The sequence below is a fragment of the Trichosurus vulpecula genome, chromosome 2, assembly GCF_011100635.1.
Source record: "Trichosurus vulpecula isolate mTriVul1 chromosome 2, mTriVul1.pri, whole genome shotgun sequence".
Taxonomy (NCBI): Eukaryota; Metazoa; Chordata; class Mammalia; order Diprotodontia; family Phalangeridae; genus Trichosurus; species Trichosurus vulpecula.
In genome coordinates this window covers 195,203,398-195,275,486 of record NC_050574.1, presented here as the reverse complement: position 1 = coordinate 195,275,486, position 72,089 = coordinate 195,203,398, and the positions used below count along the sequence as shown (strand labels likewise).

Below are 72,089 nucleotides of genomic sequence, written 5' to 3'. Positions count from 1 at the left end.
AGTGAAGCCGCTGTTTAAAATGACTACAATCAGTGTTAACATAATTTCTGAAGGCCACTTCCCATTTCTCAGTCCCCATTGCTCAATAATTCAGAGCTGAGTTGTTTGAACTGCATAATGTCTTCTTGCTCATTATTACTTTTTTTGATTTTTGCTAATTCTGATCATTGCTGCGATTTTTACACAGACAGCTGACCCAAGTATAGCTGTCACACCAATAACAAATCTTTTCCTGTAATTTAAAATTTTTTAAAAATCTATTTCATTTTTTGTAATGTTATCTGTTGCTTTCAATGTCCAGGACCAACCCATTGTTTTCTCAGAGGAAATTCCTATTCATGTTGACTTATAATCACTTTTTTTCTAACACTAAATTCATTCATATATCCATCCATTCAATAAATATTTGTCAAGCACCTACTATTTGTGAGACACTGTACTAGGAGCTGGGAATAGAAAGATACAAATTAAACAGTCCCTGCCCTCAAGGAGCTTATGTTTTATCAGAACAAGCAGGAAAGGATTATGGATTTAGGGCTGGAAGGGACCTTAAAGGTCACATCCACCTCATTGCCTTTTTTAGAGGAGGAAACTGAGGCCCAAGAAGTTACATGATTTGCCCAGAGTAACATAACTAATAAGCGTCAGAACCCCAGTTCTGTCTGACTCATAGTCCAACACTGACCAAAGCACCTGGTGCTGATTCTATTCTAGTTGAGAGTTACAAGGTGGGGCGGGGGGCGGGGGTCCATTGCTCACACAAAAACTGACTGAAAATTTCCAGGTTATATAGCAACAGGAGGTTACCCCCCCCAGGAGTTCAAGGGTGCCTCCACTGTCCATCTCTATAAAGGTAAAGAAAATAGATTGTCTTGTGACAATCACAAAGGGGTCTGTCTCTTAGTCACTGCTGGCAAGATTCTTGCCAGAGTCTTCCTTAATAAGCTGATCCTTCACCTGGAATATGGTCATCTATCTGAGAGCCAGTGGACTGAAGAATGGTTGAAAGACTATTTGCTGCCCAACAACTCCAGAAGAAATTGCAGGAGCAGAACAGAGGTATGTACACAATGTTTATAGATCTGACCAAGGCCTTTGATACTGTCTGTTGTGAGGGCTTATTGAAAACTTTGTCAAAATTTGGTTGCACAGAAAAGTTCATCAGCATTGTAGGTCAATTTCATGACAGCATGCTTGCCTGGGTTCTGGATAATGGACAATGCTCTCATGCCTTCCCAGTCACCAATGGAGTGAAACAAGGCTGTGTACTTGCTCACATGCTTTTGAGCCTGATGTTTCAGCCATGTTGTCAAACGCTTTCAATGAGGATGAACATGGCATCAAGGTTGGCTACTGCACTGATGGTAAATTCTTCAACTTGAAAAGGCTACAAGCCAAGACCAAAGTGGAAGGAGTGTTGGTGCATGATTTTCTGTTTGCAGATGATTGTCCACTCAATGCAGCCTCTGAAGCTGAAATTCAGCAAAGTATGGATCAATTCTCTGCTGCTTGTGCTAGTTTAGGTCAAACAACACCAAGAAAACACAGGTCCTCCATCACCACCATCACACCATCCAAATGTGGAACCATCGGTTGTAGCAAATGGAGAAGTTTTGAATGCTGTGGATACAAATTGATAGAAGTTGACACACACAGTGTGTGGGAGGCTCAGTGTTTGGGAGGCTCCAAAGGAAAGTGTGGGAGAGAAGTACTATGAAACTGAAGTTCTACAGAGCCATTGTGCTAACCTCATTGTTGTATGCCTGTGAAACCTGGACAGTCTGCCAGCTGCATGCCAGGACACTGAATTGCTTCCATTTGAAATTTCTTAGGGAGATTCTGAAGATCACCTGGCAGGATGAAGTAACAGACACTGAAGTCCTTACTTGAACTAAACTGCCAAGTATTCAAACTCTGCTTCAGAGAGCGCAATTCTGATGGGCTGGTCACGTTGTTTGAATGCAAAATGTATGCTTGCCAAAAAGATTATTTTATGGAGAACTCACACAGGGCAAGTATTCATATGGTGGTCACAAGAAGCAATAGAGGGTCACTCTCAAGGTCTCTCTTAAGAACTTTGGAACTGATTGTGTGACATAAGAGATACTGGCACAGGACAGCTCAGCATGGCATGCCCACATCAGAGAAGGTGCTGTGCTCTACGAGCAAAGCAGAATTGAGACAGCTCAAAGGAAACACAGAATGCTCAAATTTGGTTTGCACAAAACCCAAATGTTCATGTGGACTGTATGTGCCTGACCTGTGGTAGGGCATTCCAAGCTCATATTGGTCTGATCAGCCACAGTCGGACGCATTGAAACTTGACTCTAGCATAGTGATGCCATTTTGGTCCTCTTCGAGAACAGACAGCCATATCATATCATGTATCCCAGGATACATTGGGTGAGTGCAAGTGAAAAGTTAAGGATAACACTGAGGTTCCAAGTATGTGTAAGTGGAAGTGGCAATAGTAGAAAAAATTGGAAGAAGGGAGGGTTTGGGGGTAAATCTTTACAATGAATTGTTTTGAACATGTTGTGCTTGAGATGCCTATGGGACACCCAGTTTGAAATGTCCATAAGGCATTTGCAGATGCAGGATTGTAGCTCAGGAAAGAGACGAGTGAAGGCAATTTGCTGGAGAAGATGGGAGGGGATGGGATCCCTTGTAGAGGGGTTGACCTTGGTGAAGAAAAAGGAATAGATTTGGGAATCATCTTAATAGAGAGAATCACTGAACACATAGGAACCAATGAGTGAGATAGTATTAAGCAAAAAGATAAAAGGACAGAACCTTTAGGAACACCCACAGTTAATGCATGAAGCAGGGATGAAGAACCACGAAAGAGAATGAGGAATGATCAGACAGGTAGGAGGAGACCAGGGGAGAGCAATGTCACAAAAACTCAGGGAGAAGAGGGTATTCTGCAGGAGATGAGAGTGTCAAGTACTGCAGAGGTCAAGAAGCATGAGGATATAGAAGACCATTTTAGGTTTGGTAGCTAAGAGATCATTGTTAACTTTGAAGAGAGTTGTTTCATTTGAATGAGGAGGTCAAAAGCCAGATTACAAAGGATTTAGAAGAAAGTGACAGGAGAGGAAGTGGAAGAACCAAGCACAAATGGCTTTTTTCAAGGGATTTCGTAGAGATACAAGATGAAAAGACAGTAGGACCAGTTGTGGGATTTTAAGGTTAGGGAGGCATGGGTGTGTTTTTAGGTATCAGGGAAGAGCCCCATAAATATGGAATTTGAAGATAAGAAAAAGGGTAAGGATGTCAGCAAAGACAATCAGCTGCAGAAGTAGGAAGAGACAACATCAAGAGGAGATGTAGAGGAAATAGACTTGGCAAGGAGAAGAGTCACTTCTTTATCAGCAACTAGAATTGAAGGAATAATGGGGTACAATGTCAGAGAGGTATGAGATAAGGCGAAGGGGGAAAAAGGGAGCTCTCAATAAATGCCCTCGGTTTTGGTGACTATGAGGCCAAATCATCAATTGAGAGGGTGAGGTAAGAGGTGCTCTAAGAAGCTTGAGGAACGACAACATTTGGAAGAACCACTGTGGCAAGTGGAATAAATAATTATGGAAGAGTGCTTTGCTGCACTGAGGACCTAGTTGAAATTAGATAACAAATTCATAGTGGACAGAATCACAATTTCAAGACTTCTTTCAGCTCTATTCAGTAGCATGTGAATAGGAGCAAAGGAAGGGGACAATGGGAGTAACTCAGGGTTTGGAGTTGAGTAGGCAGGTAATAGGGAAAAGGGCCAAGGGATTCAAGAAAAGAGGTGATATCCTGGGAAAGTATTGAAAGTTAGAGGGATTGGAGGACAAAGTGAGGACAAAAAATAGGGTTAGGGACGGTAAGTCATAAGGAAAGACGGAGTGGTAAAAGATGGTCTGATTACAAAATTTCAGCATTCGTGAACATAGCAATGGAATACTCACTCTGATCCTCTTTGTCTGTATCTTCATAAAGAGTGTGTGTCTGTTTCCTGCTGGGTGGATCTCATTGTGCCATGAAATCTGTTAAACTGATGAACAGCAGAAATCTTGGATGAGGTAACATGAACTGGAAGTTACCATTTCTAGGTGGCAGGACCCATGGGGCAGGGAGAGGAGAGGAAATCCTCCCACCCTCCCTTCAGTACAAGGCCAGGATCACACACTACAAAGCCACGTTTGCCCTGGACTGCTTTGAACTGATGAATTTTCAAATTGTTCAAGTATATTTTAAGGGCTAACAGGGCAGGGACAATCTTTTGGTCAGCCAGAGACCAAATCTTCCTTGTAATTCATTCAAGGAGAAACTTGTTCACATTTCTTATAGGAAACAGCAGTTATGGCTTCATCTTTACAGTCGAACATCTCTGTTGTCTGCCTTTTACTTCCCATAATTATACCCTGGACTGGGAGGAGGTTGAAGGATTGAGGAGGGGGGGGAAGAAGCATTTATTAAACACCTATGGTCCAGGCACCTTGCTAAGCACTTTTGATCCTCCCAATAACTCTATGAGCTAGATGCTATTATGATCCCCATTGTACAGTTGAAAAAATTGAAGCAGAAAGAGCTTAATTGACTTGCCAAGGGTCACACTGGGTAACACAGCCTGAAGGCACATTTGAACTCAGGTCTTCCTGTCTCTAGGACCAATGATTTATCCACTGCACCACTTAGCTAGACCCATCAACTCCTTTGCACTTGTATTCTGTAAATCTGGGTGTTTTATATTTTTTTTTATAAACTCATCCACTTCCTGTGAATTGTCATTTTGCTGGAATGGCATTTTAAAAATTCATCCACAGTAACCTTGCTTTGCTTTTATACACATCTTTAAAAAAAAAAATCAAAGTTGGTACACAAATCCCCTAGGCATCCACACCAGACTCTTTAAACTATTCCTCCCTTTCTTCCACATTAGACCTTTTTTTCCTGTGGGTCTTCAGAATTTTGTTTTTGAGAACTTCTCAGCTCTCTTGAGATCACTTCCCCTATATACATTTAGGCCACAGGAGTCTCCCCATTCTCTCTCCGAATCCTGATTCGATAGCATCTGCTCTTCACAAATCTAAGGTGCATGTCGCACTTGCCCGGCCTTTCTCTCCTACCATTTAACAAACTCTAAAACAAAGTGACCACTTTCCCCCAAGGGTCTCATCATTTCTGCTTCAATAATCCACCCCTCCTCATTGGTGAAAATCAGGTCCAAGAAGGTTCTCTTTGTTACTTTCTCCACTTCTTAAAAAATGAAAGTATCATTAAGACAAGCCAAAAATGTATTAGGTAATTAGCTGCTCTGCTTTTGGCAAAGAGAGAGAGTGAGACCTCCAGGTGGTGTCTCAATGATTGATGTTGCCTACGGCATCACGCCGTAGTGAGATTTGTGAGATTTCCCAAACTCATCATCTATTTTCTCCTTTCCAGGTAGCCAATATTATTTCACCCCCATGAAAATATTCTCCTCTCTGGTTTCCTAGGTGCTATTTAATATATCATTCTATTCTGCTTCCCATTCCCCCCTTCCACCTCTACCCTGGGCCTTTATCTAGTCTGTTCTGTTTTAATAAGATATAACCAGTAGGGTATAGTAGAAAGAGCACTGAACCAGGAATCACAGGATCATAGATTTTGAGCTGGAAGAGACCTTAGAGGTCATCAAATCCAACCCTCCTCCCCACTTTACAAATGAGGAAATTGAGGGTTAAATGGGTTAAATGATTTGTCCAGTGTCACATAGGTAGCAAGTCACAGCAGGATTTGAACCAAAAGCCTCCCAACTCTATACACTATACCATACTTCCTCTCAAGGTCAGTGGACCTAGATTCCAATTCAGCCTCTGGTGTATATTGTTTGTGTGACTTTGGACAAATCATTTAACCCCACTGGGCCCAAGGAAAATGAAGCAGTTAGACTAAATAACTTTTGAGGATTTATGATTCTGGGATCTTACAACCTTTCAAAATCATTTTTAAGTCATCACCCTCATCAAATTAAATCTCAGTGATATCATCAGCCAATCAATAAACATTTATTAAACATCTACTATGTGGCAGGCACTATGCTAAACACTGGACCATCACTGAGATTATTCAATCCAATCTGCCACTCAATGCATATTCCTTCTACAGTACCAGGCAGGTGATTACATATCTTTTGCTGGAACACTACAATGATGGGGAAACCATTACTTTGAAAAGCACCTCAATCTATTTTTAGATTGGTTTAAATGCCAGGAAGTTCTTTTTCACAGTATGAGGGTTTGGGACTGTACTTGTTATTTCAATGAAATCACAGGAACTCCCAGGTGAGAAAACTTCCTCTCCTAATGTAGGTTGATACATTCTCTGTAACTTCCAGTCTTAGAGACTTACCTAGAAGACAGCAGTAGTGTCAAGCTTAAATACAAATAGGGGCTATGAATACACAGTATGGGGAAGGTAGATGGCACAATGGATAGATACAATCACACAATCAGTCTGTTAGGTATGAGACTTGAATCCAGGCCTTTCTGACTTTGAAGCCTGTTCTTTATTGGCTATGTCATGTTATCATCCCACAAATTACACCGATTGTGCTTAGTTCTGGCTATGAGAAAGGCAGGCTGACACCTTGCTGCAAATGCTGACCTCCTTAGCCTTTTATGAAGCACTGTGGAGCTTGTCCTATTGGGGAAAATCTATCCCAGAACAATAGCACCTCACTGATGGATCAATGCTCTCAGTAAACTCTTTAAACCCTGAGCAGGCTGAAGTAAAGCCATCTTTGTGCCTAAATCTCCCTGCCATTGATGGATGTTCAAAGTAGTAAGTAAACTTCCACCTTTCTTCTCCTTGTCACCTCACCCCCTACTTCTCCTGCCCTCATCATCTCCCTGCTTCTGCATATGAAAGGAATTTATTTAGGAGGAAAATAACAAATTCAGAAATTGTTCCTTAGGATATAATAAAGTACATTTAAAAGTTTTTAAAATTTTTTAATATCTTTTGTTTTTATGTCACAAATTTTCCATGTATCACTCTCCCTCCTCCCAGAGAGACATCTTATATGTTGTTGTTGTTCAGTTGTTTTCAGCCTATCCAATTCCTCGTGACCTCATTTAGGGTTTTCTTTTTTATTTTTTTTTAATTTTGTAATCTCTTTTTGCTTTATTCATTAAAAGAAGATTTTAGTTTTTCAACAATATACTTATATGCAGTTTTCTAGGAACAGATTCATTCATCCATTCATTAAAATAGGATATAACTGCACTTAGCAACTTGATAATCAATAAAAGTCAAATTACTTCAGATTAAACTTATTTATTTAGTTCCTCAAGGTAATATTACTCAAGGTAATAAATATTATTTATACATAACTTAATTTTTCAGAGGAGACGCCTTTAATATTTGTATTATGCTTATCACAGTGCTTGACATGGAACAGGCACTCAGTAAAGGCTTTTCTCTCTTCCTTCCTATGATATTTGCAACACGGTGGAAAGAGGGATGGAGAAGTCAGAAAAAAAATGGTTTTGAATCGCAGATCTACTACATACTAACTGTGTGATCTGGGGCAAATAACTGTCCAACTCTGGGCCATGGTTTTCTCTTTTATAAAATGAAGCGACTGGCCTAGATGAGCTCTAAGGCACCTCCCACTCCTAACTCTATTATCCATTGATCCTCCTCTATCTGGAGAGATACATGATGGTTAGCCCATTTTCAAAGCCTGAATGAGACAGGAGGAGGTAGCATGACATGACCCGTCATCGTGTGATATTTATTCCCTTCCCATACCATGGCATCCTCCCCCCTTCCCAGGAGAGCCTAAAACTGCTGGACTAAAACTTAATTGGACTAAAACTACTCTAGAACTTTTCACCCCCCACAGTCACTTTTTTTTTTTAAATTAAGATTTTTTATTTTTAGTTTACAACACTCAGTTCTGCATGTTTTTGAATTCCAGGTTTCCTTCCCTGCCCCCCCCCACCAAGACGGCATGGAATCTGATATATCTTCTACATATACCTTCGCATTAAACTTACACAATAGTCATTTAGGGTTTTCTTGACAGAGATACTGGAGTTTGCCATTTTCTTCTCCAGCTTATTTTATAGTTGAGAAAACTGAGGCAAATAGGGTTAAGTGACTTTCCCAGGGTCATAGAACTAGAAAGAGTCTGAGGCCAGCGTTGAACTCAGAAAGATCAGTCCTGCCATCTTATATAACAGAATGTGTTTTAAAGTAAATTGTATTTACATCTTTTGATTTTATATTACTGACATTTTCCCCAACATCCCTCCCCTCCTTTCTCTCAGAGAGACACTCCAAATAACAAATTATTTTTTAAAGAAAAAAAATTTAAAAATTAGGAAAACATTAATATATTGGAAAAATTTAAAAATCTATGAAGTGACTTCTGCAAAGGAGCAGGATACAAGTCTCTTGTCATATCTCTTCTTTCAGGTCTTTCTTGTTCTTCATAATTGCATAAAATGTTTTGTATCAAGAGAATTTGTCTGGACTATTCTACCATTTGCTGATACACTCTAAGTTCCTTTAATGGTTTGGCCAGCATCTCACAAAGCACACCAATTTGGCAGGAAAAAGGACCTCCCATTTCTCACATCCTCCTACCACCACTACTACCACCAATCAGTCAGTCAATAAACATCTATTAGGTGCCTACTCTATGCCAGGCACTGCTTTAAGTGCTGTGGATATAAAAAGAGGCAGAAGACAGATCCTGTCCTCAAGGAGCTCACAATCTAATGGGGGAGACAATCAAACAAATATGTGCCAATCAGAATTGGAAGTCCCCTACCTCACAGGTCCAGACCCAAAACAAACAAAGACAAAAAAGAATCAAGGAGACTAGGCCTACCTGAAGCAGAATACATGTTGGAGAGCAATGGAAAAAAAAGAATTTATGGTCAAAATAGAGTGTCATTATGAAGTGCTTCAAAAGTCAGATAGAGAAGTTTAAACTTGATATAGTAGATAACTCAAAGCCATAGCCAACTTCTGAGCAGATGTATGACATTTTGAAGGCAGAATTTAAATAAATATTAATCTGGCAGCTGTTTTCAAGATGAATTATCAAAGTTAGAATTCGGAGTTAGAGGGAAGCAGCTATGAGGCTATTATAGTACTCCATATATAAGGCATGGGAATGAAAACGAAGTAATAGAAATAAGAGATAATGCAAAGGAAGACATTTGTAAAAGCCTTGGCAACTAACTGAATCTAGGAGAGGAAGAAGACAATTGCAAGCATGGATGAAGAAAATGGTTGTACCATTGAGAAAAATAGGGAAAGGAGGTCGGTGTAGAGAAGAACATGGGTTTGGTTTTGGACATGCTGAGTTAGGAGATGGAGAAATATCCAAATGGAAATTCAAGTAAATGGTCAAGGCTGCTAAGATATAGATAGATGGTTAGAGTATATATTTATATGCATTTTTTTTCACTCATACCCAGTGACAGACAAAAAGACAGACATACTAACACAAAAACAATTATTGAAGCCATGAGAGTGAAACAGCTCTTCAAAAGAGAGTGTAAGAGAAAAGCTTTGGGGAACACTCACAGTCAAGATTTAGTATACAGTTATCCCTTCAACATTGAGGGGAATAGGGGTGTGTTGCCCCCATGATCTATAAAATCCACATAAAAATTTTTGGCCCTCCCTTCATACCAGAGAAAAAGGCTGATTTTTTTCTTTTTCTTTTATGAGGAGTTTACAGTACCTTACTGTAAAATGTGGGTTAATATTTATATCATTAAGGCAGAATTCATGACTTCAAAGATAACCATGAATATGCCTGAATGGTCCAGAATGGCAGGATATAAGGAATTCTCTAAGTAGAAGGCAGAGGAGTTAAAGCATTTATTGAAACTCAAAAGTAGCAGACCCACAGACCAGTGTCCCTAATTTGACATCCTGGCAAGAATCTTCCAAAATCAGTATGCCCATCTCACAATAGTGACCAGGAGGCCACAGAAAAACATTATGGCAGCAAGTCAAGTCATACTGGTACTTCCCCCCACCAATGCCAGGGCCCTCCAGCAAGAAGACAACCCACTGGCCTCAAGCCCCTGCTCAGCACCTTCCAGTCTCCGCTAGGGTCAGTCCTGCTTTTTTGTAGTGCCTGCCGCCGTCGCCTCCCCTGCTTCCACCGCAATCTCCAAACTGTGTTCCAGCTAGCTGACTGCTTCCTCTCTCCTTCAGCTCTTAACTGCTCTCATCAACTGCCTCACCAACTGCCTCTTAGCTCTGCTCCAACCATTCAGCAAGCTCCTCCCACCACAGGCTTCATGTCATCATGTGGACCAGAACTCAGACACCTACCATTGGCTCCAGCCCTAACCACTCCCCCCAGGACCCTAAGAGGCTCGCCCCCAAAACCCACTCAAATGGGCAGGGAAGATCTTCCCATTCACTGATTGCCTTTACAATATTATACAACACTATACATATATCTTACGCACTTTGAGTTTCTAAACATTTTCTGTGTCATCTGCTGGCCTTCACGTGTCATCACGCAAAATTCCCCCAAAATTTCCATTTAATTTCTTATGCTGACCCACAATATATCAAAACTACAATGGGGAAAGTTGTGATGCAAAAGGGATAACTGCAGTACCTATCCTGATGTGTGTGTGTGCGTGTGTGTGTATGAATGTTCAATGCCCAATCTTTGGTCAGTTGCTTTTTTATTACATTTTCTTCATGGGAGTTTTATAGCTTCAATAATCATTTCTATAAGATCATAGATGTAGAGATAGAAAGAAACCATCCCTATAATCCAGTACTCTCATTTTATACATGAGGAAAATAAGGTGCAGTGATTAAGTAACTTGCCCAGCAGTCACGCGGGTGACACAAGCAAGCGGTAGACCTATAACTCAAATCCAGATTTCTTACTCTGAGCTATGTACCCTTCTTTTATGCTGAACTAAAAAAAATGATTGCCAAAATGGGATTGGCCTAGAAAGTTTCATGAAGTCTTTTCTACCAGATGCAGCCCTGGGAACTTTGCTGAAAATTCCCATATTCCTGTTACATTAAAGAAGACTTAACTACAAAAAACAATCACTATATCAAAATATCTACTTTAAACATAGTAACCCATTCAAGCCACCAAGGCATCCAATGACAGTATACAACTCTGGCAATAATGAGCATTAAGCAACATAAAACTGTAACTTACATAGTAACAAGTTTATAGAGCCCCCAACATTGTGAATACACAGGGTGAAATGTAATTTATCATAAACCTCAGACACCAAAGAAATACTAATAAAGAATATGACATTTAATTAATCCTCCAAAGTTTTACTAGAATTACAAAATGTTGTGTAAATAAGAAAAACCATTCCACAATCAATAGTTAGAGAAATTCAACTTAGCAGTCTGAATGAAGTTTATAAAAAGATTATGTAGTACTTGGGAGCTAGGTACAGAGGAGCTGCCAATGGTGTTTTGTTTCTTTCCCCCCCCCAAAGGCATATATTTAGTCATTCTGACTTTTATACTTTCATAACACTTAAATTAACCTTACCCAATTCTCAAGTATTTCTCAAGCACAGTATGGAAAATGACCCAAACACAGAGTTGACAAGAGTTTTTTTTTTTATTGTGAAGTTCTTTGCATAATAAAAAAATTCTGGGAACTTAATTTGAATTAATGCTACACAATTACATAATATCTTAATAACGCCATACATTTGGATAGCACTCTATAGTTTACAAAGTGTTTTTATCTACGTAATCTCACTTGATTCATTCATTCTAGAAGCATGCAATAAGTGTTTATTCTTTACAAGGTACTGCTGCGGATAGAAAGAAAAAAACTAAAACATACCCTGCCATCATTACTTCTGCTCTAAGAGGTGGAGATGGAAACAACAAATGAAGTAATTTCATTGGAATGGGGGATGAAGAGGGCACAAGTAACCCCCTGGGAGATCAGGTAAAACTGATCCATCTATAGGAGGCTGCACTTGAGTAGAGAATCTGTGGAGTAGAGCTTAAAAGGGCGTGTATTCCAGGCTTGAGGGACTAGCATGGAGGCAGACATGGAATGTTGTTTACAAGTAATAACTGGCAAGGCAGTTTGACTAGAACTGAGAGGGTATGGAGAGGACTAATTGATGTGAGGTAGGTGGGAGCCACACTGTGAAGAACTATGAAGTACACTCAGAAGAAACTGTCTCCATTTGTTGTCTCAATATAGATGACTAAGGATCAGAGAGGCTGAGGGCAAGGGCGTGCTGGAATTAGCTCACACTAAGTCACAAGAGCCGATTGTTAAATTTTCATTATTTATGCCACAGAAATTGGCAAACATTATAAATCAGGGCTTGATTTATTGTTTTGTGGATTGTCTAGATTTAAGAAATGAAGGAAATGTTAGTGATGCAGATTAAACTAAAACTATCTTGTCCATAAATTTTTTTTTGAAAAACTTGTTAAACATTTGCCAGTATATCCTTGGTTAAAGGGCTTGCTCAAGGATATAGATGATAAATGGCAACACTGAGACTCTAACCAAGGTCTTCTTACTCTAAGCCCAGTTTTCTCTGCTGCCTCTCAAAATGTTTGAATTAAAAAAGACCCTTAGGTCATCTAGTCTCTCACCCTCCTATATTTGTGACAGTCTTTAAGTGAATATTTCCAGTGAAAGGGTAATTACTACTTGAGAACACAGAATAATTAAAGCCTTATTGAGGTCTTTTTAAAAAAAATAATTAATTTTATTCTGAACTTAAGAAAACAAGCATTTCTACGACACAGTACAATAGGAAAAAAAAAGATAATTGTACATGAAACTGCCAGTCTCTTATATACAATTTGCTATTCCTTTTAAATATATAATAGTTATCATGCAACTTTCTTTTGTCTTTGTATCAGTTCCTACCCCACCTGAGAAAAATTGAACTCTTCCTTATGATAAAAAATTTAAAAATCTAATAGAGATAGCCTGACTATATATAATATTGGATATATTTCATTATATCTTCTGTGGTAACTTCATGGCCTGGTCAGTTACTAGGAGTTCAGCTTCCTCTTGGTGGTCTGTTAATTTTAATGTTGTAGTTACTGTGTATATTGTTTTCTTGGCTCTGCTTATTTTGTTGTCCATCAATTTGGGGAATGGATATTGATACAGGAAATCTGTGATATTTGATGCAAATATTTTCTACTGTTCCTCTTCCAATTGTTTTCAGTGAGTTTCCATTAAGCAAAAAATCATTTTAATTTTATCTATATGATTTTTTTTTATTCTTTATGATGTCTTCTATCCTTTATTGTGTTAAGGAGTTTCCTTCCATAGGAAGAAATAGTGACAAGCAACTTCCTGGTCCTGAGAGGGCATTAAAAGAGGAGGGAAAAAAAGAAAAAGAAATGAACTAGATTCTAAAGAGAATTCCCCTCAACTGGGACATGACTAAACAAAGTGTGGCATGTGAATGTAATGAAATATTATTGCACCATTAGAAATGACAAGAGATGGTTTCAGAGCATCCTGGGTATTATAAACAGATGCAGAGTGAAGTAAGGAGAACTGAATTGGAAAGAAAAACTTCTTTGAATGCCAAAAAGGGACCTCTGATCAAAGCAATTATCAACCATGTCTTCAGAAGACCTATGATGATGCATGTTACCCCCATTGATAGATTCAAGGAGAAGAAAAAGATACATTTTTGGACATGGTCACATGTGGATTCATTTTGCTTAACTATGTTTATGTCATATGGTTATTGTTTTGTTTCTTTTTCTTGTTTTTAATTGCAGGGTAGATGGGAGTGGAGTTAATAATGCTACCCAGAAAAGGGAGGGAGGGCATCAAAAGTTTTTAATGTACAGAAATAAGCTTAGAAGAATACACAGACAAGCATAATGGTTTTGAAAAAAACATGTAGAATTTATTATGCACATACACATGCACATATACACATGCATACATGTGTGCATATATGTAGATATGTGCATATATCTGTATATACACAAGCACATTTAAAAGCAGTATGAAATGGAGATTTGGGTTCATACTAGGTCCTTTTTTTATGCTGTGTATATTAAAATACCTTCTTTTGGGTATTGTCAGAATTAAAACAAAAATGCCATCTATAGTTATATTGTGATCTTTAATATTCAGATCATGTATCCAATTTGAACTTATTGTAAATAGTAAAAGCTGTGAAACTAAGATTTCTAAGCCTAATTCTGCCAAACATTTCAAGTTTTAACTCAGTGTTTATTGTGAAAAAGAGAGTCCTTCCCCACAGTAATTTGTTTTGGGCTTTATCAAACACTGGACTAGTTATCAAATAGGTCCTCCTACCATGGTCCATTGGCCTGTCCCCTTAGCAGTGCTGCAACTCTTCACCATTTCCCTCCAGAGGAAACAGAACTCCTCCAACTCTGGTGATCTTGCAACAGGACAGAAAACACGCATCAAGGACTTTCAGGAAGATGCTGAAGCAACAGGATTGATGGCACATACATTTTCAGCAAGGATACCATTGAAAAATCAGCAGTAATTATGACAAAAAAAGCTGGAGGCCACGAACTTTGCAATAAAAGAAACAAAGGAAGATGAAGATACCACAATAAATTCTGTAGGATTCCCTGAAAATACAATAAACTCCAGATTAATTCAGATTATTAATCAAATGATTAAAAGAAAATGCCAAATGAAAAAATGGTTTTAGCAACATACTTACTGTATCATTTTTGCATTGCAGATTTCCCCCCTATACTTCTCTCCTGTACGCTCCACGCTCCCAGTTATCTCTTACAACAAAGAATTTGTTAAAAACTGATTTTTTTTTTCAAATCTGAACACATCAAAAATATCTGATGGTATATGGGATGTCCTACACTCACAGGCCTCCAACACCTCTACAAAGACATGAGGGATTTCCATTTTTATCTCTCCATTGTTCAGCCATTCCCCAATTGATGGGCATCCCTTCAATTCCCAACTCTTTGCCACCACAAAGAGATGCTATATTTTTGTCCATACAGGACCTTTTCCTTTTTCTTTGATCTCTCTGGGATAGAGACCTACTTGTGCTTTTGCTGGGGTCAAAGGGTATGCATCTCTATTCCAATATTGTTCTCTATACTTTAGCAACATTGTTTCAATTATTTTGTGATGGTTGTTCTTTCTATTTAACTGTTGTATAGGCATCATGCATACTGTGTTCCTAACTCTGAATCATTTCAAGTAGGTCTTTTTCATGCTTCTCTGTATTCATAATGCTCATTTCCCCACTTAAGTTATATTCATTACATTCATATACCACAATTTGTTTAGCCTTTCCCCAATTAATGGACATTCACTTTGTTTTTAATAATTTATTATCACAAAAAAAGTGCTATAAATATTTTGGTGAATATGGAACCTTGCTTTTTGTCAATGACTCCTTGTGGTATCTGCCCACTAGTAGAATCCACAGGACCAAAAGTTATGGGTCTTTTAGTTACTTTATTTGTATCATTCCAACAGGAATCCTGAAGCAAAAGACCCATGTGAGGAGAGTCCCAAGAAGAGATCAGCTCTTTCCTCAGTTTCCCTCCTGGTGCCTATCTATCCAGAGCCACAATAATATAATCTGCTACAATTACCCAAATGTTTCCAATAAACAGAAGTTGTCTCAAACACAAAACAGCTCAAATTTAATGAGATAAATACAATGTAAAATTAGGCAGAAAGCCTATTTCCTGAGTGATCAAAGCAGTTGTGACTGAACTCATAACTTTCTGTCTAAAGTAAACTTCCTAAAGCTAAAGAGGAGAAAGAGGTCCAGAGGGACCATTATATTGGTCCTTAGGCTTAAACAAGCTAATTATTTTAATAGCCTTACAAATTGGCATTGGTGTGCCTACCATTCAAGAAAACTTCCAACACAGGCTATTTCCATCTTTCGAAATCTTTGCCAATTTGTTGGGTGTGAGGAGAAACTTCAGGGTTATTTTGGTTTTCATTCCTTTTACTATTAGAGTTTTGGAGAACTTTTTTCACGTTTCTCAATAGTCTCAATTCTTTCAAGAAGTGTTTATTCATATCTTGATGACCACTGGCTTTTGGTCTTTTATATTTATGTTTTCTATGTGTCTTTGCTATCAAGATGCCTTATCAGAGATATCTAATACAAAGTTACAGGCTTGGGGAGGGCTTGGGGTTGTTTTTGTTGCTGTTTGTTTTTGCCAGTTAGCTGCTTCCCCTCATCTAAGTGCATTAATATGGTATGTGAAAAAGCTTTTACAGAAATCAGGTGTTTTTTTTTAAGAATATTTTTTTATTTTATTTTTTCTCAATTACATGTAAAAATAATTTTAACATTCATTTTTCTTATAATTTTTAAGTTTGAAATTCCCTCCCTCCTTTTATCCTCTCCCTTTGAGAAGGCGAAGCATTTGATATAGATTAAATATATGCAGTCATGCAAAATATATTTTCATATTTAGCCATGTTACAAGAGAACACAGACCAAAAAAAAAGTTAAAAAAAAAAAGCATTCTTCAATCTGCATTCAGACTCAATCAATTCTTTCTCTGGAGGTGGAGAGCATTTTTCATCATAAGTCCTTCAGAATTCTCTTGGATCAATGTCTTGCTAAGAATAACTAAGTCATTCACATTTGATCAACACACAATATTGCTGTTACTATGTAAAATGATCTCTTGGCTCTGCTCAGTTCACTTTGTATCAGTCCATGTATATCTTTCCACATTTTTCCTGAAACCCTCATTTTTCATTTCCTATAGTACAATAGTATTCCATCACAATCATTTACCAAAACTTGTTCAGCCATTCCCCAATTGATGGGCATCCCTTCAATTCCCAACTCTTTGCCACCACAAAGAGATGCTATATTTTTGTCCATACAGGACCTTTTCCTTTTTCTTTGATCTCTCTGGGATAGAGACCCACTTGTGCTTTTGCTGGGGTCAAAGGGTATGCATAATTTTATAGCCCTTTGGCATAGTTCCAAATTGCTTTCCATAATGGTTAGATCAGTTCACAACACCACCAAGAGTGCGTTAGTGTCCCAATTTTTTCACAGTCTCTCCAAAATTTATTTTCTTTTTCATTCTTATTGGACAATCTGGTAGGTGTGAGGTGGCACCTCAGGGTTGTTTTAATCTGCATTTCTTAATCAACAGTGAATTATACTATTTTTTCATATGACTACAGCTAGCTTTACAAAGAAATCAGTTTTTAAGAAAGAAATCACAAGTCTAACCTTCAAGTGACAGAATGCAGAACACCCACACTTCATACCAATAGATAATCTTTACTAGATGGTAAAGAAAATGACAGGATTATAAATCAAATATGCAGGGACAGAAGAAAAATAGGAGAGAGGATAGGAATAAGATCTTTTATATCCTGGTATAGGAGATTCCCAGTTGAGAAAACTTCTACCAGTGCAAGTCAGCACCTTCTCTGCAACTAAGGGCCACAGAGTGTTGCCTAGATAACTGAGAGATTAAATGAATTGCCCAGAGTTACACAGCCTACATATATCAGACAAGAATTAAACCCAGATTTGGCTTTAAAAATAGTTCTTTATTGCCTAGGCCACAATGCCTCTACGGAAAATAAAATCACAGAACAAAATTTTAAAAACAAGATTGAAAGATGACTACAAAACAAGAATACTTAACTTGATGATATCAGCAAATGGATAATGTAAGAATTACAGGTCTTCCCAAAAAGTAATGAAAAAGAAAATATGAATATCATACTACAAAAATTCAAACAGAAAAGTTGCCGAGTAACATTGGAAATAAATGGCAAAGTTCATATTAAGAGAATCTGCAGAACACACACAAAAAAAAGAAACTCCAAATTTAAATCACTGTGAAACAACCAAGGGTTAACTCTGACAGCCAGGTACCTAAAATCAAAGCAGCTTCTTGTATCATAGGGTGACATCATGCCAGTGTAGGGACTAAGGAAGTTGGGAAAGCAGGGGAGATGTTCCAGGAGTGCCCCAGAGCCATCAGTCCTACTTATCCTGGAGATATCCTTGGAACAGGAATGTTCTTACAAAACAGCAAAGGGGTAAATTCCAAAAGGCAAGTGTCTAAGATTAAGCAGCCATAAGGATTCTAAGGTCATTCTGTGCATAGCATAGGTGAAAGCTTCTGGAATGAGCCAGGGAATTGGTCTTTGCTTATTTTTTCTGTAAGAGTTGCCTTACAAAATTGCAGAAGATTCTTTTACTATTCTTTTGTCATTACTGTTTTCTGAATTTGCAGTTTTGTTTTGTTTTTTTTTTACTTACATTGACATGGTGTGTATGAGGTGTTGGGGGGAGCGGTGGGATTAGCACTTAGGAAACTTCTCCCTCTACCATCTTCCGAAGATATTCTAACTTTATTCTTGAACAGTTCTAATTACTGGAAAGCTTTTCTTTATAGCTGGTCCTAGTTTTGATCTCTGAATAAAAAATGCTTACTTCTACTTTCAAGTGACAGTTCTCAAAATATTTGAATTTCATCTTTCCCTACTTTTCTTTAATCATTCCTGGTTCTCTCCAACATTCTTCAAGAAGTGGTTTCCAGCAGCCTCACCATACTGGATTCCCTCCAAACTCCATAAAGCATGTATAACAACCCATACTAAACACAGTACTCCTGATGTGGTCTGACTAGCACCAAGTACAGTATGACTTTTACCCATATCAAGTGGAAAATATATCTTTATTAATGTAACCTAAAGCTGCCTTGGACTTTTAAAAAAACAGCCACATGATAGTCAGCTAAAATCTTCAATTCACCCTTTACACGAGCTTCTGCCAAGCATGTTCCTATCATGTTCTTAAGTTACTTGATTTTAAAAACTTGATTATAGAACTTTGTGTTTTTATCACTCTTTAATTTCATTTCATGGGATTTAGCTGTGTCTACCAAGTTCTTTTTTTAATCCCGAGTCTGTTGTTAGTCTTATAAATCCATCCCCGGTTTTGTCACCAATCAGCATGTTTTCTATACTTTCATTTAAATTATTAAGAAAAATGTTGTACAGGGCAAAGCTTGCAAACACTTCTAAAAAATATATTTCTAAAACTTCACCTCTTTTGGAATGTATTCTGAACCAAAAAAATTAATTATATGCAATGTTTCATATTTGTATCATGTCATTTTTACCAGTTTTTAAAATGCAAATCAACTACTAAATAGCTAAATAATACAAACTTGAATCTTTAAGGATCTATTTCAATCTCTGCTCCTTTTTTATAGTCTAGATTGGCAACCATACACTCAACTTTTCCATAATCCACTCTACTGCTAATAAATGCCATTTTTTTTTTGCAATTTAGATGTCAATTCTTACCTGTTACCACAAAGTTCTAATTCTTCATCCAGGGAAAAATACAAGATATTGGTTCAGTGACTAGTCCTAGCTTGCAAACACTCACATAGCCATGATAAATAATGATATGCCAGAAAACGATGGTCAGATAGTTCAACCCCATCATTTTATTAAAAAGAAAGTCAAGCCTCAGAGAGATTAAGTGACTTGACCAATGTCGCACAGATAGCAAATGGCAGAGCCAAAATTCAAGGCTAAATCCTCCTGCAAGAGTAGGCTAATAAAATCAAGGAACACAAAACAATTCACATCTAACTCAATGTCATGTAACAATTTATTAATAGTAGAAAGGATCATTACCCTGGCTTTTTTACACCATAGTTATAGGCTTCCATTAGACTACATGGTCTAGAAGCAATTGTTTTATTTCTAGATGATGACAAATACTTCACACGGGTACTAATATTAAAAAAACAGGATGATTAATATGAATTTATTTGACCCATAGTGCTACCAACATAAATTGTATATGAAAAACATCAATGTTAGGACATGCTGGGAAGTGCTACTGATTGAAAGACTTTAGAACATCATGGCTTCTAATCCTTCTTCCATAAACTTCTTATAAATCGCCATGAACTTTGCCACAAACGCTTCAAGGTGGTAAATGGCTTTGCTGCCAAGTTGAAGACGATGTTCATAGTAAGCTGCCATCTGTGCAACCTCACCTTTCAGTTGTCCATCACAATTATTTAAAAGTTCTGAGAGAAGGCCCTAAAGAGAAATAACTAGTAATTAAGAAGCAATTAAAATTAAGACACCAATTTCCCTTCACTGTCTATAAATTTCTACCTTTTAACCAATTTACACATGCATAACTTCTGCTGATATATACACACAATATACACACAGCTAGGATACATAATTACAAGTCCAAGTGGGAGGAGACTCAGTATCACTGCAATTTTCAAATAATACACATTTAACTTAAAATAAAAGTTTCTATATACATTGTACAAGTACCATCTTCACCTCCTGTTGGATTACTGGAATAGCTGAAGTGGTCTTCCTCTCCCCACTCTAATTAGTCTTCCACATAGCTGACATACTGATTTTTCTTATATGCAGATATGACCATGTAACTCCTTTATTTGATAAAATTTCACTGGCCATCTACTGCCTTTAGGATAAATATAAAGCATTTCACAATCTGGCCCCAACTTATCTTTTCCAGTCTTCTTATAACATTATTCCTACCTCTAAAGAGCCCTTCTCTATGTCCTTCACAAAAGGCATTCTACCTCCTGAGCCTGTGCACGGGCTACCCTCCAAACCTGGAATACTTTAAATCTTCTTGCCCCCATCTCTGATACAGAAGCTCTCTCTTCCTTCAAAACAGAACTTAAGCAAATTTCTACACAAAGCTCTTCTCGATCCCAACTGCTAAAGCCCTCAAATATCTTGTATTTATTCTGTGTATGATTATTTAATATGCATGCCTATCCCTGATAGAATACAAGCAACTTGAGAGCAAAGATAGATTCATTTTTTATCTTTGTACCCATCGAGTCTAACACAATGCCTAGTACAAAATAAGTGCTAGCAAATATCACATATAAAAATTTTCATTAATTAAAATATCATCTCCTACAAATACATCATATCCTAAGAGAACTGTTCTCTAAGTTAGGCAAATAGGCAAACAATCTTTGTCCAATGGAAAGAAACAACCACTGGAATCAGAGGACCTGGATTCAAATACCACCTCTGATTCTAACTTTGGGTAAGTCATTCACCCTGCTTAGGCCTCAAGTTCTTAATGTGTAAAATAAAAAGTGGGGGGGGGGAGGGTGTTGTACTAGAGGGCTCCTGAGATTTCTTTTGCCTCTAAGTCTACAGTCCCCTGGTCTGAAGGGAATTCCTGTCATGGGAACTCTCAACTGAAGTAGACAGAAATCTACATATGACTTAGTAGCAAAGTCCTAAAGGGTTGCAAAAAACAAAAACCAAGGAAAAAACCCTAAACATTTATATTATACTTGAAAGTTTGCAAAATATTTTACACATCTATCTAATCTGATACTCATAACAGTAACGGTATTACCAATATCCTCATCTTATAGATGAAGAGACTGAGACCTGGGGAGGATAAATTAATTATTGACAGTCACCTAGCTAGAATTAAAGGAAAGACTTGCACTCAAGTCTTCTGACTCTAAGTCTATCCACTGGATCATGCTGAGTCTCCTATAATTTACAACATCAAAAAAATTTACATTATTCCAAACTATGCACTAAATAAAGAATTAATAAAAGGCACAAGTCCTCTATTTTACTGAAAGTCCATATTTTGCCTTGGAACATGATACTCAGTTTTGCTGGGTAGGTGATTCTAGGTTTTAATCCTAGCTCCATTGACCTCCGGAATATCGCATTCCAAGCCCTTCGATCTCTTAATGTAGAAGCTGCCAGATCTTGGGTTATTCTGATTGTGTTTCCACAGTACTCAAATTGTTTCTTTCTGGCTGCTTGCAGTATTTTCTCCTTGATCTGGGAGCTCTGGAATTTGGCGACAATATTCCTAGGAGATTTCTTTTTGGGATCTATTTGAGGAGGCGATTGATGGATTCTTTCAATTTCTATTTTGCCCTGTGGTTCTAGAATATCAGGGCAATTCTCCTTGATAATTTCTTGAAAGATGGTATCTAGGCTCTTTTTTTGATCATGGCTTTCAGGTAGTCCAATAATTTTTAAATTATCTCTCCTGTATGTGTATGTATGTGTGTGTATATATATATATATGTGTTTATATATATATATGTATATATATATATATATATGTAAAAGAGAGAGAGTAGACACAGGGTGAGTTGAAGATGAAGGGAAGATATCTAAAAGAAATAAAATGAAATTAAGGGATGAGAGAGCAACATACTGAGAGAGGGAGATAGGGAAAGATAGAATGGGGTGGATTATCTCGCATAAAGGTGGCAAGAGGAAGCAGTTCTGTGGGAGGAGGGGAGAGGGCAGGTGTGGGGGGAATGAGTGAACCTTGCTCTCATCAGATTTGGCCTGAAGAGGGAATACCATACATACTCAGTTGGGTATCTTACCCCACAGGAAAGAAGAGGGAGGAAGATAAAAAAAATAAAATAAAAGGGGGGGGATGATGGAGGGGAGGGCAGATGGGGGTGGAGGTAATCAAAACAAACACTTTGGAAAGGGGACAGGGTCAAGGGAGAAAATTCAATAAAGCGGGATGGGTTGGGAAGGAGCAAAATGTAGTTAGCCTTTCACAACATGAGTATTGTGGAAGGGTTATACATAATGATACACATGTGGCCTAGGTTGAATTGCTCAACTTCTTAAGGAGGGTGGGTGGGAAGGGAAGAGGGGAGAGAATTTGGAACTCAAAGTTTTAAAAACAGATGTTCAAAAAAAAAAAAGTTTTTGCATGCAACTAAAAAATAAGATACACAGGCAATGGGGCGTAGAAATTTATCTTGCCCTACAAGAAAGGAAGGGAAAAGGGGATGAGAGGGGAGGGGGGTGATAGAGGGGAGGGCTGACTGGGGAACAGAGCAACCAGAATATATGCCATCTTGGAGTGGGGGGGAGGGTAGAAATGGGGAGAAAATTTGTAATCCAAACTTTGTGAAAATCAATGTTGAAAACCAAATATGTTAAATAAATAAATTTAAATTTAATAAAAGGCACAAAACTAAATGTATTTTAAGTAATACACATTCCAAACTGGAAAAAAGACTAAGCAAGGCAAAACCTAGTAGGAAAAAATGCTAGGTCACAGGATCATGGGATTTAGAGCTGGGGGTTACTTTTGAGATTACCTAATCCAATCTCCTCATTTTAGATTTGAGGAAGAAAAATATGAAATGTGACATAAAGTCACACAAATAGTAAGTAGCAGAGCTGGGATTTGAATCTAGGTCTTCTATCTGCTAATTTCATCTTTCAGAAAGTAGAAACCATGGAAGGAAATTCTACTCTGGTTCTGATTCTCACTAACAGGAAGAAACAAGTTACCAGGATAAAAATGATGGCAACCATAGAGAGAAGTGGACACTCACTGTGAGAGAGGACAGGAAATATGAGCATGATCTAATATTGTCCCTAGATTTTTGAAAGTAGATTTCAAAGCGTTCAGAAGAAAGTTAGGTAGAAGTCCATGGATTAAAATGCTTCAATGGAAAAAAGACTTCATAAGAAGCTCAAGACTGAAATTCTGAATCCAAGAAGAGGAACAATTTCATTAAAGAGGAAAAATGAGATTTGTCAAAAGAGACCAACTCAGAAGAACAAAGAATTTAGGCACAACCAATTTAGATTTTAAGATGAAATTTATAGAAGATCTAAAGAAGGCTAAGTAACTGAAAATGAACATAAGTGTATAGAATAGTTCTATAAGAACAAAATCAGTTATACTGAGGTTCAGAATGAGCTGAGATGGACAACAACAACTAAGAACTATAAAAAGGGTTCTGTTTTGGGTTTTTTTGGTGTTTCTTGTTATATTGAGAGAAAATGATCAAAGAAGAAATAGGACCTTTGCTTATGGTGGATGGAAATGAGAGTTGGCAATAGAGAGAAAGAAGAGTTGCTTAATTCTAATTTTGTTTCTGTTTTCTCTGAAAAAGAATTATCTTTATACTAGAAATGACCCCCCCCCCAAAAATGACTGAGAGAATTGATACTCAAGACGAGTAAGAAGATAGTAAGAAAGTACCTAGTTGTCCTGGATGAATTCAAGTCACATGGCCTTGACAATCTACTTTCTTAAGTTCTTAAAGCACTGGCAGATATAATTGCTGAGCCATGTGACTGCTATTTGAAAAATCATGGAAAACAAAAGGAGCACCACAGGATAAGGGAAAATGTTATGCAGAATTTTGGAAAGGGAAAAAACATGTTTGCAACCTAAAGGCAAACGACATTGACTTCCAGGCTTGAGGAAATCCTGGAATAGATCATTAAAGAGAAAGTTGGTGACCATCTAGAAAGGGAAATGGTGATTATAATGAGCCAGCATGGTTTTATCAAGAACAATCCATCCTAAACAAATCTCATTTCCTTTTCTTACCAGATTACCAAACTAGTAGGTGAGGGGAATGCTGTGGATATAGTTTACTAAGAATTTAACAAAGTTTTTGTTAAAGTATTTAATATTATTCTTATAAACAAGATGGAAAGCTATAGATTGGGTAGTAATATAATTAAGATGGATTTTAAAATGGCTCAATGTCACCATGTTAGGAGGTCTCTGAGTACTCAGGGATCAGTCTTGGTCTTGCGCTATTTAACATTTTTAATCAATGACTGGGATTAGGGCAGAAATGGTATGTTTATCAAATCTGCAGGTTACAGAAAGCTGGGAGGAATAGCTAACACACTAGATGACAAGATCAAAAGGATCCTTTCAGGCTAGACAGCATATATTCTTAACCTGGGGTCCGTGAATTTGGTTTTAAAATATATTTTAAGGGGCAGCTAGGTGGCGCAGTCAGTAGAGCACCGGCCCTGGAGTCAGGAGGACCTGAGTTCAAATCCGGCCTCAGACACTTGACACATGTACTAGCTGTGTGACCTTGGGCAAGTCGCTTAACCCCAACTGCCCTGCCAAAAAGCAAAAAAAAAAAAAAAAAATATATTTTAAACTGTATTTAAATATAATTGATTTCTTTTAAAAATGTATTTTGTTTTATGTACTTACAAACATTATTCTAAGAAGGGTGCACCTAAAGGAGGCTCACAATTACTCAAAATAGTTTGGCTTATGCCCAAAGCAAAAACCAAAGAGATAAAGAATATTTATTGGTCCAGACTATGATATGCAGTGGGATAGGAAATCATACAGCTCTTTATCCATTCGAAGAAATATTTTGAATAGATCCTGAATATGCAGTCAACTGGGCCTAGAAATAAATAGGAGGAAGAAAACAGACTGGATGGTGCATGCTTTTTAGTGACCTCAAACTTTTCCTGGAAGCAAAGGTCCATCTTTTTAAAATCAATATTTTTCTGATGATGATGTATGGTGGCTCTGAGTCATGAAATAGGAGTCTCCAAAGAACAAAGCTATGGTTCACTCAAAGGACAACAAGGAAGCATTTGGTGGGAGAGAGGAGACTGTAACATAATATACGATAATATATATGATAACATATTATGTAATGAAGAAATGCACAAGTAAAGTAGAATGAAGGATTTCAGAAGAGACTTAAACAATGCACATCATGTGTTGTCCAATGACACCCGAGAATGAAAATATTTAGCAAGTGCTTATTATGCTCCTGGCACCGTGCTGACCACTAGGTATACAAAATAAAGTAAGACAGGCGGTGACCTCAATAATCTTACATTCTAATGGGGTAGGGGAGACGACACATAGAGGGAAGTGGTAGCCAAGGAATGATATTTTGGAAGTAATAGGAATGGGATCCGGAAGGCCCTTGGCAAGTTGGATGGTTTTCTACAGGGGATTTACAAGGACACATGGATAAGAGGAGTATGAGAAGAGAAGGCTTGGATGAACTGCGATCTGTACTAAGAGATGGAGATAACAGATCCAAAGAAGTCTGAAAGAGGCAGGGTCTATAACATACTATTTTTTATTTATAAAATAACATATTGACTCACAGTGAGGTTTGTGATTTATTTTGTTCTTTTTCAAAGCATAATGAAGTTTAAACAAGTAAAAGACAGAACCAAGGAGCTACATATAGACAAGACATAGTAGTTTGGGATGAAGAGAACATTGGCTTAAAGGAAGAGGAAACCTTGGCATCTTCCAACCCCCAGCCCTCTTTCCCTTAACGCTAGCTTCCTCCCCTTTCTTCCTGTTTTATTTTTCTCTAAGAATCTCCCCTTCTGCTGTTTTCTTCCTACTTTAAGAATCATAACATGGACTGCAATATATTTGTATGATCCTTTTTATTTAATGAATGAAGCATTATGGTATTATGGTATGATTCTTAATTTTAAAAACAGTAAATTAAATATTTTATACTTCTTCCTCTTAAAAGGCAAAAAAGACAACTGAAGTCATATTTTTATTATTCAGATGTGGCACTCAAAATTTTCTCAGTCAGCAGACTTCAACAGAAAAATTCCCTTATCCCTGATGTAAGGTAAAAACGAAGCTATTAAAAATCCAATTGTTTAAAATTAAAAACTGAAAATAGAGTGATGGGAAATAAAACACACAGATGTACTCAACTTTTATCCTCACCTCCAATTTTCTATGGTGATAAGAGTAAAACAGAAGAAATCAGATTACCTTCATTATTATTTCAGGAGGAATACAATGAGTTAATAGCTCATAAAGTCGTCCACGAATTTCAAGTAGCCTGTTTCAAATAAAAGATATGGAAAAACAATAACTTACCATCAAACTATTTACAAGGCACTTACTTATGTTGCATTATTCTAGGAAGATAATAATCAGATATGTAAAAGAATTATGTCTGAGGTTCAGCAATGAAATAATGAAACAGATACTTCAAGTTTCTCTTCCTCTGGAAGTAGATGACTGGGGAAAAAAATTGTTATCAAATATCTCTGACAAGGGTTCTAAGATATATGAACAACTATTATTCTCCAATAAAGTGATCAAAGGATATGAACAGTTTTCAAAGGAACTGAGAAGTATTAGCAACTATTCAAAAGAATGTTGCAGACTACTAATAAGAAAATGCAAATCATAATAACCACGAACTTTCATGTAGTAAGTCAAAAATGTCAAAAACTGAGAATAATCCAAGTTGGAGGAGTTAGAGGCAAGAAAACTGTTATATTGCTGGTGGAGCTGCGGATCGGTACAATCATTCTGGAAAACAATTTAGAATTCTGCAAATAAAGTGACTAAACTGCCCATACCCTCTGACCCAGAGATTTCACTGTTTGCTATATACCCCAAAGATATGACTGACAAAATAAGGCTCAACAAAAACATTTACAGTAAAGAACTGAAAACAAAATTTGAGGCATTGCTAAACAAACTGGTACATAATGTAATGGAACATTACTGCACTATAAGAAATGATGAACATGATAAACACAGAGAAGCACGAAAAAGACTTAGATAAACTAGTGCAAAATGAAGCAAGCAGTCAGGAAAACAAAATTCACAATGACTATAAAAATGTAAATAGAAAGAACCATAAAACAATTGTAACTAAAATTTGTGAAATTGCAAAAAATAAACTTGGCCTCAAACAAGAGGCAAGAGAAGAGAAATTCCCTTTGCAGAGGTATGTGTTTATGGGGGATGGGGAATTGGGGGTTGATGGGGGACAGCATGTTTAGTCTATAGATGCATTGCATAGAACGTCAGTTTTTGATATATTGTTTGGCTTTGATGATTTTCTTTCTCTTTTTAAAAAATCTGTTATAAGGGATGATTACCTATGAGGGAGAAAAGGAAAGAAGGATACAGGGAGAAATATATTTTAAAAATAAAGTTCTCTTCCATGTCACTTGCAGCAAAGAAAAATTTGGATTTAAAATTTTTTTTTTCCAATGGTGACTTTAATTTAACCAAACGTACTGTAATCCTCAGATCTTTTTCTAGTATAGCACAGCTTTACAAGCTATTTGTGACAATACTTTAAGTGAATTTTTGCCCATTGATTTCCATTAAAAATTCAGATAAATTCTTTCCTCAGCACTGCCACACCCCCAATGGCTACAAGCCTCTCCAATGCCAGTTTTGAATTATATTTCAGAATATAACAAAATTTCCTATTAGAATAAATCGAATTGAAGGTACCACCCCAACATGATCCCTCTGCTGCCAAAACATGCCAATGGGCAATGGGAAAACAAACTAATGCATTTTTCATGTAGCTGTGAACTGGTCTAGCAATTCTGGAAAGCAATTCGGAACTATACCCCCAAAAGTTGCTGACCTATTCATTAACACCACTAGACTTATACCCTAAAGAGATAAAAGAAAAGGACCTAAATGAAAAAAATATATATTTATAACAGCTCCCTTCATTATCCCAAAAAATGGGAACCTAAGAAAATCCCCACAAATTGGAGAATGGCTGGATAAATTATGGCATATGAATGTAAAGAAATATTGTGCCATGAGAAATGATGCTGGGTGTGGTGGCACATAAATATATTCCCTACTACTGGTTGGGAAGCTGAAATTTGCTTGAGCTCTAAAGCTGACTGGGTGTCCACACTAAAGGCCACCAGGCTGCTTAAGGAGAGGTAAAGTAGCCCAGGGTTGGAAACAAAAAAGACCAAAGGTTCTGTGCTGATCAGTAGTGTTGTCAGGCCCATGAGTGGCCACTGAAATTCCAAGCTGGGTGACAAAGAGAGACCTAATAGAAAGGAAGCAAGCAAGCTGAAATGATGAAAGGGACAGTTTCAGAGAAACCTGTGAACACCTGGATAAACTGATGCAGAGTGAAGGGGGCAGAATCAGTACAATTTACATAATAATAACATTGATCAATGCACTGACTAACTATGATTTCAGAACAAATGATGAAACATACTACCTACTCCTGAGAAAGGTGAAGAAACTCAAGTTGAAGGATCATATGTATTCTTTGAGTATGCATATTTGTAGCAAAGGTGTTTTTTTTCCCCCTCAATAGAGAAGAGGGAAATGAGAAATCATGATAGGGTTGCCAAAAAATAAAAGAGAAAACAAAGAAAAAAAAAGTATTGCAGGGGTGGGGGCAGGGATTGCCACTGAAACACATTTTTCAAAAACACAGAAGAAAATGGTAGGAATCACAGACAAGCAAGGCAGCTCTGAAAGCAACATGGTGAATTTATTAGCTACTTTAAAAGAAAAGGCTTGTATATAATAGAAAAAGTCCCCAGTGAGTGATTTAGTAAAAAGAACGTCTTATCATGTTTCTAAGACTAGCAATTCACAAATTAAGGAATCCTGCCACAGTATTACAAAGCACAACCAAGTCTCTCCTATTTGTAAGTTATGAACCTGCACAGTACCAGTATCTGTAACAGTTGGGCTGGCAGATTTGAATCAGAATTAAAACAAGATTATGACATAAGATATAGAAATATGGTATAATTATTAGTATTAAAATATCACTTAACAGTGCTGAAGTCACTTCTTCAATTATTTTAATCTGAAAAGTTGATACATAATCAGCCATATAACTCTGATACACATTTGTCCTGGTAATTTTTAAATAACAAAAAAATCATCCTGCACTTTGTATATTAGAAGGAAATTCTGCCTTCCAGGATGGTATATAAAACTAGAATCAAGCCATAATCACTATAGAAAAAAATCAAAGACTCAAATTGGTAGCAGCAGTTCATCATTCTTTTTTTTTTGTATTAGTCTAATAGAAAATGAAATTGGCACCACTTATACAAACAAACAGCCAGAGTTGCCTTCCACTCTTTTCACTGTACAACTAAGACTGTTTTTTATATCTTACAATGGAAATAACAACCATATCATCATCTTCAGGAAGAAACAGCAGTACTTCTCCATTATATAAGCATGTTTTTAGTTGCCAAGATCTCTTCAGAAAATTACAGTAAAAGATGCCAACAGCCAGAATAGTTATATAATATATATATATATATATATATTATATAATAGTTATATAAAACAGTAATAAACTGATGGTAACAAAATGTGACTATGAGACAAGTCTATCAAGTGAAGGCATTGTCTCTGTCAATATCCCTTAAGGCAACAAAATTTCTCATGTGTCAACTAATTGTCTAAAACTAACCTTTTTATTTAAAAAAGTTAATTAACTTATTCAAAATTTTAATTTATTTGAAAATTAGATAGATTTATTTTATATAAAATTATATTAAAATTTAATTTGTTAAATTAATTAAAAACTAACTTTCTTTTAAAAACAAAATACAAACACTCTGAAAAGACCTCATCACCTTTTGTGAGGGGATGCTTGATAAGCAATTTTCCTCTGAAACTGAGATTACTGAATGGAACATCATTTTCCAAAATGGTATGCAAGTTTCTTGTAAAGAAGCCATTCCCTAAACAGATAGCATGATGGAGTGTACAATATTGATTAGGAGTCTAAAGACCAGTGTCAAAGTGTTGGCTATGGCACTAACTTGTTGCTCTCAACAAATCATTCAACTTGTCAGGCCTTCAATTTAAGGGCCCCCATTAGCTCTAACAGTCTATAATTCTAAAGATGTGCTTTACTGGATAAAAATTAAAATGTTAACCAAAAGTTTTCAAAATTTAAGCTTTATCTAAATAACCACAAATCACTATGCTAATAATAATTATCACCTAATTTAAAGAATGCCCAGTGTCCATTCACAGTACATTTTGTCATTTCTTTGAAGAGTTCCTCAAATGGAACACTGGAAAGTGGTTCACTAACATCAGAGCAGAAGGAAGGGAGGGGAAACCCTTGCTCTTGTCTAATTTAAAATCAATGACCTTCAAAGCTGAGGCATTTCTTTAAAGAAAACTATTTTGGGGCAGCTTAAGAGCTGACTTAAGGCAACAGGTTTGTTTAGTTAGCAAAACAGGCCAAGAGAAAGCTCTTTGAACCCTTATTACACATTATAGCTATGTTCTTTGAACTACTAGAAGTCAGGGAAGCTGGCAATTTTTATGCAGAAATATTAAGTCAGCTATTTGATGGATGTGAGAAATATAAAAGAATTCCAAGTGACTTCCAGTAGTGGTTATAATTTATACATAAATTCAGTACATTCACACATCAAGGGTTTAATAAAAAGGGTAGGAGAGTGTTTATTTATTATCTATTTCTAGCCAACTCTTTTGAATTACCAGATTTCTGCAAGCTAATCTAACCAATTTCATTAAGGTTTTAAATACAGATTTAGGACCAAATTTTAATTTTAAATTATATTAAAATTATATAAGACCACAAAAATTCTAAAAATCCTAACTACCCTAAATGATATGGTTTTGCTATCTAGTGTATTACTTTTACAATACTTAAGTTTTATTGCTTACCTTTGAGGAGTCTGCTGACTGACAATAGCATTTGCAGTCTCTCTCAGATATACTTCCCAATCTGTCTCAGGGATATCTTGATCTGAAGTAAAAGGATACCTGCATGACAAAAAAAGATCCCTTTGTATTTTGGAAACCGACATAAAGATATATGTGCTTTTAATGAAAAAAGTTAGCTGTATTAACTTCTCATTTAGACTTACTGTTGCACCCTGCAGGCTTCACACATAAGCAGGGCTTTCCTGAGATTTCTACAGGATTTCTCTGCAAGCCTATGAGCCAGCTCTGAAGGAAGATTGAGACCTTCTTTCTTGCACACAGTGGACAACACATGGCAAATCTATGAAGACGACAGTTAATAAAACTGTAGCCAAAGAGAAAAATCACCTTTTCTTAGAATAATACCCATTCAAACATCTTCTACAGGGCCTTTTACTGATAAAACTCATCAATTTTGGGTTTGAGTTTTTTTGTTTTTTTTTTTGGAGAAACCTTTAAATAAGCTTACCTCATTCCAATTACTATTAAAGGTCTACACTATTTCTGCTATATAGAAAAATTCTCAAAGGTGGACAGTTTGATATTATAAATGAATAGTTTTACTGATAATGGTAGAAACTATACGGTAATTATACAAGAGTAATACTGGGGGAGGAAAGGAGGGGAAACCTAAGAGGATTTTTATTTTAGATTCACTTTTCCACATACAACTAGAGACTGAAATCTCTTCAGCATTCCAACGGTCCTTCTTTGTACTGTCTGACTGCTCTACAGACAGCTTTAACTGACTTCAGAAGACATATGTGCAAAAGATAAACACTAAATTACTGAAGCCCAGTCTCTAAATTTATTATCCACTACAGCTTAGACTACCTAAGTAGCATGAATAGGACTAATGCATAAGTTAGAACAAAAATGTTTATACTATCCAATGGCTTTGTAGTTAGAGGGTCTTCCAAGGTAAAATAAAAGGTAGGGAAAAAAGGTGGTAAGCATTTAGACTTTTACTAAGTTTTTAGTAAAATTACACTTTAAGTAGTATTCATGTATGATGTGGCAAAAAAGAATATTACAAATGAACAAATTGCACTCTTTAAACCTTTCAAAAAAAATTTATATTCCAACTTAACTTACATCTTCAATGCTGGGAGCAGGAACACGAACTGCAAGGCACCTACTCCGAATAGGTGGTATTACTTTTGATGTAGAATTACAACACAGTATTAATCTGCAAGTAGACATATATTTTTCCATAGTTCTACGTAAGGCATGCTGAGCATCTTTGGTAAGTTTGTCAACTTCGGTCAGTAAAACCACTGAAACACGTATTAAAAAAGCAAAACATCATTAAAACGAATTAACTCAAAGAAAAAGTCTTGGTGTGATTTCCCCTTCTCTACCAAAGGTCAAAAAATAAATTTTTGTAGGTGCAGTGGTTGGCAGAAAGGTATGTTCCACTTTCCATAATGATTAAGATAAAGAACTAACTATTACTCTAAGATACTACAAAAGCAGACATTATACTTTTATGGGGGAAAAGGCTTTTGTCACTGAGTTAAGAGAGGCCTGTATTCTGGATTCAGCTCTGTGGCCTTAATTCATTTAACATCTCTAGGCCTCAATGTACTCATCTCTAAGAAAAAGGGTGGGAGGTGTAGACTAAATAATTTCTATGGTCCCTTCTTGCTTTTAATTCTGTTACGAAAAAAAAGTAATTTTACTATTCTACTAAAAAAAAAAAAGAACTTAGACATCAAAAAGAAAAATTATGTGGTAAAATGTATTACTGTTTTAACCCATCATGGTACTTATCTTCTTGTGTTGTGATAAGAAATTATAAGTACATCAGGATATTTAATTCTAGATTTTTCATTTATACCACCATCTGCATGACAACCATGAATGATAACATTTATTTCAAAGACATAAAAAGCAGTAAATCAAATAAAATTCTTCCTATTAAAATGTATTATTCTTATGCTTATCTTGGTACACAGAAGGCACTTTAATTATTTTAATCTAATCTCCTATTACTTCTAACATATTGCTACCACTTAATTCTTACCACTAATGTATCTTAAGATTTCTCTGAAATGTCCTTATTTTCTAATACCAGCAAAGCTAATCTAATTTTAAAAGGAAAAATGCCAGGATGAGAATAGAAAATATATTGAATACATACAGCTCTACTTCCAACAGCAAAAGCAAATTTCCTCCATGATTTACAACAGCAATAAATACTTCCTTCACCCATTTCCCATAGTTAATAAAAAGCCAACTTAGGTTTGTATGCTTTTTCTACTCTGTAAATGGAAACATTCTTATCATACATCTTTGATCCTCACAACATCCTTATGGGGTAGGCAAATATCCATTCCCATTCCCATTTTACAGCAAGGAAATGGCCTCAAGGATAAAGAGACTTGTCCAGGGTTACACATCAGTGACAAAATGTACAGTGGGGACTTCTGACTTATGGTCCACTGTTCTTTATTAGTGCATGGCACCTCTAACACTACTGACCTCTCAGTGTTCTGAGTAATTTTTCTAGTAGTACTGATAGATTTGCAAAGCTCCACTCATTTTCTCATCAGTCCACTTAGAACCAAAGCACTTATTTCTCCCAATTAACCAGTTTAATAATACCTAAAATTTACGTAGTGTTTGACAGTTTACAAAGCACTTTACATATCTCATTCTATCTCACATATCATGTCACATACTATCTCATTTTACCCACATAACCCTGTGAGGTAGAAACTATTATTATCATCTCTATTTTAAAAACAAAGAAACAGACTCAGAGAGTTAACTAGCTTGCCCAGGATCAGACAGCTAGTAACTTCACAAGACAGGATTTAGACTCAGGTCTTATTGACCCTAAATCTGGCTCTTTAAGCAAACCAACATTTGAATGCGTGATTTTAATGGGAGGGCTTTATTTTAAACTAGGCTTCATTTTTCCCCCCCAACCTGATAAATAGTTGAACTCTGCCCTCTCCTCCCCACCAAAGGAAAGTCTCCATTACTGACCAATAGTAATTTTTTTAAAGGCAGTTCCATCTGGGATCTGAATTGAGAAGTGCAACATTTTACTTAAAGGGCAAACATTTTTTTTAAAAAAATAGCATGAAAGAAAATAGGATTTCCTTTATTTTTAATAATGTACAATTATTAATAATATGCTAAAAAGACAAAACAATATCAGAAGGGCTCAATCAACAACCAAATTAACTTAACAGTAATCAGAAACTTTGTTGATAGGAGATAAAGGACAGGAGCAATAGCAGTCAAGATGAACTGGGAGGGTTTGAGGGGAGAATGAAAAGACCAGGAAAGAGCGCAATCACAGGTGAAGCCATGCCAACAGAAGAGCTCACTTTCCTCATGGAATATGAACTCTAGAAGAGGAGCACTATGGCAACAGGATCCTGGAGATAAGATGGGAGTGTGCTCAGGTATGGCTGCACTACAAAGCCATCAGCAACTGCTGCAGAAGGATACTGCCCCATCTCTGCTCTGCACTGATGCTCCAGGATAAAGACCCATTCACCCTGTCCTAGTTTTGACTTTGCTTAGGGTTCTGGTTAAGCATTTCCCATGATTAATGACATCACGTTTTCATGTGTTGGCATACTATCAAAAAACATTTGCTGACTTTGGTTATAAACAGCATTTTCTCATATTCTCACAGAAGAGACCAGAGACAAACAACAAAGATAGTACCTGAGGAGCATGCATAGAGTGTGAATGTACATAAGGCAAACAATAAGCCAAAGCAAAAGTATAGCAAAAGTTATTTTAAAATATAAATAATGCATGTATTTGAGTTAGAACTTAGGTAGAACACAGGACAGTATTTGTGCTTTATTTGAAACTAATAAGATATTATGAAGCAAGATACCATATATAGAATTCTTTGTAAAATTTAAGGTACTATATGTTAGCTGCCAGTTATTATTATATTCCTCTTCATTGTTTTTCAACCAGTCCCTAGCAAAAAAGCCTAAAAATAACAAAACACAAATAAATGAATGTTTTAAAAATTGTCCTCAACTTCATTAAATTTCCCAGGACATTTTATCTTGCATATACAATATTCTTCTTTAGTTTTGAATAATACTTTTTCTCCCTCCCATGGTTGGTTTGGGGGAGGGGTGTTATTTTTTAATATTATCTTCATTTTTATGTACCTTTAAATTCTCTTTGGGTGCTTGTCTCAAGTTGCTGTGATTGTGCCACTGTTTTCAAGAGTTCCTGAATTACTACCCGGTCACTATTTCCAGCATCACTACATAAAACAAAAACACGTTGAAAGGATAATGTAACAATAATTTCTAATTGGTTAATTTGACAAAATTATTAAGATTTCCTCCTTAGCCCTTCCTCACTTCTGTAAACACAGAGTATTAGTTTCTAACATGGGGTATATGTCACAACCACTGAAATGCTGAAGAAAATGTTAGAATTTTCACTTATATTTATTTCTTCTTTTAAAAAGTGAGAAAGTAAGCTTTATTAATATTTAATATGTAGATTAACACTGCTGCCATCACTCAGTCTGTATGTCAAATGGTCACGTCACGTATAGCAAATGAGGTATCCTGAGAGAAAAATAAGAGTTCAACAATGCAGATGACTTGACAGTTATACCCACACTCATTCATTTTAGAATATTATATTACAATTTATTTGTGAATAGTTAAGTGGATTAACAGATGTTTCAAGTTTAACTACCTTATCCTTGACAAAATGGACAAGAGGCTTAAAAGGATTCCTGCTAAGAAAATATGGGTTGAAGAATATACTAATAATGAGGGTACAATCAAAGAATAACAAAAGAAAAAAGACTGAGCTAACATTTCAATATCTATACTAACGGCACACACCAATCAGCCATATTATAAAGAACAAACAATGACTAATCAGATCTGACCAAAAAACCCTCAAACTCGAAAAATTATCATGATTATTTTAAATAAGGATTTACCACCAAATTGCTAAAGATGAACTTTACTCTAAGTACATACTAAGCTTTGAGACTTGGGCTAATGAGAAATTGAAATCACCATTAGCAAGATGTTTAAAAATGTTTTTGTTGCTGAAAACAATGTCACGCATAAAACAAACAAACAAACAAAAAAACCAAAACCAAAAAATAAACTCATCTGCACACAAACAGAAATAGATTTAGCATGATTAAAAATCTTCTAAATGGTCTCTGGGAGTTTGAAACATTTCTTGAAAATATAAAACTGCAATAACTTTTGGTTAATTTGTAAGAACAAATGATTGACATCAGGGAACATGGAAATTTACTAGGGGAATTTTCAACAACAAAAAACCTTTGCATAATTAATGTACAGATTGAAAATGAGTATCATGATTTAGTAAGAGTCAGCCATGATACACATTTTCCATTTGGATCTATCTATCTTTGTGAGGTATCTTTTCCAATAATGACAGTCATTAAAACCAATTACTGAAATAAACTGAACTTAGAATCAAACCTTCAAATCGCTGTATAAGTGTTAACAAGGCTTTCATGTTCAATCATATTCTCTCACCAAAAATAGTATGTTTTAGTGAGAGCAAGGTTTTTTAGACCATTAAAAAGCTGAAAATACTTAATCTTTATCTGAATCATTTTTTTGTTTTGTAACATATAATATGAATATAGTAATGTATATATGGCCTTAATAAATACATATGTACATATATACATACATACACACACATGCACATACAGTGTGTGCACAAAAATGTTTTTTACTAAAAAAGGCATGAGATTAAGAGTTTGGAGACCACTGGTATAGAAAATAGATGTACAGCAATGACATCTGACTGAAAATACTAAAGAGATTGCTTTTAGTCATTTCTATAAAAAGATGGGCACCAGACTCATCATCCAGAACATACCAATGTTTCTGCAGGAAGATGAGATTCAATTTGCACCATTCCATTTTCCAGGAACTTAATCTGTTGTAAATTCTAACATGTGCTGTATTTATAAATGTATTCTCAGAAAAGTAGAAGCAAAAAAAAAAAAAAAAAAGAAAAGTAGAAGCATTAAGGAGTCAGTAAATTATATTCATGAACAAATATAAATGATTTTTTGATTAGTCACCACTCTGAACTACACATACTTTTTATTTTTCTTCATCTATAAAAATAATCAAGGTAGCTATTTTTATTAACTTTAAAAACTTAGATGTATAATTTTTTTCCTAGCAATTGTTTTTCCCTTTTCTGATGTTACTAATTATTTTAAAAGCACTATGTTGATAAGAATTTTTCACACACACACACACACACACACACACACACACACACACACACACACCTCAGTCCTAGCACTGTGCCTGGTACATAACAGGAATTAAACAAACATATATTGTCTATTTTATTGTCTAACCTATATAAAGCACAATTTGGTATGAAGTAGAGCTATCTTGGATTCCATTCAAGGGAAATGAGTTACTAAAACACAAAAATAATTTCATTCTGATGCTCTTTTACCTATGAGGCAGTCACATGGCAGAGCACTGTTCTCCAAGCACAGGACCATTCCTGTTTCCATGCCTTTCCTCTTACTGTCTGGAAAGCAAACCTCTTTTCTTATCTAAATCTTACACCCAAACTAGCTCCAACTCATTTTTCATGTGTGAAATTACTTTTTCATATCCAAGAATAAAATTATATGCCTATTTATAAATTCCATACAAATACTACTATATTCATATTTCATATAGATTACAAAGTAAACAAAAAATGTAAATGTCTCTTGTTATTTGTATAGCTGTTGTTGCTTTTCTTCATTTTTTTTTTTTTTGGAGTGCGGGAAGGCAAGGCAATTGGGGTTAAGCGACTTGCCTAAAGTCACACAGCTACTAAATGTCAAATGTCTGAGACCTGATTTGAACTCAGGTCCTCCTAACTCCAGGGCTGGTGCTCTATTTGCTGCACCACCTAGCTGTCCCTTGTTCATTTCTAAAGAGGACCAATGACATCATGGGTGAAGTCTTAACTCCTCTGTGAATTACATTTAAGAGAGGCAAAGTTGCATGAAGTCATCAGTCTCTTGTTTTGAGAGTCATTGAAGTCCACTGGCAAGACAAAAGTCAAGATGACTGGTGAAGGCTCAGGATACATTGGATCCCGGTGTCCTGACCAAGCTCTAAGTGCTCCACAGTATCTGCTTTAGGCACCTTCATGGTCATTGGAACAAACTGTTCTCATCTGCCCATTCCATAGTAGGAAGTCTTCACATGCTTCGGGCAGATATCCCCCTATCTTTCCGACAGATTTAAGGCTCATCAGTTACCCTCAAACTGGTTTAGCCTATCTGCTGTGATGGTCCACCAGGGTGTGGCTGCTACACATGCTATAGCTCCTTTTTTTTTTTAGATTTTAAACATACCCTTTTATTTAACAATAAAACCGAAATATGATATTATAGATACTAATATGTTAAACCAAATGCATAAATAATAAAACACAACACAATACACATATAAACCTAAGTCACACTTTCCTACTGATATATTCTGTATCTACAGTGAAGTGTGGACTTACATTGATAGGAACTTGGTAAGAAACATGACATAGCTTCTTGGAACCACAAGGTGAGAGTTGAGTGCCAGGTAGACACCAAAGGTGGAAAAGCAGTTCTGAAAAGGGTTCTGTAAGCCCTTATACCAGAAGTGTTCCTCCCTAAATACCCCATATACCCCATTTCTATAGTAATCCAATTTTTAAAGTGCTGACACAGATATCATCTCATTTGATACTTATAATAAGCTATTTAAGTAGGTATAGAAGGCACTATTATTCTCTGCCTACTAACTTAAAAGTATTTAAAAGCAGGAACCCTACTTTATGATCTTTGTCTCTACTCTAGCAGCTAATGTAGAGTATTGCACATAGTAGGAGCTTAAAAAATGTTTGCTGAATGAATACTTATTTTATACCTAAGACAGATATGTAGAGAAGTTAGAAGAACTACCTAGGATCAAAATCAATCAACCAACAAACACTTTTTAAGATCTGGGGACACAAAGACAAAAGTGAACCTTTCTCAGCCACCAAAGAGCTTACATTCTAACAGTGGAGACTGTGTATATATGTGTAAAATATATAGAATTTGTAAAAATTATATGTAAAATGGGAAGGGAGTGCACAAGCTGTTGGGGGAATCAAGAAAGTCTTCACGTAAAAGGTAGTGCTTGGGTCTTTTCAATAATGGAAGATAGTGTATCTTCTCAAACCTAATCATCTCTAGCTCTTTTAATCAATCTTTGTAATATATTTTTGATCCTTTTGACCATCTTGATAAGGGCTGAATGGTCGACTTTCATTCATGTTTCCATCACTGAAAGGGGATAGAGATTAGGTTAACTTATCAAGCTAATTATCAGTGTCTTAGTGTTAACCATTTTTTCTATTACTTATAATTATTATCATTGAGTTAATTATGAATGTCTCAACTTCTATTCCAATCAGACCTTTACTCTCATTTTCCTTTCATGAGCCATGGTCATTGCCACCTGCTCATCTGCCAGTGCCGTCCTTCCTGTTTAGAATGCTTTTCCTCCTCCTCTTATGACTATCTGAATGTTACCCAACTATCAGGTCTAGCTTCAAACATTCCCTTGCCTCCAGACCACAATAACCTATGTTTTTGTAGAACGCCTTTTGTACTTCATGTAGTCAGGAATATACAGTTTAGCACCTAAATATTCACTCCAAAATATTGTAAGCTAGGTAACAGCACAAAATAGACCTTAGATTTTTCTATCCTCTTCAGGAATGTTTAACCTGAGGCCTATGAATTTGTCTTTTTTAATATTTTGATAATTTTATTTCAATAGAATTGGTTTCCTTTGTAATCCTCTGTATTTTAATTTATGGATTTAGAAACACTATTATGAGAAAGGTCCCTAGGCTTCACCAGATTGCCAAGAAAGCCATGACACAAAAAACGGTTAAGAACACTTACTCTACAGCATTGAATACCACTCCAAACATACAGCAAATATTCAAATATTGATCAATTTAATTCTACTTATATGGAAATTTCTATTCCCTAAAATAGATTGGAGGAGGGAAGTGAAAATGAACTTGTTCACTAATTCAATTTCAGATTTTATATATTCCCACAAGCTGTATTTCAAACTTTAAACAGAGTTCTCTAGTCAAATGTCCAAACACAGATAATTTGATTTAATACAAAAACTATTTTAGAGCTTACCATATGATGAATGCTCTACACAGCACTTTGCCCAGTGCAAGGAAAGCTAAATGTTTATTTGTATCATGTAATATATCAGTAATATTCATTAAATGACATTAATCTATTCATGGTCGCTTGTACTTCAAGTTGCATACATTATGTCTTTAAAAAAAAACCTGCCTTTGAAAGCAGTGAGAGAATGCAGAAGGTACTAACTGATTTACAAATCAAACCATTTAGCAAATAATGTTACGAATGAGTGGTCATTTATTAATAACTTACCTAGGGTTGACTTCAAGATGGTAATTACTTGCAATTGTGCTGATTTCAATTTTCTTCTTAGATGGGGTCTGCGTAGAAAAAAATATATATACTAAATACATTTCACAGGTTAATTTTTAGATTAAGGACAAGGAATTATTCCCTAGTATCACTTTTACGATGTAAAAGACTCAGTTTAGGAGTAGCTAACCCAATCCATTCCAAATATATATTTAATCAACATGTACTCTACCAACTTTATAGAGTTGTTATGAGAAAATAAAGGGCCAGGATTAGTATATTATTACTGCTTTCATATGCTTCAATCAGTTCAATTCAAGTACTCAATAACAGGAAAGGTGGTTTGGATGAATGTATAATTCTATACTTGGGCTTGAAAAAGTAACTTCACACATGCAAGATGAGTTGAGGCTGGCTGGCAGTTTATTTGAAAATGATCTCAAAGTTTTGGCGGATTTCATTTAACCATCAGCTATTCCAGTGGGTTTCAAGGAGGACTCCATAAACATCATAACTCCCCCAGGATAAACTCATCACCTGAAATCTCATCATCTGGGAGACACCTTCTAATCAGTTCCCTCAGTTCCCTCTCCCCTCTGCTTAGAGAGCTGGAAGGCTGAGCAATGAAACCCTCCCAAGGCCTTCCTCCATAAAGGCTTCAGACTTTTCCAGCTAACTTCATTTCTCATCAGCTGCTCTGCTTGGTTTTGACTACAGGAATCTTTTACATGTTGTCTTCCCTCATTAGATGGTAAGCTCCTTGAAGGGCAGGGACTCTCTCTCTTATTTACCTCCAACACATAGCAGGCACTTAAATGTTTACTGATTTACTGAATGTAAGCCTAACAGGAGTCAACAGTAAGATGTTGTTGCTGTTGAGGTGTGTGTGACCCCATTTGGGATTTTCTTGGCAAAGATACTGGAGTGGTTTACCTTCTCCAGCTCATTTTACACATGAGGAAACTGAAGCAAACAGGGTTAAATGACTTGCCCAAGGTCACACAGTTAGCAAGTGTCTGAGGCCAGATTTGAACTCAAGAAGATGAATCTTCCTGACTCCAGGCCCAACACTCTCTCCACTGAGCCACCTAACTGCTCCAACAATGAGACAGAAACAGCCAAAATAGTGCCTGTGCTCTTAGGCTACGTTAAAGGAAACATAATTGTATATGAAGTGATAGTACTACTATACTCTGTCCTAATAAAAGTATACTTAAGTTTAATGTGTTCCATGATAAATGATAGCTGTCTTTAACCTATAAAACAGATTTAGAGTTCTTCAGTTTGGTTCCAGGACAAATTAGAAGCCATGGGTAGTAGGTACAAAGATACAAATTTAGGCACACACATTTACCTTCCATAGCCTTGATATAAATATATCAAGCCTCAATTATACAAGTGTATGTACATATACACATATGTGTGTGTATGAAGACTAAGTTATAGATAACTTCCCTAACAATCAGATCTCCTTGAAGATGTAATGCCTCAGGAGGTAGTGAATTCCCTTCACTAGAGATCTTCAAGAGGCTCGACGACCTATGAATATGTTACATATTGGATAATTAGATATGTTTTTATATATACATATATATACACACACACATATATGTACACATATATATAGTACACACATACATATACATACACGCAGATATATACACATGTATACGTGTGTGTATGCACATATGTGTGTGTGCATATATACAGGATATGTTATAGAGATGATTCTTTTTCATTTATGAGTTGGACTAGATGGTCACTGAGGTCACTCTCAACTCTGAGGTTCTTTAAGAACTTGTGATATTTAGCCAAAGGGGCATGATAACTATTTGTAGGCATTTGAGGTAGAGGACGGATTGGATTTGATTGTTTGGGCCCAGGACAAAAAGGAGAGAATAAGTGACTTTGCAATAGCAGATTTCAGCCCATTGTAAGGAAAAATTTCCTTATAACTAGAGCCGTATAAACATGCAGTTGGGCATTACTCGCCAGAGGTTTTCAAGCAAAGGGTGGATGACCATTTTGGACATGTAATAGGCAGCTTCTTATTCACATGGTGGTTAATATTTATACAGATGAAGGATAATAAAATAACTGCCATTTATATCATCAGGAGTAAAGGGTTGCGAAGAACTTTCTATTATTTCACTTAATCCTAACAACCACCATGGAGGGGAAGTGCTACTATTGTTCTCATTCTACAGATGGAGAAATTGTTGATTATAGAGAGGTAATCACAAAGCAATTACATGTCTTACTAGCAAGAATTAAAACTAGGTTTTTAACAACTGAGAGAATTAGGGAAGGCTCCATAAAGAAGATGGCATCTAACTGAGCCTTAACAATGTCTAGCAGAGATCTAGCTGATGATGAACTCAGGGCTAGATATATAGATTTAGAAGTCACTTGTGTAAAGATTATGGATAATTCATGGGAACTTCTCCTGAGAGAAAACATAACAGAAAAAAGATAAGAGAACCCAGAACAAAATCTTGGGGATGACCCATAACAAGGTGATGGGAAATGGATAAGGACCAGGCAAATGAGATTAAGAGGGACCAGTAATGTCAGTCAAAGAGCCAGGACATAACATCTCAAGCAAAGAGAAGTTTCCCAAAGGAAAACTGTACTTGAGAGTGTCAAAGTCTGCTCAAGTCAAGGAAAATAAAGACAGGAAAAAAGCCATCAGATTTAGCAGTTAAGAAATAAATCACTGGCAATAGATCACTTTAGTAAAGAAGTTTCAGAAGAGTGGTAGTGTTGAAAGCCACATTTCAAGGAAACTGAGAGGTAGGTAGTGAAGAAGTGGAGAAATGTCTCTACAGTTTCCTACAGGCTGCTCTGCCATGAAATGCCCTCCCCTCCTCACCTGATCTCTTAGGCTGTGTAAGGTGCCTTCAAAGCTTAGCTCAAATGCCATCTCCTACATGAAGTTTTTCCTCAAGAACTCCCAAAAAGTTTTAATCACCTTTCTTCCAAAAATATTATTTCATATATATGCTTTACTTAGGCATATGTGTACATGTTTTATCCTCTGATAGAATGTAAACTACTCTTGAGGATGGGAAGAGAGTTGCTTTTGTCTTTTGCAATGGTAACACACACACACACACACACACACACACACACACACACACACACACACACACTTCATGACTAGCAACAGTGTTTTCATTTCTCAATGACCTAAATAAAATGCTATATATATTAAGAACATCAAGTGGTATCTTCTCCTATGAAGCCTTTCTTGATAACCTCTATTCCTAAGTAATTTTTCTGAACTCTTCATAGCACTTTGTTCAACTCTTATAAACTTATACTTTAGTGTTTATTAATTTTATCTGTATATATCTCTCCTACTTAATTATAAGACCCTAATGACAGAAATATAAGATCTTTAAAGTTCTTTTCAGCCCTAAATTCTATCATTCTGTCTTATAGCAATGATATACAATATTCTATGATATAACATAGTATTTATATAGCATTTTAAGGTTTACAAAGCATTTTACAAATGCTATTTCATTTTATCCTCACCACAACCCTATGAGGGGAGCAGTATTATAATCCCCATTTTAGAGGTGAGGAAACTAAAGGCAGGTTAACACAGGTTAAGTGACTTGCCCAGGGTCACAGTTGGTAAGTAATCAAAGTCAGGATTTGAACTCAGGTCTTCCTCACTCCAAGTCACCAATTAACTGCTTCTAAAGTGTATTAGAGTTCAATCTGGATTGGTTTCTTATACCTCTACTAGACTGTAAGCTCTCAGAAGGCAAGGGCTACATCTTACCTGAGCTTTTACTTCTCCTTAACAAATGCAGTACCTTGAATAATGTCTACCACAGTACCTTGTATATAATAGGGGTTTAACAAATGTTTATTGAGCACTTTTATCAGTTAAGACACACACATACTCACTCAAAATAATGACTTAAGCACCAGTGGGAGGAAGTTATAACTTTAACTTTTACAAATAAAGAAACTAAGGTACACACATCTCTCTGATACATCATACCTGGATGTGACATACATATAAAGGCAATGAAATGGAAAGAGCAGTGGATTTGGAGACAGAGGACTTGGATTCAAATCCTGACACTTATAGTTGCATGACCTTGGGAAAATCCTTTAACCTTTCTGAGCTTCAATTTCCTTATCTGCAAAATGTGAGGGTTGGATGACCTTTACAGTGCTTTCCAGTTCTAAGACCTGGGATGCTAAGTAAACTTCTATCTACAAATACATAAAGATTCTGAGATATAAAAGAGCTTACTGTGATGGTCTGATGTTCAATCCTTAGCTTTTCCACTCCAGCTCCATATAGTTCCCTCAGGAGACACATAATTCTTGTCTTTTTCCCAGCACCCGATGGTCCATACACTAAGAGATGAGGGAAATCCCCGCATTGTACCTGGAAAAAAGCAAAACAATAATGATTTCTGACATATTTCCTTGTGGGGAAAGTTACACATTTGTTCCCTGTAAAACTGATTTTCGATTAATATGGAGAATTTATTAATAATAAGCTATTCCTGAAAATGCAACTGCAAAATATAAACTTCCAGAAAGGAATGTGAAACCTCAGTCTAATCATAAGAATCATAGAATCTTAAATTGGAAGGGACTTTATAAAATCTCTACTTCAAATTATACCCCCACAAAAAGTTCTACCTACAAGATCCCCAATGCATATGTATCCAAGCTCTAATGGAAGATTTGTGATATGGTAGTCATTAACTCCTATAATAGCTAGTTCCATGAAGTTTTTTTTTCCTTACACTCCAATAAATTTAGACATCACAGCCTAGCCATGCCTGTTCATTCTGTATGGCTCTTCCTTCATGTCTTCCCTTAAGTTCACCAGAGGGGCTCTACCTACCATGTTACAGGACTTTACCTTCTTTCTTCTGAGACTATGAGCATATGAGTGGAGCACTTGACCGACTGTCCACTTTATCAACCCTCACCTTCACCATCTTCAATTCCTATCATATATTACCCTGATCCTGATCCTTTATCAAGGAAATTCTTCTTCAAATTTCCTTATTTGGCATATATGACTGCCAATCTACAACCATCACACACCTGCCTGTGAATTGTCCCTCTACATGATATTCATCTTCAGTTCTTTAAAGACTATTGTGTTCTTTGTCCAAAAGCTATATAATAGCACTGGTAGAATACTAGTATTAAAAAAGATGGACCTTTGTCTAAGGGAGAAGCATGGAGTCATTAAAGGAGTTTTGCGATTTTAATACAGCCTGCTCTGTTCCTGTTTAATTTTGAGCCCAACTCATTGTCCATTTTCACTGTCTGTTCCAGATATATACATATACATATGTATTCACAAATGCACACATGCATGAACACACATGCTCACACTCCACGGTCACTTTTCTGACTATCGCATCACACTGCTGAATAGAGGTTGCAGTATGTATAATGTGCGTACACGTGTGTATGCATATACACACACAAATGTACATGTGTACACATGTACCCACACATACTGATGGACAAATTCTACAGAATGTCGAACTTCATGCCTTAATATGAACAACAAACAATCTTCATTCACTTGTTTTTCCAATGGGGAAATAAACAGGCTTTTTCAAGCAGTATTCCATGGCCTCCTGAAACTGACTAAAAGAGGCAACAAATAAAAGTTCCCACTGTGCTTGTTTGTTGAATATAAAATAAGCATTTGACTGAATACATCAAAACACCATCCTAAAGACTTTCAACAAGGTATTTTGCACCCATATATCAAACCATTTAAGATTCCTTGAAAGATACATCACAGATAACCTTATTCAATTATCCTCTGATCATAAATATCAAGCAAGATATAAAACAGACAGATTATATGCTTTCCAAAGGTATTTACTAGTGTAATGGAAGAGATCCAGCAAAGAATTCAAGTCAAGGAGGGGTTTCCTAAGGATAGTCATTTCCTCCTGATGATTGTGTTTGCAGATAATATTGTGTTATGTTGCATCAAACCCCAAAATACTGCAAGGCCTTCTAGAAGAAATTTGTAACCACTTAAAAGGGATTTCCTTATAGAGAATCAAAATCTCTGCATTTCTCCCCACTGTTCCTAGTTCTGCCTTCTGAAGTCAAACAACACAATTCAAAACCACCTTCCACATAACAGCTTTCAATGCTTGAAGATAGTAGTATCTCTACCAGACACCCTAATCTTTTCTCTTTTTTTCCCCTCTAGGCTAAATGTCCAGGATTCTTTCAACTTGGGAATCTTCATATGGCATTATTGGTCTTCTCACTATTCTGGTCAACCTCCTCTGCTCCTCAAATCACCAATTTCCTTCCTAAAACTGAGCCACAGAGAACTGAATACAATGACACAGATTTAGTCTTATCAGAGTACAACTACCTTCTCTTTTATTCTAAAAATACATACTACACTGATATTAACTCATTTTAAGGTCAAATTAACTTTTTCTGACTATTATGTCATATTTTTGAATCATATATTAGTTGTAGTACATTAAAATTCCCAGATTTTTTTTAGATGACCTGTCTTCCCATTCTATGCTTACTTTCCCACAATGAAAAAAAAAAACTATTAAGGTGAAATAGAAGAAACATTTATTAAGTTACTGAGTGCCTACTGCGTGCCAAGTACTATGCTAACCACTTTTACAAATATCATCTCATTCGATCCCACAACAACACAAGAAGGTAAGTGCTTTTATACCCACAGCTAGGAAATACCTGAAGCACAATTGGAACTCAGGTCTTCCTGACGGCAGGCCTACCATTTGATCTACTGAGCCACCTAGCCCCCTATAATAGAAGGAAAGGATTAAATGCTCTAACTAAAAGGCCAAAAGAAAAGACAAAGCAAAATAATATAATCCCAATTGTAGTAGTATTTGTCATTACACACAGTTATCGTGTAACCTCAGAGAAGAAATATGCTCAAGGGCATCTCACATACTAACTTTTTATAAAATTAGAGTTGGTAGGTACCTTGGAAGTTTGAGAGACATCATGGTTTATTGAAAAGAACAGTAAATTGAAATCCAGAAGACCTGGGTTATATATGTAGGTTCATCTCTACCATTAACTATGTGTTATGTGACCTTAAATAAGTTATTTAACCTTTTTTAGGATTCAGGTTCCTCATTTTGCAAAATGAGGACAGATTAGATATTTCTAGTGCTCTTTCCCAATCTAACATGATGATTTAATTCAACCCATAATTTTATAGATAATAGCTACATAGCATTTTAAAGTACACAAAGCACTTTAAATATATTATCTCATTTGAGAGATGAAATAGCTTTTCGTATTCTATAACTGATACTTTCCCCACTATAATATACTACCTGCCAGAGGCAACCACATGAAGACTTAATTAAAAGTAACAAAGTAACTATAAATTGCTTCTGTAACCATTCTTGAAATCAGGCACCAAAAGTCATACTTCGTAAAATTTTCTATAGTAACATTGTTTATCAACACCCAGATTCAACCCTGAAAATAGTAAGCAAAATACACTGAACTGAGATTTGTAGGTATCACTTCAGTGTTTAATTTTTGGTAAATTAGAACAGTGACAGTGAGAATAATGAATCCCCTGAAGTGGTCATATTATTTGAATTCACACTATTCCAAGTTATAATTATGTGTAAAATATGGTACCATATTTTGGTTCTAGCCCAATGGAAATATGCAATTGAAAAAAATTTTAAATAAGTTTTTTATCTATTTACATAAAAGCAAAGGGTAAGAAAAATGTATTTTTGATTCAAGTTTGTTACAAAGTAACTACTACAAAAAGTAGTTACAAAAAGCAAAATTTTCAAAACTAAAAAATAATACTTAATATCACAACCTAAATATAAGCCTACTCCAATAATATGACAAAAACATTAGTATTAGCATTTGAAATATTCTAGCAGCATAGACTAAATTGCCTCCTCTTTCTTTCAATCTTCATATACACACTGGTAGGAACAGATAGAGCTTTATCCACATCTCAAATCTGCATGCTCATATTCCCACACAAAGAACCAAACAGTTGACTGGCCTGGGGTCTTTTCTAAAATTAGAAATGCTTTAAATGTGATATTGAGGTATTTTCAATATTTTTCAAAAAATGCACTGAAACAACTTAGAGATCAGACTTTGAAAAGAGCATGTCACCCACGCTTTCTTATCTGACTACCAAACAACTGAAGTGGATCACTGGTTGTAACCTCTCAGAGCACAAGGATTTCAAGGTCAATAAACAAGTATTGGTTTTAATTTAAAACCCTCTTCAGCATTACCTCCCAATAGGTTTTAAGGATTAGGTGATGTTTAGATACTCTAAATCCAGGTTGAGGTTTTTTTTTTTCTTAGAAACAAATTTTGGAAGGCATTCTTTTCTAGAATAATTCTGTTCCATCAAAATCAAAACTTTATTGATCAGTGTATCCACTTTTGAGTACTTTCTTCAAAACATCAGATTATTTAGCTGCTGTTTCCATTTTATTTCACCTCTTTAAATAAACCTGAAGCTTTTATCTGAATGTCTGCTCTAAAAGGAATGCATTTTTTTTACTGCAATCTTCAATCCATATAGCTAACTAAAAGACATTTCTATCATTGTAATACATATATTCTTTGTAGTTGTTTGAAAACCACAAAAAGTTGATGCTTCTTTATTGCTTTCTTTTATTTTGACTTCATATTTTATGATACTCTCTACTGTAGATTTAAATAGATCAACATCTTGTCCTATTTTAGAGTTACTATTATTGTGGTCATGCTATTCGAATACATAAATTTTATGTTCTAATTCTAATAAAAAGCTTCTCTTTCTTGCACTGGCAATGTTTCCTTCTGAAGTGTTCTTCCTTTTGTTGCTTTTCTTAAGAGCTATTTTTTAAAAAAATTAACACAGCTGTTGGTAATATGGTACTATCACAGCCACAAACTACAAAAGGTATGTGTAGTAGGTGGCATGTTAAAATCCTCAACTGGAGGCAGAGCCAAGATGGTGGCTAGAAAGCAGGGACTTGCCTAAAGCTCTCCCCCAGGACCCTCCAAACACCTATAAAAAAATGGCTCTGAACAAATTCTAGAACTGCAGAACTCATGAAATAGCAGAGCCCAAGCCCAAGACAGCCCGGATGGTTGCTGGGTAAGGTCTATTGCACCATGCTGGGAGCAAAGCAAAGCAGAGCCCAGCGTAGGCCGCGCTCAGACCAACCAGACCAGAAGCCCAGGCGAACAGGCCCTAGCGCCCTGAATCAGTGAGTTGTGGCAGTTACCAGACTTCTCAGCCCACAAACAGAGAAGGTTAGTGGGAAAAACTGCGGGGACTGGGTGAAAGGAGTTCCCAATCGGACACCACCCTGGGGGGCAGCGGAGGTGGTACAACTCTCAGGCTTCTTACAGAGCTGCAGTTCCTTCTGGCCCCAGGCCCACCTGGTGGGAGGAATTAAGTGGCAGATCAGAACAGGAGTGCAGAGCCTGGTAAGATACAGCCTGCTAAGATCTGAGTCTGGGTCAGGGTTGGCAGTTCTTGAGGGAGGAGGAGTGCTGGTGTGACAGAGCTTGCTGTGTAGAAATAGCTCTGAAAACAACAGCGCAGCCCCTCAAGCTTGGGACAAAGTACTCTCTACAAGCAGTCATACCCCCTTGAAAAACTCAAGGGTCCAGTAGTTGGCTGGAAACATGGCCAGGCATCGAAACAGGACCCAGATTCAGAATCAGACTTTGGAATCTTTCTTTGGTGACAAAGAAGACCAAAACATACAGTCAGAAGAAGTCAACAAAGTCAAAGAGCCTACATCAGAAGCCTCCAAGAAAAATATAAACTGGTCTCAGGCTATGGAAGAGCTCAAAAAGGATTTGGAAAAGCAAGTTAGAGGAGAGGAAAAATTGGGAAGAGAAATGAGAGTGATGCAAGAAAACCATGACAAACAAGTTAATGACTTGCTAAAAGAGACCCAAAAAAATACTGAAGAAAATAACACCTTAAAAAATAGACTAACTCAAATGGCAAAAGAGCTCCAAAAAGCCAATGAGGAGAAGAATGCCTTGAAAGGCAGAATTAGCCAAATGGAAAAGGAGGTCCAAAAGACCACTGAAGAAAATACTACCTTAAAAATTAGATTGGAGCAAGTAGAAGCTAGTGACTTTATGAGAAATCAAGATATTATAAACAGAACCAAAGGAATGAAAAAATCAATCCCATTACTTAAAGTCAATATGTTGTATATTTTTCAGGTATGAGTAAATTATGCTTGTCTCTTCATGCAATTAGGCTTTCCAAATTTTTTTTTCTTTTAAGATCCTATGATAATCAAATACTCTCAAAAGATAGTAAAACACAATCATAATTGGGAGGGACCTCAGAAGCCATTTGGTCTACCCATTAGTGATAAACAATGTCATCTATAATATGCATGACAACTGGTTATGGTGCCTTTGAAAACGTTTAATAAGAGAAAACTCACTAACTCCAGACCAATCAGCTAATTGTCATTAAATCTTCCTAATATTAAGTCAAATCTGGCTCCACCATTTACCACCCTGGCTCCTATTTATGCCCTCTGGAGCCAAGCAGAACAAATCTAGTCCCTCTTCCTTGCAACAGCATTTTAAATACTTAAAGACATCTATCATATACCCCCAAGTCTTCTCCTTCCTCCAGGCTAAAACACCTCCAGTTCATTCAGATCATCTTCGTATGGCATGATCATGAGGCCTTCCTTGTGAGCAAGATACTCCTTTTCTGTGATGTACTCCTAAAGGGAGTATTTACTAAGCAGAATCAAATAGGATACAGGAAATGGATCCAACATGCTTCCAGAACTCTAACAACACAGGGCCAAGATAACCACCCTAGCCAGTCATAGCTTCCCACAGGGCCTTTTAGGGTCCCCACCAGCTCCTAAGCCCATTTTAAACTATTTCCCATTGTTATCTGTCCTTCAGCCTGGGTCTACCTCTTACCTCTGAAGATAAATGTTAGTTTTGTACACAGTCAAAATTACTCAGAGCCAAGTGAAGTAGATAAAGTGGCTGAATGAGCCTCTGAATATTACTATTTTGGATCAAAACCAAGAAGTAACTATAAAATAACAAGATGAATTTTCTTGTGTGGCTCATAAGCTGGCTCTGAAGGAAATTATAAAAGAGAAGTTCTGAAAATGTTTTAAGCAACAGCAGCATTTTTTTAAATAAAAATGTAACCACTAAGTTACCATCTCAAAGAACCATTCCTTTAAATCGGGGGTTCTTAATCTTTTTTGTGTCATAGACCCTTTTGGCAGACTGTTGCAATCTATAGACCTCTTCTTAGAATAACGTTTTTAAATGGATAAAATAAAATACATAGAATTACAAAGTAAACCAATTACATTAAAATAGTTATCAAAATATTACCCAAAAAAGTTCACAAACCTAAGAACCCCTAAATAGATTCATAAGTTTGGGCTCCCAGTGTAATGTGACTCCTGATTAAGGCAACAGAATAATATACTATGTTCAAGAAAAATTAGGTGGCAGAGGCATGGCAGCAATTGAAAAGTAAGATGCTACGGAAATTTAAGTTATATAGATCAAAAAAGTGTTCACCTATGTGAAAATAACCTTCCTAAATATAATGATGATCATTTGAGTGCAAACAAAAGATCAATATAATGGTTGAAGTAAACTAAAGGCTGCTAGGGCATCTGAAAGAAATGGATGATGAATTAACAACATAGACCACAATGCTGACATCTGAGGTGAGTGTACACACCTGTGATAGAAGACAATCATCTATTCACATATTTCCTGGAGGTTGCTTTCCACTAAAAGCAAGGCAGCTCAAAAATTACTGATTTGTTTTGCTGATAATTTTATCTTTTTTTTAGAAACAATGGAGGAAACAATGACGGCTATTGTTATTCTGGACTTAATTCTGACCAATAAGGAAGGACTCATTAATAACATTAAGATAGGAACCTTAGAAGGAAGTAGCCAAACCCTCTTGGGGTTTGGGACAGACATGGCCAGGAATTTTGAGAAGAGTCTGGCTTGTATACCACTCAATGCAGAAGAGTGATTTCAAATAGTTCAGAGACAAAGTGTAGGACTTCATAGCCTGAAACAGGGCAACCAGCTTCAGAGGGATGAAAATCTCTCAAGATTAAAATCCTTAGGATGCAAAAAACAAATAAAATGCAACCTGGCTCCCAACCAAGAGCCACTGCTCTCCTTTTCCTTCTTCCTCATAAATTTTTGCATACAGTTGCCAAAATAACCTTCCTAAAACAAAGCTCTGTCATTTCCCTGTTCAAAATCCTGCAGTGACTGCCAACAGAGTCAAGTTCAAACTCATCAGTCTGGTGTCCAAGGTACTATATAAGATGGCCTCAATCTACTTTTCAGCCTTCTCTTCAGGTTTTCTCATATAATTTATACTTTAGCCAAACTGGACAACTTGCCTCTGTCCCCACAACTGGCTAGACAAAAAGGAACATTTCAGCTTTATGCTTTCCTTCTTCTGAAAGAACTTTGAAACAATGAAAAGTACACTGAACTCGGGAATGAGGAGACCCCTGTTTCATCTGAGATGTTTGTTTGTTAGTTGTGATCCCCAGGGGAACTAAGTCACTTAATCTTTCAAGGCCTTAGTCTCCTCAGCTGTAGATTAGGGACAGGGGCTAGACCTGTAATTTCACTGATATACAGAATTGTCTAGTGAGGAAACTCTTAACAATCAGGTCAGCGCTTTATCTCTAATTTATATTTTACAGTTGCAGAGACCATTGAAATGTTAAGTGATTTACGCAGATTGAGATAGCCAGAAATTCTAGGCTTCTAAGGAAGGTAGGTGATACAGTGAACAAGGCCATGGACCTGGTGTCAGGAATAGGAGTTCAAATTCAAATCCAGGCTTAAGACACTAGCTATGTGATTTAACCTATGCCTTCCTTAGTTTCTTCATTTGTACAACTGGGATGATAATAACACCTATCTCCCAGGTATGTTTAAAGGATTAAATGAATCGTATTTGTAAAGCATTTTGCAATACCGTTCTATAAATACTGTTATTAGTTACTATCCTCTATTCCACGTTGCTTCTCTTATTTTGTAAAATCAAGATAATAATACTTGCGCTATGTACTGCGCAGGGATGTTACCAGAAAAGCTCTGAACAAATCCTAAAGTACTACATATGAATTAACATTATTCTGTTTGTGCTCTGTCACCCTCCTCCATCCCTATTTAACAAAATATTGCCCAGTTTAAACGGCACATGATGGATGCTTAACACATTCACTGATACTTTGCAACCAGAAGTGTTCTCATCCTCCCCTGGAAAACCATAACTTTTCCCCCTATTTTTCTTATGGCTTTTATCACATTCTGCCTTGTATTACCTATGTGAGTACATGTATTCCCCCTCCACCATTTTTCATGGTGCCATGGTTAACGTACATACTCAGTTTCACTTTTACCATTTATTTCCTAGTAACTAACAACCTGAATTCTTTTGCTAAGCTGCCTCTGAGAAACCACCTAATAGTTTTTCCTTCAGCTTTCCCACCCACAAAACAGAATGTATTTCGATGAAAGCAAAGTCCCAGTTTTAAGTTTGGGGGATCACGTCTCAAAAAAAATTCTTTTCAAATAAGGTGTCAACTTGGGCAAGAAACTAGCAAGGCAAGAAAAAAAAACCACTACTTTCCATCTATTCTACACTTATTTTGTTTATCTTTGCATATATGTTAATTCCCTCTGAGCGAAGGAGCAGTTTTGTTATTTTTTTTATTATGGTTGTTTTTTCTTTGTATCCTCAGACCAGTGTCAGGCACGTAGTAAGAGCTTAATAAATGCTTTTCGATCCTGATCAGTCTGGCCGGTAAGCAGAAGTGGGGGCGGGGGTTAGGTAAGGTCGTTGCTCTTCGCGTCTGCGCGGGGGGGCGGGGGAGGGGGGGGAGATAGGAGGGAATTGACCCCCTGTCACAATCAGCCCCGAAGACTCCGGCCCTTTTCCCGCGGACAGGATTAGGAGCCCTCAAGGACCACCTTACCTCTGCACCTTTCCCCGCCCCACCCACCCACTCCCCTAGAGCATCTCCCAGACGGGGTGGGGGGCGGTGTGAGGAACTGATGGAGGGGTGCTCCCTCCCCCGCCCCGGGCCGACCTCTTCCTCGCCGGTCCCCGCCAGGCCAGCAGGCCGCTCACCAGGTTCCGCAGTTGAGCCGCCTGCTCCTTGTGATAATCCAGCCTCCCCAGGGAGGTGGGCCGATACTTGTCCACCCAGAGGCTCATGACGACCCAGATTCACCTCCTCTGGAAGCTTGAAAACCCCGCGCCCGCGCGCTTTTCCCGCGAGCTCCAAGCCGGCTGCGTCACTACCGGCTCCGCCCAGTGAAAGCTGATTGGATGAAGGAGCTGAGGTCTAAGGTGAATAACTTAAGGTGTAATGAGCAACCTGACCAATGAGCTCCCGGAAACGCAAGGCTCGTCTGGGTGTTCTCGCGACAAACCTAACGTAAATAGGAGTCACTGTAGCTCTACGCTCCCCTCCCCCTAGCTGCTAGGAACGGCTAAAGGGAGGGAGTGAAGAAGGAAGACAACCAATCAGAAGCAACTCCTCCCCCTGTCTTTTTTCTCTTTTCCCATTTTTCTCCGCCCTGCTTGGAAGGCCTGGCTGGCAAAAAGAGAAAAGGAAGAGACTTTAATTGCTGAAACTACTCCCGGTAGCTTAGGGTTTACAAGCTAGATTTCTTTTTTAAGGGCCATGCCTTAAACCTAAATCACTGTGACCCTCACTGATTGGCCAACAATAGGTTCCAGCCCAAGCCCACCCTGGTGTTTGTTTGGATTCAGATGGCTCAGAGTGAAAGTAAATAGCAATTGTTTCTGTTTTGTCAGAAACCCTCAGGGTCTTGCCCTCCCAGATTGATTTAAAAAAAAAAAAAGATAAAAGAAGCTATTTTTTGCCTCATTTCTTACCTAGCCTTAATCACTGAATGGGTGCTGTCTCAGACAAACTGAGACCTGGGAAAGACCTTAGCTTAAAAAGGACATGGTCTCCTGCTGCATCAGGGGCCATAACCAGTCATCCTGATCTATGTCTTGCTGCTGGACCCAGATGTGTCTGAAGGAGAGAGTGTGGCTGGTGACTTTGCATAATCCTGCGCTAAAATCCAACTCACTTGCAAATCATGCCTTCATCTTCCAGAGTATTTGGTATTCGTCAGAGAAGGAAGGACAAACTACAATGACAGCTTTGTCCCCACACCTAGGTGCTGGCTTGGACTTAGGTTGGAATCTCTGTTTTGCCATTTAGTAGTGATGTGACTTTGGTAGTGCCATCAGAACTTCTCTGACCTAAGTTACTTCATCACAAAATAAAGGGGATTGGGACTAGATGACTTCAATTCTAAACCTTCTAACCAAATCTTTGATCTTGTGAATTAAAAAGTTAGTTGATCACAAGATAATAGATTTAAGGCTGCATAAGAGACATTCAAAATCATTCATAATATACATGAAATTTCAGGATTTGGAGTGGATTGACTGGACAAATAGTTTGGTTTTAGGTTGGGTTTTTTTTTTTATATCAAAAGCCACCAGCATACTTGTGTACAGTCATCTGATGACAATAAGCAAAGAACTGAGAATTTTTGCTTCCTTCCCAAAATAGAAGACATTCCTACATCTCCACACAGATCCAAGTAAGCCTAGGTATTTCTAGGAGCAGAGGCATAAATATTTTCCCTTGTCTTGAGTGGGCAAATCAACAATAATTTAATTCTTCTGTAAAGAAAAAATAAATTGGCAAGCATGATTTTTTTGAAAATTAGGCCAAGTCCTATACAATGAACCAGATTCACTAGTTTTGTGGGGCCCAGATGACATGCCAGAGAAAATTGTTGACGGTTGCAACATGTTGTGCACACTTACAGACAGCCCAAGTGAAATCAAGGTGGTAATTTTGCAAAACAAGGTATTTCCTGTGGCAGATTGTTTACCTTTACCTACCTACTTTCGCTTTTGTCTAACGAACTTCATTATTTACCAGACTACTACCTAGCTTCTTACTATCCCTGTAGTTTACTCATTTACAACTGTAAAAATTTAGGGATCTTAATAATAGCAAACCACTGACTAGTGTTATTACTTCAGGAAGGAATAATACGTGCACCCCTGCAAGTGCCACCTAAATATATTGAATACTAACAGAATATTATTAATACAAGAAGTAATGAGTCTCAGTATATACCTTTGAGCTATGTAATTGTGTCTTTTCAAGTGACAATCACACATCCACCTTTTTACTATTCCCTAAAGATTTTTTAAAATACTAACTAGGTCAAGGTTTGTTTTTTTTTTTACATTAGAAATTGAAGGCAAGCCTATTAGTAGCTTTATACTCTACAATGTCCTACTACTAGAGATCTACTATCCTAAGCTCCACACCTTATCTTGACAGCCCACCTCCCACCCCCAAACATATATGTATATATATAATACATTTATATATATGCATTTATGGATACAAACTATGATTCCATCCTCTCCCATAAGCAGATTAAAAAAAATTATTAAGTGTTTATGTACCGAGCACTATTCTAGCAACTAAGTATACTAATACAAGAGCCCACAAATAGCTAACATTCTATCTGGGACATACATACATATATGTATAACATGTACATATATGGGTACATATAAAATAAACATAAGGTGATTTAGCTAAGGTTAGTGTACTTCCTTGCACAGAGCACTAGATTAGATGTGGAAGCAGCTATATGGAAAAAATAAAAGGCATAGGCACTTGCCTATATGGCCTCAGTCACACATTCCAGCAATGTATGGCTCTATACACATGGTGTTATGAAAGCTGGTATTTCCCAAATAACAGCAGCAGAAATGCTATTTCTCTCTGCATATATGGAAGTTATCTAAATGCAGGTCCAACATAGGTGTGAGATGGAGGCATTTCCAAAGACCATTGTCCCATTTGCTTCTTTCCTATATATCGCGCCTTGCCTTCCTTACTACGGGACCTCTTATCCATACCCTTGCCCAAGAGCAGAGAATAGGAGAGCATCAGTCAGGGGCTATAGACCATAGTACTCCACAGTGTTGGATGAAGTCCTGGACCTGTCACAGTGTGGAAGTTCCAATGGGAAAGTATCAGTTGGCAAAGAACCAGAAACAAGAGGTTGATCAAAAGGACAGAAGGATAAATTACCAGAATAAGCAGGAAATACCAAAGTGAATGAGAAAAAGTGTGTCCAAGGACCAGAAAAAAAAAGTTGGGCAGTACAGCATCCACCAGACCCTAAGGGGTAGAAGGAAATAAGCCCTTAGGTCAAGCTAGTCTTCCCCAAACTCTACCCCCCCCTCAAACAACAACAACAATAACAGAAAATTAGAGCCTGAGCAAAGAGTTCTTAGACAATACCATGCACTTGATTTTTCATAAACCTTGTCTGAGGTTAACTAATCCTACCCTCCATGTTTTTCTGAATGTACTTCAGGTCTTAATCACAGCTGCTTCCAGCATCTCCCATGTGTCAAAGAGTTGTATGTTAGTGGCAGCAGAAACTGCACTAACACAAAGTAAGTAATTTTTAAAAATCTAATATCCTACATATTCACTATTCCTAAAAATGAACTTGGTGATACGCTAAGGAAACAAATGAAAAAGGGGAGAATCAGCAGTTTTGAAATACTTTCTTAAGTTACCTTAAGAGTTGAAGAAGAGAAGGAAAATTTGTTGTCTTATGGCTTTTGATGACAAGAGAAATGATGAATAAGAAACATAGATAAGAATAGATAAACAGTCAAAGAAAATGAAACATTTCTCAAAAGAACTTCAAGCCCTATGACAGATTGCTCAAAATCATGAATAAGAGAAATGTAAATCAAGACATCACTGAGGTTTCACTTCAGACACAGCAAACTGGCAGATAACACTCGATAGAAATAGTTAATGTTGAAGGGGCTGCAGAAAGATACACTAATAGACTATTGGTAGAGCTATGAATTCATCCAACCATTTTGAAAAATTGGATCTAAGATTTCATCAGTATAGTGAGCTCCTGGGGAGGAACTTTGTCTACCACTGAAGATTGCTACTTTCTCTACAACTTACCTTTGTTTCTAGAAGGAAGGAAGGAGAGAGAGAAAGAGAAAAAGACAAATAGATGACCAGTTTATCTTTTCTAAATTTCTGTCTTCAACTAAAATTAGTACTTTATTTTGAGAAAAGATGAAAACCTGTCTACAAATGTAGAGCATACACATTTCTAAATATGTTAGATCCTACTGGGATGTACCAATAACAATCATCTATTCTTCTTATTATTATTAATACTAATAGAATTTATAAGGAACTTTAAGATTTGTAAAGCTCTTTCCAAATGTGATCTCATCTGATCCTCACAGCAACCCTGGGAGGTAGGTGCTAATATTATCCAAATTTTCCAGATGAGGAAAGTGAGCCAGGCAGAGATTAAGAGACTAGTCCAGGGTTACAAAGCTATTAAGTGTCTGAGGAATTATTTGAACTCAGCTCTTCCTGACTCCAGGTCTGGTGCTCTATCCACTATACTACGTAACTATAATAGAATAGCATGTTGAAAGTAACCTCTGACTGATGGTAATAATGATGATGACGATGATTAGCATTTGTAGTGCATTAAGGTGTACAAAGTTCCATACTAATATTGTCTAATTTTAACCTCATAACAACTCTGGAAGGTAGGTGATATCCTCATGTTACAACTGAAGAAACTGGCATTAAGTGACTCACCCAGGCTCACACAAAAGTTAACAGCCATTTATTAAGCACCTAACTATGTGCCAGGTATGATGCACTGGGAATACAAAGAAAGGCCAAAAAAAAAAAAAAGACAATTCCTGCTTTCATGGAGTTCACAATCTAAGGAAGGAGACTACATGAAAACAACCGTGTACAAACAAGAAAAAAACCTAATAAATTAGAGATCATCAATAGAGAGAAGAGATTAAAATTAAGGGAGATTGGGAAAGGCTTCTTCAAGGAGGTGGGATTTTAAATGAGACCCAAAGGAAGCCAAGAGGTGGAGACGAGGGAAAAAATGGGGAGAGGGGCAGTCGTTGAAAATGCTCTGAGTCAGTAGAGGAGTGTCTTGTCTTGTTTGAGGAATAGCAAAGGGGCCAGTGTCACTAGATTACAGAGTATATGGATTGGAATAAAGTATAAGACTGAAGAAGTAGGAAGAGACCAGGTTATAAGGGGCTGTAAAGCCAAGCAGAGGATTTTATGTTTGATGCTAGAGTTTCTTGAATGAAGGGGGGATGATCTAGTCAGACCTGCTTGTCTGGGTGACTGGAAAGATGGTGGTACCCTCAACAGTAAAAAAAAAAGAAATGAAAATAAAAGAAACAGGGAACAGGGAAGTTGAGGGTGGGGGTGGGGAAAGTGAGTTCAATTTGGGGCATATTAAGTTTAAGATATCAATGGGAGAATCGTATAGCCCTTATGTGTCAGAAACAGGACCTGAACCCAGGTCGTCCTGGTGCCAATGTTAGTATACTCTTTATTTCATCTGTCTAAAATTGCTTTTTTTGTATATAGTTTATTATGTGTACAATGTAGTCATATAATAGCACATGCAGATAATTGATAAATATACATATATTAAGGGTGCATGCTCAAAAGTTTTTTATTGATGCAGTGTGCAATCAGGAGCTAAAAACTGATCTCTAGTGATATGGTATGGTTCATTTCTAGGAGTTAAAAGGATCATCATAAAATTAGACCACTAAAGCAAAACAATAAGTGCTTTATTTGACCCTCTTTAGGTAAGAGGTATGAGAGGTAGGGAGGCTAGTTGCGTAAAGAGACCCACTTTAAATGTCTACTCTAAAACTAAAAGATAAAAAAGCCATATGATTTAAATGGAGACAAATAAGAGCACAAGAGAGTGAGGAATGTGAGGAAAAGACAAGATGGGGACAGGGTTCATAAGTAGATAGAATCCAATCACAGTTGACTGGTAAGACAAGCATACAACTAGAATCCAGAGCAGGGATTTGCTATTTGGTCTCCCACTTCTGATGTCACAGACAGGGAGTTGTTGATTAGTAAGGTAGCATAGAAGATGGAAGTTTCTGGCATAGAAGATTTCAGGGACATTCCAGAAAAGAGAGTGGGTGCTGGGCAGGAGGAAGGGGGTGAGACTAAAGCAGAACTTAGTAGGTCACAAAAAAGACTAGCCCCTTGTCTCTCCCCCTCCAAAAAAAGTTTTTTCTAGACTGCCATAGATTTTGAAGCAAAAGTTTGATAACTGCTAGTGAGGGTTGGTAAAAAGAGGATTCATGTACAGGTTCAGGTTGATACAGATGGCCTCTGAGGTTCCTTCCAACTCTGGGAATCTCTGAAAATTGCGAATGTAATAATAATCCAGTTTCTGCCCTTGAGACAGTTACAATTTATAGTTTTGCTGGTGTGGAGAGGATATTAGTGTCTCGATTTTTAGAATATATGTATTCTTCATAGTCTATATAGGAAAAAAATAAAGGAAAGGAATGTCATCAACTCGGTCAGAGATGAATGAAGATTACCCTAAGGAGAATGATTCATCACCATAAGTTTCCAAGAAAGACCTTATGACACTAGATCAATGCTTCCTGCACTGACATTTGGGTTCCCCAGGGAAGACTGTGTAGGGCTATTAAAGGGAATTGAATAAGTAATTTAGTGGGTGTATTAAAATACAGCCTAAATGAACAGAATGATATGGCATTTACCACCCTCTCATTCAAACCTTTATGGTTTGCACTGCCAAGGTGGGGAGAAGCTGAGGTTTGGAATAGTGGAGAGAATGCTGAATTGGGATTTGGGTAACTAGGTTTAAATCTCAATTCTGCTGCTGATTCCCTGTGTGGCCTTGAGCAAATCACTTCACTCTTCTTGGCACCTCAGGTTCCTTCTCTATAATATGAAGAGTTGAATTCAATGATCTCTATGGTCCTTTCTAGATCTAATACTTATAATTCTATGACTATGGTATAAGGACTTGATAGGAAAATTCATCCTAGTGCCCTGTCTTTATTGTATTTCAGTCACTCAAATGCCTTTGAATTATTTTGTCTTTATTTCTTTAAGAAAAGAAAATTTCTTTAACCATTTTTAATGTATTATCATTGGTTTTTGGAGCTATGCCCCCGAAGTCCCCAAATTGAGTACTCTAATTCAACTATGCCATGTCTAGGCCTAGAGCCCAAAGAGATTAAAGAAAAAGGGTAGAAGACTCATAGGTACAAAAATATTGATAGCAGTTCTTTTTGTAGTAGCAAAAAAACTGGAAACTAAGGGGGTATTAACTAAGGGGAATGGAAACTTACAATGACAACTTATAGTCTATGAAGACAATGGAAGGTGATGGTCTATAAAGTGATGCATCATAAGAAAATGATCATTGATTGGATGATTTCAGAGAAACCTGGGAAGACCTGTATGAACTAGCAGAGCAAAGTGAGCAGAGTTAGGAGAGTAATTTATTCAATAAGAACATTTTAAAGAAAACAACTTCAAAGGAATTGAAAACTCTGATCAATGCAATGACCAAATACAATTGCAGAGAACTAGCAAGGTAGCATAGAAGATAGAAGTTTCTGGCATGGAAGATTCCAGGGACATTCCAGAAAGCATGAAACATGTTACTCACCTCTTGAGAAAGAGGTGATAAGTTCAAGACATAGAAGAGAACTGACATTTTTAGACACAGCCAGTATGGCAATTTTTTTTAACTTGACAATACAAAGGCTCTATTACAAAGGCTTTCTTCCTCTTTTTCCCCAATGGAAGTAGGGACTGGATGGCAAGGAAGTATAGTGATGGAGTAGAAAAATAAAAAGGAAGGAAAAAATGAGGGTCATCGAGACACTTTTATTTTAATGCAGAGAAAAGAACAGGAAATAGGCTGGAAAGAAGCTCAGAGAATCAGGACAGCTTTGTAAGCTAGCAGTTGAATTTCATATATACTTTAAAAGAAAAGCAAACTATATGTAGAGAGAGATTTGCAATTTTATTTACAAATCCTTTTTCCATACATTCTGTATATTGAAATGCCTATATTATTCGATGTTTATTAAATTCAGAATAAAAAACATTTAAAAGCACTTTGCTAAGCACTTTATAATTATTATCTCAATTTAATCCTCACAACAAACCTGGGAGGTAGATGCCATTATTTTATTATCCCTATTTTACAGATGAGGAAACTGAGGCAAACAGAGGTTAAAGTTACTTTCCCAGGATCACACAGCTAATAGATGTTCAAGAATGGATTCAAACTCAGGTCTTCGTGACTCCAAGTCCAGTGCTCTATACACTGCCCCACGTAGCTGCCTGGCAGCTGGTTAAGTGACTTGTCAGGATTTGGATTTGAACCCAGTCTAGCTCTTTCACTCCTATACCACAAAGCTTCTTTTATATTATACTTATTTATATAATGCTTATCATTCTCACTAGACTGTATGCTTCTTGAGATCAAGGATTGCATCTCATTTATCTTATTTGTCTCCCTCCATACCTAGCAGGGGACAGCTAGGTGGCACAGAGGATAGGGCACCTGAGTTCAAATCCAGCCTCAGGCACTTACTAATTGTATGGCTCTGAGCAAGTCCCTTAATCCTGTTTCCTTCAGTTTCCTCATCTGTAAAATGAGCTGGAGAAGGAATGGCAAACTACTCCAGTATCTTTGCCAAGAAAACCCCAAATAAGGCCACAAAGAATGGACACAACTGAAATGACTAAACAATAAAAATGCCTAGCAGAGTACAATGCATACAGTAAACTCTTCATAGATTTCTTTTTTGAGTAAATGATAATGACCCTATTAACAAGACTTGATGAGAGAGTGTATATAACAAAGGAAACTGAGTTAAGATGGTTTAAAGATTTTTAGTCCATGTGGCATGAGAATCCTGATGCCATTTATAGAAATAAGAAAGTTGGGAATTGGTGTTAGGTCTGGAGAAAGGGTGATTATAAAGCTTGAACTGACATTAGGTCATCTTAATGGAAATGTGTAGAACATAGTTGGAAGTTTCAGCTTGGAAGTAGTAGTTGAAGGTGTGAGAATGAATGAGCTCTGAAGAAGATATTATAGAAGACCTGTGGCTAATAGGCATGAGGATGAGAAAGGAGTCCCAAAAGAAAAAGAGATGGAGCCATTGGAGAGATGGTTGGAGGAAAAACGGTAGTGAAGTGTCATGGAAGTTAGCACAGGAGATAGTTCCAAGAAAGAAGAGGTAATCAATAATGACAAACAAGAGGTTGAAATAAAAATGTTCGGCTAACGTCCTTGCTGTCAGATATTTCAAGAGAGTTCATTGGTGACTTTCCCAAGACAAATTTTAACTAGAGTAGTAGAGAATAAAATACAATCTTAGGGATCTTTGGAGTTTAACTACTCTCCTTGCAGATTCCTCATCTTCTCTCCACTTATGTCTTTAAATATTCCCCCATTTGGTAGGAGCAGCCCTCCTTTTAAGTAGGCTCAGCTAATTTCCCTTTAAAGCAAAGGTTCTTAACCTTTTTTTACATCATGTACCCCTTCGAAAGTATGGTAAAGTCTATAGGCCACTTCTCAGAATATTTTCTTTTAATTCATAATTGAGGGAAATGCTAAAATTTCTGGTAAAAATTAGTAGAGGAAAAAAAAGATGTAATTTTTTTTCTCATTCAATTCATAGATTGCCTTGGAATCCTTCTATGGGCTCCAAATTAAGAACCATTGCTTTAAGGGGACAGGGCCATCTCCTTAGATGGTTTTGGTTGGTCCCGGGGGGTTAGGATTTAGTTCCTCATAGGGAGCTGATGCTGTAGGGGTTTGGTGGAATGCCTGTCTAATCTAGCTCTTGTAGTTGTCCTTGTGAATATGTGCATGGAGGGAGAGGAGTGTTTTATCTGAATCAGGAACAAGGAAGTTTGTCCTTCTAAACTTTCTTCTAAGTAAGATGGTTTTTATTTCATTTTATGGCCCATGAGTGATTCATTGAATTTTAATTCTTTCCCAATCCTCCTTAATTTTGTGTACCATCCTTGTGAGACTACCCCATATTTATATAGTACCTATTTTGTTTGTCCAGAGCTCTTTGCATGTCATCTCCCCCATTAGACTGTTAGCTCCTTAAGAGCAGTGAGTGACTAAGTTTTTGTTTGTTCGCCTTTCTTTGTATCCCTAGTGCTTACACATTGCTGTTGTTCACTCCTTTCAATTCTTTCTCTTCATGATTCCATTTGGGATTTTCTTAGCAAAGATACTGCCATTTCCTTCTCCAGCTCATTTTACAGAGGAGGAAACTGAGGCAAACAGAATTAAGTGACTTGCCCAGGGTCACACAGCTAGTAAGTATCTGAGGCTGCATTTAAACTCATTATCTTCCTGACTCTAAGCTTGATACTCTATCCATTGCACCACCTGGCTGCCCCCACCTAGCAGGTGTTTAATAAATGCTAGTTAACTGACAGCCCTGAACCTGAATCATTGGCTTGGCCTGAACTAGGCCTAACCTGGAAGACCCTCATTACATGCCAAAAATATAAGTGTTCACAAGAAGAAGATTTTTTTAGCATTCCCAACACTACCATGTTACACACCTATTTCTAGGGATCAGTCTTGAATTGCTGAGTAACAGCCCATTTTTGGACCCATGGATTTTTAAACTGTCATTAGTAATGATGATGACCCTTAGCTCATTTAAACACTTGAAAAATAAGGATTCTGACTTAGAATGTACTTAAGGATGTTTACTTCAATATTTCAATGGATCTGTGGTCATATCAATGTTGATATTCCATTCAGTCTATCCATGCCAACTCATTCTGTGCAATTCTTGTTCACATTCTCTCATAACTCCTCCAAAAAGGAGCTATTCAAAACACTGGGTGCCTTCTTCCTAATCTTTGATTATTCTGTTGGTAGCTGCACAGCATTTGCAACTGGTCTATCTGATATTCCTTCATCTTAATACATAATCAGTCCACTTCTTTTTCTGATCATAAATTCCTGGATTATATTCTCTTACACCACTTCTCACATGCAAGTCGTTACTGGTAATATGATCTTAAATATTGGCTCAGAGATGGGACTTCAATGAAGATTAAAACCATTTCCCATTCCTTTTCTCTGATAGGCTGTGGAATTATAACTAGATCTATTTTGGAGCCCTAGACACAAGTCCCTTTTCCTCTTGGGCGCTGATGGAGTTGGGCAGAAGAAGTTTTTAGGCAATATACCAAAAGAGCAAGGATGTAGTTTATTAGTTAGTTATAAATGCCTAACTTTGGTATATTGGTTACTAACTTTTAAGTACTACATGGATTTTACATTACTGGTCTTTAAGTTGATTTGCAACCATAAAGTATAAAGAATTCTTCCACCAAAACATTAACAATTGTTCACTGAAGCCTTTGTCTGTGGAGGCTGAAATATCAAAAGCTAAATAGAAATCTCTTTTCTGCGTGATTACCTTGTGATAGGTACTTTAAATGTCTTCAATTTGCATTGTATCATCTTACAGATGGATTGGCCATCTTGTTGAAAAGTGACCTATCAAAAATTTGTAAATAACAATATTCCCCAGATGTTAAAGCTAAGAATTTATTGTGAAGCGAAATGCCACCTAAAATTGCTTTTAATGGCTGTACAAATGCAAAGTGTTATTAAAATGTCTGATCAGCACCAGTGACAGTAACTAGCCAAGAAAGTGCTTTACTTGCTCGTTTTCTAGGTTTCTCCATAACTTCTTACTACATGTTGGGGGACTTTCTCACATTCTGTTGACAATGCAAAAATACCATTGGAGCAAGAATGTGACCAACCTGCATTTTGGCCTTCTCCTGCATAATTCCTTATATGTTGCAGCCTGGGTGATCTTCAATCAGAGATTACAGTTTGTGAGGACTGAGGGAAGGTGGAAGGGAAGAGAACAGCAAGGATTTATTAAACATCTACTATGTGTCAGGCACAGAGCTAAGAATTTTACAGATATTATAACATTTGAGCCTCACAACAACCCTGTGAAGCAGCTGTTGTTGTCATCATTTTACAGTTGAGAAAACTGAAGCAGATAGCACTTAAGCAATTCGCTCTGGGTCCCCTAGGTAAGATGAATCTCAGGCCAAATTTGAACTCAGGTCTTCCTGACTCAGGGCCTGTGTTCTATCCATCATGCCACTCTCCTGCCTCTAGGACTGACCAAGTACATCATAATACTCTTCTGAGGAATCAGAAATCTCCTGGTGATTCAATAAGTGAAATGTTCTATGGCACATTAGTAGAACCCTTTTATGGTGGACAGGGACACGTTATAATCTGCTACATCAGGCTTTTTGTGTACGTGGTTGTTATATTTCAAAAGATACTATTTCACACATATAGTAGGGAACAACTGAGTTCAAATCCTACCTCAGATATTTACTAACTGTGTGACCCTAAGCAAATCATTAAACCCCTCAATGCCTTAATTACCCTATTTTTAAATGAAGGGGCTGGACTAAATGGCCTGTAAAGTTCCTTCTAGTTCTAAATCTATGATCCTATGAAATCAGAGTAATGTTGTTAAAATAATAATGAGTGCTCTATTCTCTTAAAACTGTAGTAAATTAAAGGAATTTTATCTTGAGAGATTTGGGGAATTTCATATTACCACTGTAGAGAGTTGTGGGCACCCTCAGGTGTTACAAAATCAAAATTAGGAGTCACTGGTCCTAAAATCAGAGTAGGTTTTGGGTGGGGAGAGAATGAGAGTGGAAAAGGTCCCTAATCTGAAGTAGTATTCGAGTCATGCTCTGCCATGTACTACTTACATGACCTTGGGTAAGTCACTTCATGTCCCTTGGCCTCAGTTTCCTCATTCATAAATGGGATTTGGAATAAATAATAGTCTGAAGTACTTCCAGAACTGAATGAATCCAGGATTGTGTAACCTATCCAACTTTTAATCTGAGGAGCCACAGTTTTAGTCTTTGTTCAAACAGAAGCACATGAATCAGCCTGGCATGCTGGCAAAAGGACCCCAAATTAGTAGTTAAGAAACCTGCATTCTAGTCTTGACTGTACTATTTACTGGCTGAGGCACCCTAGGTAAGTCACTTATCTACTCTACACCTCTGTTTCCTCATTTATAAAATGGAAATATGACTACATGCAGCAGTAAAGCTCCATGAATTCGTACCAAATGGGAAGGAGCTGTCCAAAAGATATATGTTACAGCATTCCAATTGCCCACATGATGCTTATGTCATTGTCTCCCACTTAAGAGGAGCAAGCAGAGGTGATCAGGAGTAAATGAAAATAACTCTTCTTCCCATAATACCTCTGTTTAAAACCTTGCAGGGACATTTAAATCATTGAGTTTTAGAAATCATGAGATGGTTAATGCAGAAATATGTTTTGCTTGACTTCATATGTATAATGAGTATCATATTTCTTGCCTTCTCAATGGATGGAGAAGAGGTGGGGGAAGAAAGAGAATTTATGACTAAAAAATGAAATACAAAACAACAATGAAAAAGAAGAAGGGAAGGAGAAAAGTCAGAACTGAAAATTAAAATAAAATAAAAAATGTAAAAGAAATCATGAGAAACCCTTTGTTTAATCTCTATATGTAGATACTCCTTTCTTCCTTGGGCTGGATTGAATAATTTGGTAACTTGATCTTTTCCTGTTCAGATAATTGACTCTGCTTCTTTCCTTTTTCAGATTTGTATTGTACAAATGAAGACCTATCCCATCTCCCAAGTCTAGGTCCCCATGTCACCCTATCCCTTACTCCAGGGAAGATACCTACCAGTTAATCTCAGACAGACGATCATTTCTGAAGCATGTGGGTGCCCATTCTCACATGTGCTGTCTATCCCCTCCCTGAGCTCACTGGAAACACTACCCCCAGGACTGTATGAGTCTGCATCGTCTATGAATGAGTCCTCAATGATGGGTTTACTTTTATTAGTTAGCCAAAGGCTCGTATCCTCAGCTAGAAGATACAGTTCAAATCAAAAGCACTTAAAATAATATCCCAAGAAAAGTTGCAATAGAATACCACTCCCTCCCTCCCTTGTAAAGCTGGGACACACTCTCTCATTATTGCATGCACCATCGGGGGAAGAGTGGATGTGTGTGGACACAAATAGGGTATTACATATCCTATAGGCACATATTCAGTGAACATGTATGGCCACTAGATATGGATGTAAGGAATACATGTGGCTGGGCATATGTGTAGGAAACATGAATAACTAAAGCATACTCACAGAAGTATACACAGCCATCTAATACTGATAACTTCTGGTAATGCTATCACACTGTACTGCTTGGCTTGCTGTGCTTGAATGACTCATCACTGCTTATCCCTGCTGAATCTCATGCCTGTGCTGATCTGCACAGGGTGCCACATTGTTTGCTTGCTCTCTCTACTGGGAAGTTCTCACTACTGCCACCTACTAACTTCAACCGTAGTTATCAACTGAGGAATTACATTTTCAGGGTCACATTTTAACCATCTCAGCTCCCATCTGCCAGACTACAGTGATTTAAAAAGCCTCTCCTTAATAAGGGCAGGTGATAACTCTTTAGTTGTAGCAGAGACTATGAGCTGCCACACTCAACTAAAGGGCCAGTCTAACTACTCCCAGACTAAGATCCAAGGAAGATTAAACTATTCTCTGGTTGATTGATTGACTGACTCCTGCGTTCCATGCTGCTAACTCAAAGTATGATGCCCCAGACTACCTAGTGAAAAATTCCTTTTAGCCTCTCATGGGGGTCCCATATGGGGTATTCAGGGAGGATTAGCACCTTTGGTATGAGGACTTCCTGAGCCTTTTTCAAGGTTGCTCATCCACCCTTGATGTCCATCTGTCACCCAATTCTCACCTATGGCTCCAAAAAGCTGTAGCATGTGAAAGCATGTGAATTAGGGGGGTGTCTACCCCAAGCACGTTAAGACTTCCCCCCATCCAGTGGCATGGGCAGATGAGAACAAGAGGGCTGATGCAGGAGGTGTGGAGTGCTTAAACTTTGGTCAGACATTGATGACACCAAGGTCATCCACTACATCCGGTCTATCACCAGCCATCTTGACTTTTGTCTTGCTACGGGACTTTGATGACTCTGCAAGAGAGAGTGAGGCTGATGACTTTGTGCAACTCTGCCTCACTTAAATCAAACTCATTCTATGATGTCATTAGTCCCCTTCAAAAACAAAGGATGAACAACACCCCCCCAAAAAAAAACCATTTTGGGAGCCCTGCCAGAAGTTCTGTAGTTCTGGGTTAAAACCCACCTTTATCTTAAGATCCTCTCAAGATTGTCATGTAAATGAATCTAAACAAGGGCAAAAGCTAAGAGGAAAAATCATTGCCTTTCTATCCTCCTGCCTCCACTCCTACCTTTTGTAGACAAATATGTCTAGCATCAAAACTCTCAGGTTTCAAGCATCACTATTCTTTGAAATTCCTCAGTTTCCAAATTTTTCTGATGTTTCTACTAAATGGCCTAGCAACACACACACACACACACACACACACACACACACACAATCCTACAACATTTTTAATTTGATTAAATGGTAAGATATCTGATTCGTTACCACTGTAATTTGCTAGTATTGTCATATCTTAGTGTATTGTAGCTGATGCTGCGTATTCTTAGGCTTTTACTTATAGTACTAAATTAATTTCTCCATCAAACTTTATCAATAATTTGAGGGTTAATGAATGGTGATAATTTTAGGAGCATTATTATGCCTGTTAGTATAATTCACAGCAACCAATCTGTTCCATCATCCAATTATCTATTTAATTGTTTCCTGAGTTGCCATTCATATTCTACACCTGTCATCTACCAATTTTTCCATTATTATACATTTGTGATAATGTTTAATGCCATTCACCTTAGTTTCAATTACTACTTGCCTTCTGTCTCATCATCCCTTGTCTTGTCTATGCCATAAATTAGATGCAGCTTTATTTTCACTATAACCCCTAAAATGATGGAGTTGTGGCACTTTTTGTTCAGTGTCTGCATTTGCTCTTGTTTTTTCCACCATAGATTTTCAGCTAGGTTATAATGTTGTTGTGGTGGTTTTTACAGTTACTAGTGGGACCAAATTCTAATCTCCTTTATTGGCCAGTTTTGTAGTCACATTTATTGATGAGTAATCCTTTAGTTTCCAATCTGGAACAGTATTACATTGTTATCTAATAATAAATAGATTGTTGTCAACCACATCCTTTCTGTCTGCCTAGCATGGTATAGTTTGCCTACTGATTGCAGTTTTCAGGTGACATAAAATAGCTTCTCATTAACTCTGCTGTTTTGTTCGATTCAGCTGACATTAAGTACCTCTTGCATGTAAAGCTCTGTGTTAGGTTTGGGGGAAGATGTAAATTTAACTACTTGTATTTTGTGATTCACTGGCCCTGGAAGAGAAGTTGAAATAATCTTCCCTCCTCTCCCTCACGCCTACTTTCATACATTCCTGCTATCATCAACACTCAATAATCTCTCCTCCTTTAACGGTGACTCTATCCAAATTTCTCACCCATTCAGATCCTATAGTTATATCTACTGACCCCTAAGATATTTTCCCAACTCTCTCAATGGATTCAGTGCCTGGATACTAGGGGGAGATATCAATGCACATATTGATGATCTCTGATAACTTTCCATTTCCCCAGTCTTCTCAATTCCCTTGACCTATTTGTAGCAGCACTCTTCATTTTGCCATCATCCACAAATATTCCACTTGGAATATCAAGAATGCCATCATTCCTTTATCTAATACAGCCTCCTATCATTCAATTTCTCCCTAATATTCCTCCTAAACCTCTACCCTCAGTACTTTGGCAGGTACCCCAATTTTGGCTATGGTTTTCTGTCTTCCTAATCTTGACCCCTTAGTGAATTAATTCAACTCAATACCATACTCAAATCTCTTCCTCACTTGTCCCAGTACTACTCATGCTTTGCCAAACTCCAACCTTGGATTACTCTAACAATTTACCTCCACTCCTATTGATATGTGGCTGAACAAAACTGGAGGAAATCACACATCCATGCTGACTGGTCCAATACAAAAATCTGTTATATAATCTCAACTGTCCTCTTATTGATGCAAGAGCATCAATTTATTTCTCCCTGATTCTCTATCCCACTGCCATGTGTCTTCCTTTTATTTTTATGATTTTCTCCATTGATACTTTTTTTGTATCCAAGGTTTT

The 72,089-nt window shown here is 37.0% G+C and overlaps 1 protein-coding gene across 1 annotated transcript; it reads right to left on the bottom strand.

Annotated features, from left to right (window-relative positions):
- Window positions 1–17,551: 17,551 nt before the first annotated feature.
- Window positions 17,552–55,205, bottom strand: RFC3 (replication factor C subunit 3). Its single transcript, XM_036742546.1, has 9 exons — window positions 55,034–55,205; window positions 45,104–45,241; window positions 40,828–40,895; window positions 35,507–35,604; window positions 32,448–32,629; window positions 31,517–31,653; window positions 31,314–31,412; window positions 26,616–26,685; window positions 17,552–20,095 (listed from the first exon to the last, which is right to left on the bottom strand). Exons 1-9 carry the CDS (start codon window positions 55,118–55,120, stop codon window positions 19,904–19,906), a joined length of 1,071 nt encoding a protein of 356 aa, XP_036598441.1. The 5' UTR covers window positions 55,121–55,205; the 3' UTR covers window positions 17,552–19,903.
- Window positions 55,206–72,089: the final 16,884 nt, after the last annotated feature.

Bases quoted from the DNA above. Each gene is read 5' to 3' on its own strand.
- RFC3 (XM_036742546.1), bottom strand. From the start codon at position 55,120: ATGAGCCTCTGGGTGGACAAGTATCGGCCCACCTCCCTGGGGAGGCTG. The intron at 45,242-55,033 runs GTGAGCGGCCTG...GCTTTTTTCCAG, and splicing joins CGGCTCAACTGCGGAACCTG to GTACAATGCGGGGATTTCCC. The intron at 32,630-35,506 runs GTACATAAAAAT...TACGTGTTTCAG, and splicing joins CACCCAAAGAGAATTTAAAG to TGGTTTTACTGACCGAAGTT.